Below are 72,089 nucleotides of genomic sequence, written 5' to 3'. Positions count from 1 at the left end.
TAAGTCTCAGTTTTCCTAAATGTACTGTGATAAAACTATTTAAAAATGAGAAGGGAAGATCATGGACCAAAAAGCCAAATTTTTAATGACTCTTTCCAGAGATTTCAGAGGAGGGCATTTATGTTGCAGTGTGACATTCCATCACATTGAAAGTAAGTCAAATTCATAAAGGGGTTCTTCCTTTCGACAGAAGGACTTTTTTTCAGCCCAATTCTCCAATGACTTTGAATTCACTGGAATTTCTATATAGGTATCCAGAAACCCAAAGTGCATTTAAGCTCATAATACTATCATTTGAAATATCTGACTTTGCTGTAAGTTCCTCAGAGGTCTGTGGGGGGAATGAAATGAAGGCTGCTTAAGAAGCAGATAAGCTGATTTCTCCATGCAGAGCATATTAAGTGGCTAATAGTTACAATAAAAATTTCATGTTAGGACACAGATCTTCTCCAAATAGTCTGCATTTGCACCTTAGTTTGGTGCTTGGGAAATAAACATTTTAAAGATCAAATCTTCTAAGGAGAATTATTTGTAATTTCTTACAAGAATACTAGATAACAAAAGTTCAATAACCTGAGATTTTAAAAAATACAGTGGCATGCTCTAACCCTTTAAATTATTTTCAGTCTTTTCAGATTGACTGTATGATATATTGCAGAGCTAAGTATCCCATGTTGCAGATTCTTCCCACATGTCCTACACCTTATTAAAGCAATGAGCCATTATTGCAAATTAACTTCCATGACAAGAAAGGCAACCAAAAAAAAACTACTTTGAAAAAAGAGATTTTAAACACTGTGCAGCCTTTCAAACTTCCTAAACTGACAGAGTACACTTAAAAAAGAGCAATAATGTAATAAGGAAGGTTATGATATTTTTAGAAATATTTAGAAATAAAATGTTTTTCCTCCTGCAGCAACTTAGTTGATGCTTTTAACATTACCTTAAATTTCCATGAAAAACTGTGAGAAATGGTATAGAATACTATAGGTAAAATCAGATGTTATGTTTGTATGAAAAAAATGTGAATACTGTCCTCTTGGATTCTAACACACTTTGTACAAAAATTCATTTGTCTATCTCCCTATAGGGTAAAAAGTCTAATTTTATGCTTAGACAAAAGTTTACTCTGCTTATTGGTAGCAATTCATTTTGCTCTTCTCAACTGACTTAATTAGATAAATGCTAAGTTCAAAAGTGCTTGAAATTAAGCTTGAAATTTAAACCTTCTATAAAATATGGTCTTCATTTCTAAAGAAAATGAAGGTATCATGTGGAATAATTCAGGTAAGAAAAAGCTATCTTTCTGATATCAGTCTCAAACTTCATGGTATCATTAGCACTGAAATTTCTAGTAGTTTTATCTTCTTTTAACATTCCTTTTCAATTAACAAGTAAGCTAAATTATGTATATATATTTTTCCAGTATACCATATATTATTCTAACTGTTCTATATACTAAATAAAGAATTATGTTAGCATGTAGTATATAGTTTTTGCTAGGTATTTGCTCTGCAAAATATTTTGTAAACAGGGAGACAACAGCAGTTTCATTATAACTAAATGACAGTAAAACATACAGCTTTCTCAGGAAGATGATATTTTAAAGGTATTTTATTAGCTTTATATACATATATATGGTTACAAAATGGACCCAATTTCCTCAATCTATCAAGAAAACATATGCAAGTTAAATACTTAAGGAAAATCAGCTTTCAGAAACTATTTTTAATGTCAACATGGTGGAGAATAAAGTTCAGGAACATTGTCAAAGTTCTGCATGTATGCCACTGTATGTTTTATTCTTATAAAAATGAAAAGGATAACATTTTTAAATTTTTAAATCCTGAGGTGCCCCTCTTTATTCCCTTACATCTGCAGTTTACAGATGAGGATATAAGAAAGTAAATGACATAGGACATGAATTTTGAACTTTCTGTGTACAAAGTATAGTTTTTGTACTGTATAAACTGTGTTCACTTCTGAAACAAAATATTCCACTTTGGGAATGATGTGTAGAAATGTGAGACAAGATTTATGCCTTCAAACAGCATTTAATTCATTTCCTTAGACAGTTTGACTCTATGACATGGTATGTGGCCTTACTCTGTTGGAGAAAAGGAAATACCACCTTAGATGATAACTTAAATGAGTTTTGGTTTTTATTAGAAGTAACAGGGAATACAGACAATGGTCTTTAAAACCCCTTGCAAAATGCTGTAAAAAGTCAAAATTCAGACAATAAGAATATTTACTTATGATATTTGACATAAAACAACTACAGTTTATGTGTTGAAAAGAAAAATTAGTCAAAAAATTCTAATGCACACTGTTGTGGGAAATAATTGGCATACATGAATAAAAGATAGTAGACATATTAAATCTTGAAGTTAAACCTCAAGAAATCATTGTCTTTTCTTTAAAGGCAAACTAATTTTCTTCCCATTAACAAAAGATCTAAAGCAAAAGTGAGAAAAGATATATATCTGTGAATTCTGGTTTATGGGTATACTGATGTATGTTTGCTTAGTTGAGATGTTACGTTCTGTGCTTTTCAGTATTTTGAGAAATTGCTCATGATTTAATAATGTAATAATTGAAAGGTAATTTCTTGAGGCAAAATTTGAACAAAACATAAGTATAATGTAATCCAAATTATGATTGAAAGAATTTAAATATCCATATTTATTTTAAGAATTATATAAAGATATCATTTTATTTATCTCCTTTGTTTATTAAGAGATCAGCTAAGTTTTGACCAACCAGAACTGAGAGGTTATAAGAAATTTTTCAATAATCCCCATTTCAAAAAACAGAAGTTATGTCTTGAAAAGTTTCAATAATGCATTCCAGGACTCTACTTGGAGCTTAGAAAAATATCATTTAAGAAACACTGAGGTTTTCAATGAGACTTTTGAGTCCATCTAATCACAATGTGATTTTTTATCTCTGGAATCTTTGACTAGTGCCAAAAATATATGTCTCTTTAGCCAATTATCATTTCATTTTCATTCTTTTTATTCATCTATTTATTTATTTTTCTTTCCTTTGACTAATCCCTCACTGTTCCCTTCTCCCCTCTACCTTTCCACAAAGTCTATTGTTCTCTCTTCTGTTCATCTCATCCATCCCACAGTAATCACATTCCAGTAATATTTTCAATCCCTTTACAGAAGACACCCAGCATTGAACAAATCCTGGCTTTCTCTAGAGAACAACACTGTCTCTGAAATCCATTGTACTGGAGATTTATTTTCAGAAACATGAGACCCTTAGAATAATTTCAAAGCATGATTTCTCCAATGAGTAAAATCATCTCTTCTGCAACCCGTTTTATCTGGTTGTACCACCCTCTAATCCTTCTCATCATTGCCACCAATCGTCTCCTGGCCAGCCGAACAAATTCAATTATGAAACTGAAAACTAGTTCAGAATCTATCACAAGTCCTGCCATCACCCTGGGTAATACAGCATACATGCTGATGTCTTATCTAGTAAAATAACACAGGTCTGTGATTTCTTAACCCCAATGCCTATTACCTCCACTAACCCACAGTTAACAGCTGGTTGCTGACATCTCCTATACTTCCATTATATGAGGAATCTTGAAATCTAATATCTTATGCTCTACACAGTTTTTCCAGAATATTTGACTCAGGCATTGTATCTGTGCTTCAGTCTCACAGAGAATTCCAGTTCCCTCACCACTGAGTCAATGAAGGTGGTATTGTCCCGAAATGGTGATAGCCAAAGGAATAATAGGTGAATCCAGAGTTTGTTCCCTTTGAAAATGTTCACTTTCAGATGTCTATTAAAACACATGTGGAGAAGCCAAGAGTGTAATCAAATAAGCAGAAAAGGAGCTTAAGACAAAGAAGTCTGGGTTAGGAGGTATACATTTTAGTCACTGGGAATAAAATCCTGAGACTGGATATGATCACATAAAGAGTACAAATAGTGAAAACAAGAGGAACCAGGACAAATTCCAGAAATTGGAAAAAAAGGCTCTTAATTCAAAACAGTACTAGAAGATACCACTATTGACACAAAAAAAGGAAAACCAGGCAAGAATGGATCAAAAAGCAAAATGAGTTTTGTTTTGTTTAATTGGGAATATTCAACCATATGAAAGCTTCTCAGAAAATGAATCATGTCAGGACATGGTAACATGGAGACTGTCGGATATTTTAGTAACATCAATTTCAATGGATAGTAGACACTAGATTGAAATGAGTTAAGGAGTTAATGGGAAGTGAAGAAATAGAGGTAACCTTTTGACACACTTTTAAATAATTAGCCTGACATAAAAGACCCTGTATTTTACTTCTCCTTCATTAAGCTAAAGCTCCAAAAAGGTATGCCTAATGTTTGTTTGTTTTTCACGTGGGCAGGCACTGGGAATTGAACCTGGGTATCTGGCATGGCAGGTGAGAACTCTGCCTGCTGAGCCACTGTGGCCTACCCTAATGTTTGTTTTTTAATGATATTTAATAGTCCCAGTGTCCAGCACGGTATCTTTCACACAATAGGCACTGAATGTTGCTGACTGTAGTATTGAAATAAAAATTCTGTGACTTAGTCATATAACTCAATGGGTAACAGAGCTTTGAAAACTCCAAGAATGCCTTCTCAGATATACTGAGTCTAAATCTCTGAGATTAGTAGCTGGTCTTTCATTGACAACACTTTCTAACTTTCTTGGTAGTCTGGTGTGTTCAATTAGTGTGAGTGTAAGTGGGATGTGTGCCAATCCCCATCCCAGGGGCTAAGAATCAAGTGAGTCTCTCTGTGGTCTTTGTCCCCCCACTTTTTTTTTTTGCATGGGCAGCACCAGGAATTGAACCCAGGTCTCCTGCATGGCAGGTGAGTTCTGCCTGTTGAGCCACCATGGCCCACCCTGTCCCACTTCTTTTGTCTCCATGTACATGAGATCTTAGGGGATGGTAAATTCAAAAGTTGCAGGAATCCTGGATCCTTGGATCACTGTGTAGAAGAATTTTGCTCAAGATATCCAGGGATATATTACCTTAAGTGATACATTTTCCAAGACAGAAGTCATTTTAAAAAGCATAGAGCAACTATAAAAATCTAGACATATTTAGGTTTTTGAATAATGGTTCTTAAAGAAAGTTCACTGGAAAAGCAGCACCAGCATCAACTATGAAATGGAGTGGGGACCAGCAATCTGTTTTGAACAAGCCCTCCAGACAATTCAAATGTAGGCTAAAATTTATGAACCAATGCATAAACATATATATTATTATGTTGAGGATTTAAACCTATGTTATTGCCCTATGTTCTTTACAGAAGGGAAATGTAATGAACCACAGGTTGTTTCACTCAGTCTGAATTCTGACTTTTAATTCCTTTAATCTTATTGATGTTTCTTAAGGTTTTTATCCACTTATTGCATACTCAGGCTTTGAAGAGCGAGGCATTAAAGGAAGAAAGATCCAACACCCATGGAGAGTGATCATAATCTATTGATGGATTTAGTGGTCATTAACATCTGCTCTGAGAATGTTTTCTCCAAGGTTTCTGAATATAGTTAAAGAATTTGCATTCTCTCCATGTATTTTTAAATTACCTCATTTTTAGTTATGTGCTCCATGGTGACTTCCTACCATCCTGAAGAGTTCCTTCTTGTCAAGTTATAATTAGCCTTAGAAAGGAAAACTCAAATTCCCTGCCAGCCCAAGATGGTACATAACTTTGAGAAAAAGTCATAGTTTGATGATCAGCAATTTGTTTATCATAAGTGGAAAGACAGAAGAATTATAAGTTGTGGCTTTTTTTGTCTCTTCCAGGATTTAATTCTGTACTCTGTGGATATAATCTATGCCACTCTACAGATTTAATGAATAAAATTTTATAAGAAGGTGCTACTTAATATAAGAAACATTTTTCAGCTATGTAAACTGTCCCCAAAACATAATGCACTGCTTCTTGTAGGCAGGTAGTGTTTAAACAGAAGCTGAACACATTAGAATCTATATACTAAGAAAAGACAGGGTAGATAATCTTTAAGAACCAATCCAAGTCTGAAATACTAACTTCTCCAATTGTGTTTCAAAACAATTTTAGACTTCAACTTTGTGGCAAGATGATGAGCTTATAAAGCCCTCTGGTTCCCCCAATAAAATCATATATCAAGAAAAAAAGAAGAGTAAGTAAGGATAGCATGTAACATGTATCTGAGGAACTAACATAAAAGTATAAGAAAACCTGGAGCAACAAAAATGGTTGCAAAAACTGGTATGTGAGAGGCAGCCTAGAACGGGGATAGGGAGATAAATAGAAAAAGAGGTGGGTTGATAGAGGTACAGTCCAGATGGAACCTAAGTTTGGATTTCCTTTCCCTTAGGCTTTCCTATGAAAGCATAACCTGATGGGGCTCACCAGTAATTGTCTCCTCCTCATCCTGGTACATTTCAAACTAGACCTTCAAATCATGATGTCACTTAAAACTAAAGCCATTTGCAGATACTTGTCTATGTTAAGGAAGTTTGTTACAGTATCATAATGCAAGGAATAACTCTATGTATTCTTCAGGGCACCAAAGTTAGGAGAACAATTTTCTACATATCTTTATTTTTGCCTCTTAATTTGAGTTGGACAAATGCACACCCACATCTCAATATGTGATGCATAGAGGACATTTCTTATACTTATAATATTTTTCTTGGTCCTCAGTTATACTGGGGAAAAAGTGCAGAGACTGGATTTATAATTAAATGAGAAAGAAACCAGGCTGCTGTGAAGCATTTACAAATCTATGACTTCTGAGACAATGTTTTAATTGAATATGGATCTGAATGGCATTTGGCTGCATTTCTAATACAGTGTGGCTACATACATTATTACCAAAGTATAGTTATTCATTTATCCACATAAACTATCTTCTACTTTTTTCCTTTTCAAATTGAACAACCTATGGTAGGCACTGTACAGATTCCTTTTATATTTTCTTGTTTGATTCCTGGTCTACCCTGTATTTTGCTCCACCAAAATTCAGTGAATGCAGATACTGGCTCCACCAGGCATCTATAAAATATGAACTATGTACAATGGAGTTGTGAACTCAACAGAAGTATATGTAAATAACATATAGATTGAATTTGAATAGAAGCTGAGCCTTCGGCTCTAAAATGTAACCTAAGTGCCATAATTCCTACAGCAGTTTCAAGAATATTCCTTAAAATGTTAAAGTGGAAGGCAAGAGTACAGCAAGTGCTAATGCACATACTTATCTGTACATTAAAAAAATCTAATAAATAACGATACTCTATCAGTTTAATTTAACACATTCCAAAAACATTTTCTGAAACTATCAAACGTCAAAATCTAAAATGTGCCTAAGAAATTAAGATTCCACCTTTCATCTAGCATTAGCAGAGCTAGATGAAAACATTTTCAGCATGGAGGGAGAAACACTCCTTTTAAGAAATAAATTGGGACAACAATCTATTTTTAAATAATCTATGGCATTCTTATGTCATTTATTTACATATGTATCTTATTAATTGTCTTCCCTATTGGAATATAATTTCCATGAGGGGGTAGAAAATTTTTGTCTATTTCATTTACTATTGTATCATCCTCAGAGATTAGAATGCTTGAGTATAGTTAATGTAAAATAATGTAATAAATATTTTTGAATGAATTAATAAATGAATAACAGTGATACACTTGCTATTACTAATTAACTCAGACATGAAATCATCAAGAAAAAATTTAAAAACTTAACAGATTCCTTACTTGTACATGAGAAAATTTTCTTTAGGAATAAATTTTCTAGACTTAAATATATATATATATAGATAGATTTGGAAGCAATATTTCACTTGAATTTTTCATAAAAAATAAAGACATTTTAAAAATGATCAATTGAAAATATCTGAACTACATAGAGCTTGCTGTCAATTAAATATTTATTTTCTACTTATCACTCTAATTCTATTTTTTACTCTATCTTCTCTTAGTTTTTACACTCTTAAGTTTTGCATAAGTTATGTATTTCAAAATTTTCAGAAAAGAGTAGTAGAATTAAGAAATACAAAGCAGAATCCTCATACTTTCTGTTGAGAGAAATTAACACCAAGATAAACCTATTCAAACATTTGCTCAAAGCTTCTGGTTTTTCACTACATTTAACCATAAAAATTGAGAATTAATATTAAATATATGATTCATCAAAGATGGGATGTCAGAAGAGGAGTTAAAATAAAACTGATAAAATTGAAATGATTAGGGTTATTGGTTAATTTGGGATTTTCAAAAGCCCTTTATCTAAGTTTGGACTTTTATTTGAGCACCCTCACTATACATGGGTATTAATTTTTAATTTCAATTCTGAGTCTCTGCGTTTAGGCAGGTCAAGAAGAGAGAAGAGTCCCAGAGTAAATAGAAGGATGAGAGGAAGTAAAAGAAATATAAGTGATAGTAAATCAACTTTCCGCTCTTGCATCTCTGGAGGTTGTTATCTTCCAAAGTGATCCTCTATTTAAAAAAAAGTCAGATCCTGTCACTCCTCCACTCAAAACCTTTTAGTATCTCATCACAGCTGGAGAAACATTCCAAGTTCTTCCAGTAGTGTAAAGGGCCATCCATGATAGGATCCCTTGTTAACTTTCAAACCTAAGATAACTAGTATTCACCTCTTTCTCACTGACAGCCAGTACACTAGCCTCTTTGTTGTTCCTCGAACATGCAAGAGGTGTTGCCACCTCAGCCATCTCGTCCCTGTTCTTCCTCCTGCATGGGCTACTCTTCCTCTTAGACACCTACATGTTTGGCTCCCTCAACCCCTTCAGTTCTTTGCTCAAATGACATCTCTTCAGTGAGACTTTCCCTCATCATCACACTTAAAATTGCAACCTCTACCTTCATTCTCTGATCTACATTCCTGATTTATTTATTTTTTGTACATATCACCAACTGATAGACTAAATGACTTTCTTATTTCTTTTAATTCTTTGTTGTCTCCCTCTACCTAAAATGTAGGTTCAATGAGGGCAAGGCATTTTCTTTATTATAATCATCCATGAATTACAAGTGCCAGGAAAAGTTTTGCATATTGAACAATGAATTAATATCTGTTAAATGAAGGAATGAAATGTGATTATATGATTAAATATTTTTAAAGCTCATACTAATGGTGTATAAATATTGCATGAAATATCTGACTACATATACCAAAGTCTTGTGTCAGAGCTATTGCTCAGATTTCCATAACAGCTTCATTCACCTTATGACTTCACTGTGGAAGGCTTTTATAAAACACTGAAAACATGAAGAGAAGATTCTGAAAAGTTTCATACTCCAGGGTCCCATTTTCCCAATAAAATCTTGCTGTATATCCCTAAATGCAATTAGAGATACATTTGAGTAAACATTTAATAAATTCCAAAGGCCCTTCTTGAATTATGAAACATCAAACAAAACAGGAGAAATAACCATAGTTAAGCAAGGCTAACCCTCACATGAAGGGCTATTCTCTGGGGGCTCTCTTTCCAGAAGAGTCACATTCTCTAAACCACCAATATCTGGTTTCTTTAAGCCCATGATTTCAGTTCTTAGCTTATCACATTCCTCTCACATTTTAACATGAGTGGTGATTAGAATTCTGAACTTCCCATGCTTATCTTGGAAATTGCCTCAGTTAAATATGCAAGTTCATAAATGAAGATGTGTCTTCCACAGAATATCAGAACTCAATAGTGACAGGAAACACCTTTCCTCCTGTCTCTATAATACATCATCATTTCCTTCTAGGGCATCACTGGAAATACCTTTCACATTCATATGTCTTTGAATGTTCTCTTCAAAGATATCTAAGCCATTTCTATAAATGACCTCACAATCCTTCCAACCTCAACCAATTACCCCATTCTGAAGCTGTATTGCCATTTGTAGTACATGCAACAAAGAATATCAAATGCCTGGGCCAAACTCTGTCTTTAGTTTCCTAGGCTACTTAAGCAAATAGCATAAAATGGGCTGGTTTAAAAATGGAAATTTATTACTTTATTGTTTTAAGTCTTGGAAAAGGTCCAAATCCATGCATCATCAAGGCAACATTTTCTCCCCAAGACTGTGGCTTTCTGAGACTCACAACTGGAAACCATTGTTCTTTAGCTTGCCATATGGCAAGATACATAATGCTGTCTCCTGGCTTCTTTTTTTCTTCAAGTTTCATCAACTTCAGAATTTTATACCTATGGCTTTTTCTCTCTCTCTCTCTGAAGTTTATTCTCTTATAAAAGACTCCAGTAGTAGATGAAAACCCATCCTGCTTGAGAAAGGACACAACTTAACTGAAGTCACCTGATCAAAAGTTAATATAAACAATTGTTCACACGTAAAGGAATAGATTAGATTTAAGAATATTCTTTCTTTTTTGCAGTACATACAGCCTCAAACCACTATCATGACTAAAAAAGAATGTAACTGTTGAAGGTAAGCCAGGGGAAGAGTACCTGGAACATAGGATATTGACCATTTTTCACCATCAAAATGTTAAATCTTGATCTTGTGCCCAAATACAATGAGAATTTCTGGTTGCTGAACAAAGCTCAAGAACATATGGCAGAACACTCTATATCTTCAGACAAGAAAAATTCTAGATTTCCATAATAGTTCATTATGATTTTCACAAAGAATTCAAAAACATTGTGATAGTTAAGTTCATATGTCAACTTGGCCATGTGAGGGTGCCCAGTTTTCTGGTCAAGTAAACACTGGCATAACCATTACTTCAAGGAAATTTCATGGCTGATTAATAAATTGAAGGCTGGTTTACTAAATCATTACTTAGTTTATTTCCTCTATGGCTAATTACATCTATTATCAAATAAAGAAATGTCTTCCACAAAGAGAGAACTGAATCGGTTGGATTTAATTCAATTTGTTGAAGACTTTTAAATGAGAAGAGAGAAATTCCATGTCTTCTCTAGCCAGCAAGGCCCTCCTGGAAAGTTCATTGATGACCTTCATTGGAGTTGCCAGCTAGTGCCTACCTTACAAAATTTTGACTCATGCATCCATACAGCTGGTGCGAGATACTTTTATAAAATCTCATATTTATAGATATCTTCTGTTGGCTCTGTTTCTCTGGAGAACCCTGAGTAATACAATAAGTTCCCTTGGGACATTCTAAGTTAATGTGGAAAATGATATGCCTGTTGTGTTATTCCTATCATCTGAATCCATACAAAATCCCTAGAGAATAATAATTATTTATGGCATATTTAATCTCCTTATTTATCCTTATAGAAAATGCTCAGTGAATTTTCAACATTGTGCTGAGTGTTTAAAATTGAGTAAAAGAAATACATGGAATTTGTGTTCACAAAGATTATATTTTAGTCAGGGGAAAAACTACATGTAAGTAGTAAGTAAAGAGACAAAAATCTTAGATAGTTTTTCATGTTATGAAATAATATAGAATGTGAATATAAAGTAAAATCTAAAACAATATACACAAGCTGTTCTAGACACTTCTTAAGAGGATTAGATAGGTAAGTTTCATACTCACCCACTGAGAGCAGATGACGGATATTCTCCAGCATCACATCTCTGAACAGCCTTCTCTGGGATGAATCCAGCATGATCCACTCTGCCTGAGTAAATTCTATAACTACATCTTTCAATTTCACTAACGCCTGAAAACATCAGAGATACAAGTATTCAGAAAGGACCATCTGCAAATATTCAGAGTACAATGATTGGGAGCATAGCACTGAGGAATTGGTAACTGTTGCATAAAGCTCACACTGTATTTGCATTTCAAATCAGATGATTCTCAATACTGAGCAATTGGTCTTTCACAGGTATGGACACATACATATACACACTGATTATTTTACTTAATAATTTTTATAAAATCTCAAAAAACACATGATCTAATATAATCTTGACATTTCCCAATAAACCGATCATTATAACTTGCAAATGATGAGGTATAATTTGCACTTCAGCATTTATAACAAAAAACATTTTCTGCCTATTTCAAGCAAATATACAAACTCATCACAGGACAATGAATACCCATGTGTTGCCACTTTTATAATTATAATTATATTACTGCCCCAGATGACCTGTTTTCTCTCATGTATGACATCATTTCACAAACAGCTTGAAATTTTGAAAGATCTAATGAGCTTATGTGTAAAGTACTTTGCATCTGAACATAATATACAGCTATATTTTTCAATAGAATGGCAGCAAACTTTGCAGCTAAGTATAGCATTCTACAGAACTAAATAGGTATCATGGAGAAGTTGGTACAGTGTATGCTGCCTCATTAAATTTTCCATAACTTCAGGTATTTTTCATAAAATACAAGTATGGATCAGTTTCTCACCTCACAGGAGTTTCTCCTGAAACTCCTATACTGAAGGATGATCTTAGATGGTAATTCCAGGGATATGAGATCATTCAAACTCAGTTTTCCTTGGGATCTTCAAAACCAATGTTCATCCTCTATTTAATATCTTCACCTCCTCTTCATGTTCAAGAATAAAAGAAGGTCCTCAAGCCATTCTGGTCTCTCCAATTCATCACAAAAATTCTCAGGGCCAGGAAATTAACTCTATCTACTATACTCCTAAATGCAAGCTAACATTAAAGAAACAATTCTTTTCATTACTCCTATTTACAAAATTTTAATAAATTGCTTAAAATAAGGGAAAAAGAGCAATGAGAGCAAAAGAAAGGGGACATCTTAGGTGTCCATTTTGAAAGTTTTAAAAATATACAAATATACAATATTAAAACTTTAACTTATGATTTGAGGGAAATGTGATTCTTCTTTTCCTTCTATTAACTAATTCTCTCATTTGTTTCTCTCAACAATGCAAAACCTCCATCTTAGCAACTGCAACTCTGTACTGATGAACTCACTTGTTGAACACCAGCCTCCCTACCAACTATAAATATTTGCTATTACTCAATTCTATCAACTAGGCTCACTGTACATCTAAGCCATTTGCAGGCATTAACAGGATCAATGGGTACATTATTTCTCTAAAGAGGACATGGGTTGAATGAGAACAAACCTCTCTCAGTTCTCCAGTGAATACAGAATCTTAATGGAATCTGCAACAAACTTGTGCTGGAAAGATTACTTATTGAGGAATGATCACTATGCCAGTTTGAGAGGATTGACGTACCCATGAAAACCCATGTTTTAATCCTAATCAAGCTTGTGAGAGCAATGGTTTCTTCTAATCCCTATTCATTATCATAGGTTGGAAGCATTAGATTATCATTACAGACACATGATTCAATTTTAATTGTGGGTGCTAAACTTGATTAGAAGGGTCAACCTGGGTCTTGATTAGTTTGCTGGAATCCTATATAAAAGGAGCCATTTCAGACAGAGTCCCTTTTGAGAACAAGAAGAGAGATACAGAACCATGACAGAAGGATGAGAGAACCACAGAGTCTACCAGGCAACAACCTTTGGAGATGAAGAAGGAAAATGACTTCCAGGGAGCTTCATGAAGCAAAAGACTTGGAAAGAGAGCCAGAAGATGACACCATGTTTGCCATATGCCCTTCCAGCTGAGAAAGAAATGCTGAATATCATCAGCTTTCTTGAACCAAGGTATCTTTACATGGATGTCTTAGATTGGACATGAAATATGTCCATAGACATATTTTTCTTTTTTATTTATTAATTAAAAAAATAACAACAAACAAAACATTAAGATATCATTCCATTCTGCATATATAATCAGTAGTTCTTAATATCATCACATAGTTGCATATTCATCATTTCTTAGAACATTTGCATCAATTTAGAAAAAGAAATAAAAAGACAACAGAAAAAGAAATAAAATCATAACAGAGAAAAAAATGACTATACATACCATATCCCTTACCCCTTGCTTTCATTTATTAATAGCATTTCAAACAAAATTTAATTTAACACTTGTTCTCCCTATTGTTTATTTTTATTCCATATGTTCTACTCTTCTGTTGATATGGTAGATAAAAGGAGCACCAAACACAAGGTTTTCACAATAACAGAGTCAGCTTATATCAGCTATATCAGCTTATATCAGCTATAAAAGAGCCCCGTCTTGGAGTTTGTTCATATGAAACTTAACCCCATAAAGGGTAGGTCAAGTCTACATAGACATATTTTAACTGGACAACTTCACAGTCTTAAAACTGTAAACTAGCAACTTATTAAATTCTCCTTTTAAAAGTCATTCTTTTGATTCTGGTATTTTCCATTGTGTCAGCTAACAAAGTAGAACAGATTTTGGCAACAGAGAAGTGGGTTGCTGCAATTTACAAATACCAAACATGTTGGAGTAGCTTTTAAAATGGATAAGGAGAAAATTCTGGAAGAACTGTGAGTAGCTTGATAGAGAAGGCTTAGAATGCTTTGAAGAGACTGGTAAAAATGGGGACTCTAAAGATACTTCTGATAAGGCCTTAGGCAGAAATGAGATATGTGTTATTGCAAATAGCAAAGAAGGTAATCCTTGTTTTAAAGTGGTAGATAATATGGCACAATTGACCTGTAGATTTGGATGGAAGGCAAATTTTAAAACACGTGAACTTGGTAATTTAGTAGAAGAGATTTCCAAATTAAATGTGGAAAGTGCAACCTAGTTTCTCCTCACAGCTTGTAGCAAAATGCAACAGGAAAGGGATAAGCTGAAAACTGAATTCTTGGGTACACAGAAACCAGATGTTGATTTTCTGGAGAATTCTGAGCTTCTGGAAAGAGGTACCCCAGAGAATAGTGCCCTTCATGAAGATTTAACCAAATGTGGAAACTGCCAGCTATTTCAGAGAAAGCCAGGATTGGACATGAAGTTATCAAAGACAGATTTGTGGAAACTCTTTATGTCTGATGGACATGATCTGAGACTATTTTATAGAAAGCCAAAGAAGGTGTTGCAGGAGTTGCCTAAAAAAAGAACCACTGACAGTAAGAACAAAGAGGGACAGAGAAGGGACACTTTGGAGGAAAACTAACTTCAAAGGTAGAATCATGGAGGCTGAGGTCTGAAGTCAAGGTACCTCATTCTAAGAGAGTGGACTCATACAAGCATGTGGAGAGCGTGAGTTTGCCCCAAAGGAAGAGGATGGGCCTTCCACCTCATTGCAGTGGAAGAGTGATGATACCTCAGGCCTGGGAGAGGGTTCAGCACACTCTTTGGATATTGGGAAAAGTAGGGCTGCCACCACATGAAGGGCTTAAGTGTGTACCCTAAAGCTTGCAGTGAGGCTGGGTGTGGCCCTGATGCTTAGAGAGGGTGGAACTGAGTAAACAATGGTCTCTCCAGTGTCTCCCAAGGTTGAATTCAGACAGGCAAGCATAGGCCTGTAGAAAGGGTGGAACTGCTGCTTTCTAAAGCCTCAAAGATAAAGGACTCTCAGATTTGATATCTAATGGAATTTGCCCTACAGGTTTTTGAGACTGCTTGAGTCCTGTGACACATGTGTTCCTTCCTCCCTATGGAAATGGGTACATATATCCTATGACTGTTTCTCCTTTTATGTTGGCAGCAGATAACTTGTTTGAGTTTCACAGGTCCAGACCCGGAAGAACATTTTGCTTTACAACTGTCCAGGCCTGTAGTTGACTTTTATGAGATTTTTACTGGTTTTAACCTTGTGTTGTATTTGTAGTGTTACTGAAATGGTTTAAGGTTCTCTGACATTGTAATGGAATGAATGTATTTTGTATATGGGGAAAACATGTCTTTTTTAGGGTCTGGAGGGTGGAATGTGCCAGTTTGAAAGGATTTATGTGCCCTAGAAAAGCAAAAGCCATGCTTTAATCCAAGTCAATGCTGTGAGAACAACAGTTTCTTCTAATCCTTATTCAGTACCATAGGTTGGAAATTTAAACAGCAAACTTGAACAATCACCATTCCAGAGGCCAGGATAAATATAACTTCAGCTCAGATCTCTGAATACCTTCTAAATGAGATTAGAATATTGTTCTAGTTTGTTAGCTGTCAGAATACAATATCCCAGAAATGGAACAGCTTTTAAAAAGAAGAATTTAATAAATTGCTAGTTTACAGTTCTAAGGCTGTGACATTATCTAAATTAAAAGTCAATAGAAATGTCCAATCTAAGGCATCCAGATAAAGACGCCTTGGTTCAAGAAGGTGATGACATTCAGCATTTCTTTCTCAGTTGGTGGGGCACATGGCAAATGTGATGTCTGCTAGCTTTCTCTCCAAGTCTCTTGCTTCATGAAGCTCCTTGGGAAGAATTTTTCTTCTTCATTTCCAAAGGTCATTGTCTGGTGGACTTTCTGCTTCATGTGGCTATGTCCTTCTGAAGCATTCTCAAAAATGCTACTTCTTTTAAAAAATTCCACTAAACTTATCAAGATCTATACAGAATGGGTGGAAACATGTCTCCATCTAACCAAAAATAATACTTACAGGACTTCCGGAGAAGATGGCGGCTTAGTAAGACGCGCGGATCTTAGTTTCTCCTCCAGGACAGCTACTAGGGGAGTAGAAACGATACAGAACAGCTCCCAAAGCCACGAAAGACATAAAAAAGACAGCGTACCCCATCCTGGAATGGCTGGCTGGCTGAGAGAACCCGCTCTGGTGAGATCGCCGAGGGGCGCGGGCTTCACAGGGCGGGGCGGCGAGTGGCCGGAGTCACTCCCTTCCCCCTTCCCGGGCCGGCTGGGAGAATTGGACAGGCGGTCCCCTCAAACCACAGCAGATGGCGCCCACACCATGCGCGGCCCCCCGGACCAACTGAGAGAATTGGATCGGAAATCCCCAGGCCGCGGAGAACAGCGACGGGGGTGGGGCCCCTTCCAAACCCATGACTCCCCAGGAACGTGCACTCTCCCAGGCGGGCCACTGCGGCTGGCGCCCTCCCGCCACTGGGCTGACTAGGAAATTCGGACAGGCGCTTTCCCGGGCTGCGGCGGCCAGCGACCCTCCCCACATTCGGACCCCGGGTCGGCTGGCACTCTTCCAAGCCGCTTCGGCTAGCGAACCTCCCAGATGGTGAGAGTTTCCCAAAGTTAAAGAACCCACAGCACCTTTTACTGGTGGGACCCGCAGACAAACATGTGCCATGAGCGCCACCTACTGGGCAGGATAAGAAAAACAGAACCCAGAGATCTCACAGAAAAATCTTACAACCTTGTTAGGTCTGACACCCAGGGAAATCTGACTAAATGCCCAGATGCCAGCAGCAGAAGATAACTGTCCACGCTCAGAAGATTGAGAATATGGCCCAGTCAAAGGAACAAACCAATAGTTCAAATGAGATACAAGAGTTGAGACAACTAATGCTGAATATACGAACAGAAATGGAAAACCTCTTCAAAAATGAAATCGATACATTGAGGGAGACATGAAGAGGACATGGGCTGAACATAAAGAAGAAATAGAAAAGCTGAAAAAACAAATCATAGAACTTATGGAAGTGAAGGATAAAGTAGAAAAGATGGAAAAAACAATGGATACCTACAATGATAGATTTAAAGAGACAGAAGATAGAATTAGTGATTTGGAGGATGGAACATCTGAATTCCAAAAAGAAACAGAAACTATCGGGCCGCTGCAGAATTTTTGCATTCTGTGGAAAAGAATGGAAAAATTTGAACAGGGTATCAGGGAACTCAAGGACAATATGAACTGCACAAATATACGTGTTGTGGGTGTCCCAGAAGGAGAAGAGAAGGGAAAAGGAGGAGAAAAAATAATGGAAGAAATTATCACTGAAAATTTCCCAACTCTTATGAAAGACCTAAAATTACAGATCCAAGAAGTGCAGCACACCCCAAGGAGATTAGACCCAAATAGGCGTTCTCCAAGACACTTACTAGTTAGAATGTCAGAGGTCAAAGAGAAAGAGAGGATCTTGAAAGCAGCAAGAGAAAAACAATCTGTCACATACAAGGGAAACCCAATAAGACTATGTGTAGATTTCTCAGCAGAAACCATGGAAGCTAGAAGACAGTGGGATGATATATTTAAATTACTAAAAGAGAAAAACTGCCAACAAAGACTCCTATATCCAGCAAAATTATCTTACAAAAATGAGGGAGAAATTAAAACATTCTCAGACAAAAAGTCACTGAGAGAATTTGTGACCAAGAGACCAGCTCTGCAAGAAATACTAAGGGGAGCACTAGAGTCAGATACAAAAGAGAGAAGAGAGAGGTATGGAGAAGAGTGTAGAAAGAAGGAAAATCAGATATGATATATATATAATAAAAAGGCAAAATGGTAGAGGAAAATATTATCCAAACAGTAATAACACTAAATGTCAATGGACTGAATTCCCCAATCAAAAGACATAGAATGGCAGAATGGATTAAAAAACAGGATCTTTCTATATGCTGTCTACAGGAAACACATCTTAGACCCAAAGATAAACATAGGTTGAAAGTGAAAGGTTGGGAAAAGATATTTCATGCAAATAACAACCAGAAAAGAGCAGGAGTGGCTACACTAATATCCAACAAATTAGACTTCAAATGAAAGGAGTTAAAAGAGACAAAGAAGGACACTATAATAAAGAACAAATGCCTAAATCAAAATATCTCTCATTCTTTCAACAGAGTTTCTGAGACTTTTCACATGCCACATGTGATATACAATCCTCAGATAAGCAGAATTGATACCTGCCCATCTGGAGTACATTTGGGTCAAGAGAGTTAAGAAAAATGTATTACTAGTGGTGCACACTTTGGTGAAAACACAGAAGTTTTGTCAGGCTCTTGATAGGTAACAATGTTGGGCTTCAATATTCAAACTATTAAAACCTAGGTGAGTATCTAAAAGAAGGCCATGCAGGGTATTGTTGTCATAAGGAATCCCAGGAATAGGTGACAGTGTGAACAAGTCACTAATGCAGTAGAGCCTATGGCCACCCCACAGGACAAGTGAGGTTGTTCATGTGCTGCTGAGATCAGGTACATACAAACTGCTTGGGAATAAACTCAGATCCAATATCACCACATGACCCCTAAGGCAACCATTTCAAGCAAAGCAAGGAATCAAAATCTCTCTATGGGTAAAGTGACATAGTAGTAAAGCACTTATGGCCTAAATTCAGTAACTATGTGAGCTTATGGGTGGTTTTGAGGCTGAAAATGTTTCATGACAATTCCAATCCTCCTGCTACTTTCCTGCCACATCACTACCCATCTGTCTCCCTGATAGATAGTCTCAATGCTGTGGATCCCTGCAGGGGTGAGACTACAAAAGACATAGACTCATGACTTTAATTTAAGCAACTACATCATATATTTATAAAGATTCTCATCCAATTCTTCAAGAACCACCAGAGACCCAAAACACTCTGCTCTCCTAAAAAGGCACTGCATCCTGGTCTGAACCCTACTGTGAAGAAAATATACTAGTCAGACCCATGAGTAAAGGTTACAAAATACTGACTAGTATCATAATGAAGATGTAGGAGAAAATTATGAAAATGGGTACAGTTTCAGTTTTGCCCTATTTCAGAAATATTGGCATGTTCAGAAGATTCAAGGTTTACATGAAAAGAAACACAGATGACAAATACAAACAGATAATAAATGTAAGCACAGATATCAGCATCGACACTTCATGAGAGAAAGCTTATAAAACTTGAAGAAGAAAATGAGTCTTTTAGTTTTCTGTCTTTCTAACATAGTCAAATTACCCAAATGAGTGAGGATCAAATAAGAAAAGGCAGGTATCCAAGGACAAAACCAATTCTCCACCTATATACAATTAACAAATGAGAAAAGTATTGCAAAAACGTTATGACATAGGAAGAAATGCAAAAATGGTGAGACTATGGACTGCCCAATTAGGGCAACCAATTCAAAGAAGAACTAAAGAATATGCAAAAGCATTAGAAACTGTGCACTAGAATGTAGGTCCCAGCAGGCCCACAAAACTCAGCAGTGAAGTAACAATAGAGAGGGCTGCCAAAAGGAGGATTGTCAGGTGAAAAAATTTAGATATAATAGATTATAACTTGAAATTAAAGGATTGGGAGTAATTTTACAATTATTTTGCACATTAGGGATGATAATTGATTAGATGCAATGAAAGTGAACAAAAGGATATATTAAAACAACAGCTGAGCCCAGAATAATTTTTTAATGAAAAAAACCCCTACAAAACAGCAATAAGGGTTTTATACCTATTCAAAAATAATATAAACACTAATTACATATAACAAGACTCATGATATAATTATTTTGGTATAAGATTCAGGCTAGGAAATGGGTAGGTATAGTGTGTAAATGAAAATACTCATCATTTGATACATGGAGGTATCTAAAGATGAGAATAAATTTGGAAAGATAAAATTAAAAACAAAAGATTACTAAAAACTGAAAAATACAAAGAAACCTGAAAATACATACTTCTCAGAAATAAGGTTCAGGATGTGAAGAAATAAGGTATGGGGGAATTCTTGTTTATTACATTATTGGTGGTTGTATTATTCAGTATCTCATCCTAAGACTATTTCATTTTCATTTTGGTCCAACTTCCAAAAGAAGGGAAGCAGTTTGGGACAGCAAAAATTCACTTCCAACTGTTAACTTTTCTTGGCAGCCATCTGCATTTTCTCTTCTAAGCAGAGATTCTTTTGGACATGAACAGAAGGAGACAGTGGCAGTATCCTCACATTTCTGCTTAGGTGTGGGAAGCTGAAGACAGTTGAGAACCAATGCTGCTCATGCTTCAACAATCATGTGAATTTCTGCAATCTTGTAAAAATTCAGTTCCTAACATGGTAGGTTTGTGGAGTACCCTTTGAAATTGCCTTTCCAGCAAGCTCTTAAGATGTGTGATACAAAAGGCATATGTACCTCACACTGTAAGCTGTAAGGTCCTATTTTCATCTCAATTTCTTTACGGAAGTGGTTTTCAAAATTTAATGCTTATTCAGATAGTCTTGGGATCTTTTAAATTCTAAATGTCAATTTCAAAACCAAGGGCAATTAAATCAGAATCTCTGGCAATGGATTCTAGATATTATAATAAAAGGAAGACATAATGTCAATGTGCAGAGGCCTTAAAATCCATTGTCTTAGAAGCAATGATTTAATATGGGTGATATTCTCACTTGAAATTGTACATCTCACAATATCAACAAAAACATCAGATTAAGAATCTCCCATGGGCTTCCCGCTGGACCCATGGAGAGGCACCCATATCTTGGGGAGTACTTGGGGCATGTGCAATTCTAAGGCCAGGAAATTGTCCCAATGAAAGCAAGTCTAGAGACTTCCAGAGAAAATGGCGGCTTAGTAAGATGCACAGGTCTTAGTTCCTCCTCCAGAATAGCTACTAAAGAAATAGAAACAGTTCAGAACAGCTCCCGGAGCCACAACAGAGACCAAAAAGACAGCGTACTCCATTCTGTAATGGCTGAACTGGCTGGGAGAATCCGCTGCAGTGAGATACCCGGGGGGTGCATGCTTCCCCGGGCCGGGGCAGCTGGCAGCCGGAGTCCCTCCCTCCCTCCTTCCCAGGCTGGCTGGGAGAATTGGACAGTGGTCCCCTCAAGCAACAGTGGCCAGCAACCCCCCATGCGCGGTCTCCCAGGCCGGCTGGGAGAACTGATCGGAGGTCACCCAAGCCGCGGAGGCCGGAGACCAGGGTCCCTTCAACACACGTGGCTTCCCGGTCCGGCTGGGAATGTTGGATTGGCATTCCCCCAAGCCGCGGTGGCTGGTGCCCCCCACCACACTTGGCTTCCCGGGCCAGCTGGGAGATTTGGACCGGCACTACCCCAAGCCATGGAGGTGAGCGCCCTCCTCACAGGTGGATCCCCAGGCCAGCTGCGAGATTTGAATGGGCACTCCCCCAAGCCACTTTGGCTGGTGACCCTCCCCCACAGTGAGAGTTTTCCAAAGTTAAAGGAGCCACAGCATCTTTTACTGGTGGGACCTGCAGACAGATGTGTGCCACGAGCACCACATACTGCAGGATAAGAAAAACAGAGCCCAGAGATTTCACACAAAAATCTTTCAACCTGCTGGGTCCCCCACCCAGGGAAATCTGATTAAATGCCCAGATGCCAGCAGAAAATAATGGATCATGCTAGGAAAATTGAAGATATGGCCCAGTCAAAGGAACAAACTAATAGTTCAAATGAGATACAGGAGCTGAGACAACTAATTCTGAATATAGGAACAGAAATGGAAAACCTCTTCAAAAACCAAATCAATAAATTGAGGGAGGACATGAAGAAGACATGGGCTGAACAGAAAGAAGAAATAGAAAGTCTGAAAAAAAAATCACAGAACTTATGGGATTGAAGGACAAAGTAGAACAGATGGAAAAAACAATAGATACCTACAATGGTAGATTTAAAGAGAGAGAAGATAGAATTAGTGAACTGGAGGATGGAACATCTGAATTCAAAAAAGAAACAGAAACTATAGGGAAAAGAATGGAAAAATTTGAGCAGGGGATCAGGGAACTGAATGAGAATATGAAGTGCACAAATATACGTGTTGTGGGTGTCCCAGAAGGAGAAGAGAAGGGAAAAGGAGGAGAAAAACTAATGGAAGAAATTATCACTGAAAATTTCCCAACTCTTATGAAAGACCTAAAATTACAGATGCAAGAAGTGCAGCACAGCGCAAAGAGAATAGATCCAAATACACGTTCTCCAAGACACTTGCTAGTTAGAATGACAGAGGTCAAAGAGAAAGAGAGGATCTTGAAAGCAGCAAGAGAAAAACAATCCATCACATACAAGGGAAACCCAATAAGACTATGTGTAGATTTCTCAGCAGAAACCATGGAAGCTAGAAGACAGTAGGATGATATATTTAAATTACTAAAAGAGAAAAACTAACAACAAAGACTTCTATATCCAGCAAAATTGTCCTTCAAAAATGAGAGAGAACTTAAAACATTTTCAGACAAAGAGTCACTGAGAGAATTTGTGAACAAGAGACCAGCTCTACCAGAAATACTAAAGGGAGCAGTAGAGCAGATATGAAAAGAGAGAAGAGAGAGGTATGGAGAAGAGTGTAGAAAGAAGGAAAATCAGATATGATATATATAATACAAAAGGCAAAATGGTAGAGGAAAATATCCAAACAGTAATAACACTAAATGTTAATGGACTGAATTCCCCAATCAAAAGACATAGACTGGCAGAAGGATTAAAAAACAGGATCCTTCTATATGCTGTCTACAGGAAACACATCTTAGACCCAAAGGTAAACATAAGTTGAAATTGAAAGGTTGGTAAAAGATATTTCATGCAAATAACAACCAGAAAAGAGCAGGAGTAGCTATATTAATATCCAACAAATTAGACTTCAAATGTAAAGCAGTTAAAAGAGACAAAGAAGGACACTATCTACTAATAAAAGGAACAATTAAACAAGAAGACATAACAATCATAAATATTTACGCACTGAACCAAAATGCCCCAAAATATGTGAGGATTACACTGCAAACACTGAAAAGAGACATAGACACATATACCTTAATAGTTGGAGATTTCAATTCACCACTCTCATCGATGGACAGAACATCTAGACAGAGGATCAATAAAGAAATAGAGAATTTGAATATTACAATAAATGAGCTAGACTTAACAGACATTTATAGGACATCACATCCCACAACAGCAGGACACATCATTTTCTCAAGTGCTCATGTATCATACTCAAAGATAGACCATATGCTGGGTCAAAAAGCAAGTCTTAACAAATTTAAAAAGACTGAAATCATACACAACACTTTCTCGGATCATAAAGGAATGAAGTTGGAAATAAAAAATAGGCAGAGTGCCAGAAAATTCACAAATACGTGGAGGCTCAACAACACACTCTTAAACAACGAGTGGGTCACGGAAGAAATTACAAGAGAAATCAGTAAATATCTCGAGGTGAATGAAAATGAAAACACAACATATCAAAACATATGGGACACAGCAAAGGCAGTGCTAACAGGGAAATTTATTGCCCTAAATGCCTATATCAGAAAAGAAGAAAAGGCAAAAATTCAGGAATTAACTGTCCACTTGGAAGAACTGGAGAAAGAACAGCAAACTAAACCCAAAGCAAGCAAAAGGAAAGAAATAACAAAGATTAGAGCAGAAATAAATGAAATTGAAAACATGAAAACAATAGAGAAAATCAATAAGACCAGAAGTTGGTTCTATGAGAAAATCAATAAGATTGATGGGCCCTTAACAAGAGTGACAAAAAGAAGAGAGAGGATGCAAATAAATAAGATCAGAAATGGAAGAGGAGACATAACCACTGACCTCACAGAAATAAAGGAGGTAAAAACAGGATACTATGAACAACTTTATGCTAATCAATACAACAATTTAGATGAAATGGACGGGTTCCTGGAAAGGCATGAACAACCAACTTTGACTCAAGAAGAAATAGATGACCTCAACAAACCAATCACAAGTAAAGAAATTGAATCAGTCATTCAAAAGCTTCCTAAAAAGAAAAGTCCAGGACCAGACAGCTTCACATGTGAATTCTACCAAGCATTCCAGAAAGAATTAGTACCAACTCTCCTCAAACTCTTCAAAAAAATCGAAGTGGAGGGAAAACTACCTAATTCATTCTATGAAGCCAACATCACCCTCATACCAAAACCAGGCAAAGATATTACAGAAAAAGAAAACTACAGGCCAATCTCTCTAATGAATATACATGCAAAAATCTTCAACAAAATTCTAGCAAATGGAATCCAACAACACATTAAAAGAATTATACATCATGACCAAGTAGGATTCATCCCAGGTATGCAAGGATGGTTCAACATAAGAAAATCAATTAATGTAATACACCATATCAACAAATCAAAGCAGAAAAATCACATGATCATCTCAATTGATGCAGAGAAGGCATTTGACAAGATTCAACATCCTTTCCTGTTGAAAACACTTGAAAGGATAGGAATACAAGGGAACTTCCTTAAAATGATAGAGGGAATATATGAAAAAGCAACAGCTAATATCATCCTCCATGGGGAAAAATTGAAAACTTTCCCCCTAAGATCAGGAACAAGACAAGGATGTCCATTATCACCACTATTATTCAACATTGTGTTGGAGGTTCTAGCCAGAGAAATTAGACAAGAAAAAGAATTACAAGGTATCAAAATTGGAAAGGAAGAAGTAAAACTATCACTGTTTGCAGACTATATGATACTATATGTTGTAAACCCAGAAAAATCCACAACAAAACTGCTAGGGCTAATAAATGAGTACAGAAAAGTAGCAGGTTACAAGATCAACACTCAAAATTCTGTAGCGTTTCTATGCACCAGCAATGAACAAGTTGAGGGGGAAATCAAGAAACGAATCCCATTTACAATTGCAACTAAAAGAATAAAATACCTAGGAATAAATTTAACTAAAGAGACAAAAAACCTATACAAATAAAACTACAAAAAACTGTTAAAAGAAGTCACAGAAGACCTAAATAGATGGGAGGGCATACCGTGTTCATGGATTGGAAGACTAAATATAGTTAAGATGTCAATCCTACCTAAACTGATTTACAGATTCAATGCAATACCAATCAAAATCCCAACAACTTACTTTTCAGAAATAGAAAAACCAATGAGCAAATTTATCTGGAAGGGCAGGGTGCCCCAAATTCCTAAAAGTATCTTGAGGAAAAAAAGTGAAGATGGAGGTCTCACGCTGCCAGACTTTAAGGCATATTACGAAGCCACAGTGGTCAAAACAGCATGATATTGGCATAAAGATCGATATATCGACCAATGGAATCGAATAGAGTGCTCAGATATAGACCCTCTCATCTACGGACATTTGATCTTTGATAAGAGTGTCCAGCCAACTCACCTGGGACAGAACAGTCTCTTCAAAAATGGTGCCTAGAGAACTGGATATCCATATGCAAAAGAATGGAAGAGGACCTGTATCTCAAACCCTATACAAAAGTGAACTCAAAATGGATCAAAGATCTAAACATTAGGTCTAAGACCATAAAACAGTTAGAGGAAAATGTAGGGAGATATCTTATGAAACTTACAATTGGAGGCGGTTTTATGGACCTTAAACCTAAAGCAAGAGCACTGAATAAATAAATAAATAAATGGGAGCTCCTCAAAATTAAACACTTTTGTGCATCAAACAACTTCATCAAGAAAGTAGAAAGACAGCCTACACAATGGGAGACAATATTTGGAAACGACATATCAGATAAAGGTCTAGTATCCAGAATTTATAAAGAGATTGTTCAACTCAACAACAAAAAGACAGCCAACCCAACTACAAAATGGGAAAAAGACTTGAACAGACACCTCTCAGAAGAGGAAATGCAAATGGTCAGAAGGCACATGAAGAGATGCTCAATGTCCCTGACCAGTAGAGAAATGTAAATCAAAACCACAATGAGTTATCATCTCACACCCACCAGAATGGCCATTATCAACAAAATGGAAAATGACAAGTACTGGGTAGGATGTGTAGAAAGAGGCACACTTATCCACTGTTGGTGGGAATGTCAAATGATGCAACCACTGTGGAAGGCAGTTTGGTGGTTCCTCAAAAAACTGAATATAGAATTGCCATACGACCCAGCAATACCATTGCTAGGTATCTACTCAGAAGACTTAAGGGCAAAGAAACAAATGGACATTTGCACACCAATGTTTATAGCAGCGTTATTTACAATTGCAAAGAGATGGAAACAGCCAAAATATCCATCAACAGATGAGTGGCTAAACAAACTGAGTTATATACATATGATGGAATATTATGCAGCTTTAAGACAGAATAAACTTATGAAGCATGTAATAACATGGATGGACCTAGAGAACGATATGCTGTGTGAGTCTAGCCAAAAACTAAAGGACAAATACTGTATGGTCCCACTGATGTGAACTGACATTCGAGAATAAACTTGGAATATGTCATTGATAACAGAGACCATCAGGAGTTGGAAACAGGGTAAGATAATGGGTAATTGGAGCTGAAGGGATACAGACTGTGCAACAGGACTAGATACAAAAACTCAAAAATGGACAGCACAATACTACCTAATTGTAATGTAATTTTGTTAAAACACTGAGTGAAGCTGCATCTGAGCTATAGTTTTTTGTTTGTTTGTTTGTTTGTTTGTTTTTTGTTTCTTTATATATATTCTTTTATTTTTTCTCTATATTATCATTCTATATCTTTTTCTGTTGTTTTGCTAGTTCTTTTCCTAAATCGATGCAAATGTACTAAGAAATGATGATCATGCATCTATGTGATGATATTAAGAATTACTGATTGCATATATAGAATGGAATGATTTCTAAATGTTGTGTTTATTTTTATTTTTATTTTTTTAATTAATAAAAATAAATAAATAAATAAATAATATGGGGAACAAATGTTAAAAATAAATTTAGTTTAAAGTGTAGTGGTAAATGAAAGCGAGGGGTAAGGGGTATGGCATGTATAATCTTTTTTTTTCTGTTATCGCATTAGTTCTTTTTCTATTGTCTTTTTTATTTTTTTCTAAATCAATGCAAATGTTCTAGAAATGATGAATGTGCAACTATGTGATGATATTAAGAATTACTGATTGTATATGTAGAATGGAATGATATTTTAATGTTTTGTTTGTTAATTTTTTTAATTAATAAAAAAATAAAAAAGAATCTCCCATGCATCTTCTGTCCTCAGAAACAATGAATAAAAAGTATAAACTGTCAAAATCATATTTGTTATAACAAATAATCACAGGTTTACTGCAACCACATTGAAGAGAGGGCCAGCAGAGAGCACCCTGTGTCTTCCTACATAAGAAAGAATTTCAGTTGAAAGTTAGCTGCTTTTCCTCTGAAGAACTATATGTTAAACAAATCAATCCCCTTTTATTGAAAGCCAATTCATCTCTGGTGTGTTGCATTCTATCAGCCAGCAAACTAGAACACTGGGCATGTACAACTGCTGAACCTCCCTTCATTCAAAACAGCCCCCACCCCTAGTTATTTACCACTTCTACCATCCCATCTCAAAAAAGCAACCAAACACCAACCAATTTGTGTTTCCCTTAGGTCTCTTCAGAATCCTTCGGAATGAACACAATTCGTACCAAAGATCTTTCCCTCCTCAATCACTCCCAGTGGCATTCCATTATTCTTCTGGAGTGACCCACATTGTTGCATAAATTTAATCAATCTGATTTAGTCCAACTGCATTTCTGTTCCTGGTAGCCTTTGTTAAAGCTTAAGTGGTCAAATCCTATAAGCAAAATAAGTTACAGTTCAGAGAAGAGGGAATAATTATTTGCAATGTGATGAAATATTAAAGAAACAATGAGTGAACTAGATCGTGGATAGACATACAAAAATGAATATTGTCTAAATAAAGCAATTTTCAGAAGAAACATAAAATATGACATCATTTATGAAAATTCAGAAACAAAATATGTCCATTTTGGATATGTAAAGAGATAGTAAAAACAATAAAAATATAGATTAAAATGGTACATCAAAAATTAATGATGCTAGCTCCCATTTAGAAGGAAGAAATAAAAGATATTAGTAGTGAGACAAATGTCTGATAACATTCTATAATCTTCAATTTCATAAACATAAATTATTGAATTAAACACCATAAATATACAAAACTTGCCAATTCTGGGAACAATCATACAAAGTTCATTATTTTATTCTCCAAACACAATTTTTTGAACTAAAAATATGAAATTTGATCATCAAATTCATGAGAGCAGCTTATTTTTAATCTGTTGATGTATTTAATCATCCATTCATTTACTGAACAAATATTACTAATTAATTACAGTTTCACAAGATCCCTAGTTCCAGTTTATGCCCCTTTTCATCTTATAAACCATGTAAACACTCAGTCTGAGGTTATACAGCTTTACCCTCCAGTTTAATCTTTATAACAGCTTATTCAAAAACCTTAGCATTTATGGACTTTCAGACTGAAAGAGGCAAAGCATACAGCCACAGGAACTTAACTCTGAAACTAAATTAGAATTAAATGTTAAAGTGGTGATTTGTGCAAATTAAATATCAAATCTCATACAACATAAACCTATTATCATAAAGGGAAGTAAAATATTTAGTGTATATTGCATACACAGTGCTAGTAAATGTAAGAAGAAAAAGGCCTTTTCCCAACAATGTGACCTTTGAATTTTAGCTGTTTTCATTTTCAGCAGTCCTTGAACAAAAATTAAATCTAAATGACTATATGGATAACTATGAATAGTGCCATCTCAATTGAAATTCCAATGGCATTCTTTGTAAAAATGTAAATCTTAAAAATTCATATGGAATTGCAAAAGACTCTAATAACCAAAACATCTTGAAAAAGAAGAAGAAAGAAGAAGGATTCATATTGTTTTTGACAAGCAAGTCCATTCAGTGGGGAAAGAAGTCTTCGCAAAATTATGCTGGGAAAAAAGGGTATCCACATGAACAAGAATGAATGTGAATCCTTACCTCCATCACACACACAAATTCACTCAAAATAGATCAGAGACATATAAAAGCACCCGAAGTATAGAACTCATAGGCGAATACATGCAGAAACATCTTCACTGTCTTATGCTAGGCAATGAATTCTGGCTTTACACAAAGATTACAAGAAACAAAATAAAAACTAGATAAAGTAGACTGTATGAACATTAAAAGATTTTGTTCATAAAAGGATGTTAGTAATAAAGTGATACAACAGTATGGGAGAAAATATTTGGAAAATATATTTGGGAAAATTTTATCAAGAGTACACAAAGACTTCCTACAACTCAATAACAAAATGCAATCAATCTAATGAGAAAAATTGAAAAGGACTTGATTAGATATTTCTCCAAAGAAGATATGTAAGTAGCCAGTAAGTGCATGATAAGAGCACAATATCATTACCCATCAAGGGAAATGCACATTAAAACTATAGTGAAATATGACCATACAATTGTTAGAATGGCTAATGTTTTAAAATGCAAAATAAAAAGGATTTGTGAGAGGCAGAGAAATAAAAAGCTTAGTACATTTTAGGGATGTGCTGTATAAATCAGTTTGAGGATTATTAAAATAATTAAATAAAGAATTACCACCTGACCCAGTAATTTTACTTCTAGGTAATAAACATATAGAAAGCAGGGACTCAGGCAGATATATGTACACCAATATGTATAGCTTCATTATTCACAATAACCCACAGGTGGAAACAATGAAAATATCCACCAACAGATAAATGTGTAAAACAAAATCTGGTATATATAAACAATAGAATATTATTCATTCCTAAAAAGGGATGAAGTTCAGACACATGTTGAACATGGATGAATCATGAAGACATCATGCTGAACAAAATAGTGTTGGAGACATCATGCTGACACAAAGGAGAAATGTTGGTGATAAGACATATATGAAATTGCAAGAACACAAGAATTCATAGAGGTAGAAAATAGGTTCAAATCTGTGGTTTGAAAGAGAATATGGAGTTAATGCATAGAGGGTGCAAGGCTTTTGTTTAGAGTGATGGGACAATGCTGATCATTGATGGTGATGTGGGCAGCACAACACTGAGAATGCGATTAATGTACTTAATTTTGTGCTTGGGAATGGTTGAAATGGGCGTGTTTATAAATTAAGTTTGTTTTCACAATTAAAGAGGGAGGGAGGGGGAGAGAAAGAGAGAGAGAGAAAGGGAGTGAGAGAGAGAGGAAGAAGAAGAGGAGGAGGAGGAGAAAACAAGTAAGCAGCTATATATGATCCTGGAATGAATTTAATAATGGAAGAGAAACTGCTATATATCGGGATACATGTGAAATTGGAAGCCATACTACAATCTTCATACCCATGTTAAATTTCCTGATATTGATAACTATACTTAAAGTGGTTACATAAGTGAATGTACTTGTTCTAAAGGAAAAGTAAATGAAAGGAATATTTAGAACCTACACTACAATGCTTAGAAAGCAGATGCATACACGAAAATAGGAAGAGACAAAGTGATTTTACTAGATGTCGATAATGATAATATAGACATGATAGATACAGCTATATAAATGAGAGATTAAATGATAGATTGAGATAACTGATGGAAGAGAGCTATAGATAAATTAACAGAGAGAAGGAAAGAGAGAGGGAGAGAGAGAATGAAATAATGATATATTCATTGAGGTAAAATGTTAAAATCAGTAAATTTGGAATTTGGGTAGTGTGTATGTGAGTATTCTCTAGGTTTTATATTATTTTTGCAACTTCCAGTAAATTTCAAATTATTTCAAAATGAAATGCTTATAAAAAAGAAAAAAGAGACAAACTAATTTAAGATACCTTCATGAAAGACTGCTTACAAATAGACAATGAACACTTGGTAATGTTCATCAGGGAAAAGCAAATATAAATCACGATGAGATATCACTTCATATCACTAGAATGGCAAATTCTCAAAAGACTGACAATAAATACTAGGTGTTGTCAAAAATGGAAAAATCAGAGCTCCCACAGTTTTTGTTACTCAAGTATTAAATGGAACAACCATTTTGGAAAAGTTGCTCAACATCAATAACCATAAGGGAAATGCAAATCAAAGCCACAATGAGATACCATATCACACTCACAGTAAGCGCTACAATTGCAAAATCAAAACAAAAAACCAGAAGCATTAATGAGAATGTGGAGTAGTTTGGTTTGCTAAAGCAGCTGGAATGTGATATATGCGAAATGGAATGGCTTTTAAAAAGAAAATTTCTTAAGTTGCAAATTTACAGCTCTCAGACCACAGAGATGTCCAAACTAAGGCATTCATAGAAAGATACCTTAACTCAAAAGGCTGATGTCTGGCCTATGGAAAGGCACATACGTGGTGTCTGCTTCATTGATCCTGGTTTCATTTCCTCTAGCTTCTGAAACCAGTTGTTTCTTCTCTCAGCATCTGCAGGTCTTCTCTTAGTTCCTCTGGGTCTTCCTGTGCCTCGGTATCTGCTCTCTCTCTCAGCACTCCAAACATCTGTGTCACTGTCAGCTTTGAGGCAAATTTTCTCCATGTGTCTGCATTTGAGGTTTTTCCCAAATGTTTTCCCTTTTAAAGGGCTCTAGCAACCTAATCAAGATTCACCTTGAATGGGAGGACTCACATCTCCATCTAATAAAAAGGCCACACTCGGAATTGTCTGTTTCATCTCTATGGAAGCAATTTAACAAAAACAACTCATACCCACAGCTGGGTGTATCACATTTTAATGGAAACAATAGAATTAACATTTCCCACTCTAAACAATAGGTCTGCCCATAAGAGATTTTATCAGGATTAAAACATGGCTCTTCTGTCATCCATAAATATTTCAAACCAACACATGGATAAATAGGAATACTATTCACTGTTGGTGGGAATGTTAACCAGTGTAAACTCTATGGAAAACAGTTTGACCATGCCTTCCATATTGGATGTTCACCTTTCTATCAAAATCTTATCTCTCCAAGTACTCTCTTCCAACAATGTCAGAGTTACATTACCAAATTGTATGAATTATTGCTTGATGTATCTTAATTTAGTTCTGTTTGAGTGTGTCACTCTGCACATGACTTCTGTACACAGTTACCTCTGCATTTACTAGATTAAAATATTTGTAATAATGAAGCTAACATTTATAATTTATTTGCCAGTGTTAAATCAGTCCTAAGCTTACATGCATTACCTTTGACAGACTCAAGAAGACTGTGAATTTTCTCAAAGAGTACAGGTAATTATATTTTGTCTCCTTCTATATGACATGACTGTTGTCTGCTTTGACCAATATAAATCTTTGGAGGTGAAACTGCCTCACATCAAAGGAATAGATATAAAGGAATCTTGGGGTCCTTGAATATTCAATGTCATACCACTAAGCCGTAAGAATTCTGATGGCCCTGAGACTGGCATGCTGGAGAGACCAAGTGTACATGTTTCAGTCCTCAGTCCCACTGAGGTCAGCCCTCAACTCCCCTTGCTAAAACACCAACCAAATAAGTAACACCATCTTAGTCCTCTAGATAAGCCAAAGCTGCTAGCTAAACAACACTGTATGATGTGTTTCAATGCTACATGAAGCAGAAACATTGCCCATATAAAACCTACCTGAACTCCTAACCCACAAAATCATGAGTGAAAATGAAATGGTTCTTGTGTTACACCATTAAATTTATGTTTTCATCAATGATTTTTAATTGAGTTATAATAATCTAAAGTGTACAATTACTTATTCAGAGTAACATCATAAAGCTGTGTAATCATCATTGCAATCTAGTTTTGAACATTTTTATTGCTCCACGCATAAGAAAAATAAGAATAAAATATAAATAAAAATAAATAAGAGGAATGGCAATGGTCGCTTGGTGGCAAAATTCATGCTTGCCATGCTGGAGACCTGGGTTTGATTCCTGGAGCCTGCTCATGCCAAAAAATGAAAAAACTAAAAGTAAAGAAGTACACCAAAAATATCCCATAAGCCACACACACCTTATTATTCATTTTTGTCCTTTTTTCCTTACTCATCTGTCCATACACTGGATAAAGAGAGTTTCAGTCAAGATTTTCACACTCACATGTTCACAAATTAAATGCCCTATATTTATTCCATCATCTTCAAGAATGAGGAATGGCCGTTCAACATTTTCAGGCATTTCCCTATAGCTACTCCAACGAACCAAAAACTGAAAGGGGATATCTGTATACTGCATAAGAGTAACTTGTAGAAATATTTCTCAATCTTATATAAAATCTTTCAGCTGCTGAAACTTAATTTGTTTCATTTGTCCTTCCCCTATTGGTCAAGAAGTCTAATTCCTATGATGCCAATAAATCATTAAGGGATTCCCAACTACATTGATGTTAGCATTTTGTTACCTCTATTACTCATTTTTATGCCATACGTTCTACCTGTCTGTTGACAAGGTAGATAAAAGGAGCATCAGACACAGGGATTGGCCTCTGCCTGTCAGAAGCCTGGGCCCGATGATGCGCTCCAGCACCGGGGCACCCCCTGGGATTCGCTGACTCGCAGTTGCCGTCACCGCCCTGTCGGCTGGGCGACTGGGCAGTGGGCGGAGCTCCTGCTCTGCACCACCTCCCCGGGTTCCTCCCACCTCTGACTGCGACAGACATGTGTGATGCGGGGGCTGTGGTCCCTGTGAGGTTTGATTTGTTTTCATGTTTTCCCTCCTTTTCTCAAGTACCAGGAGACACCAAAGACAAGGAACCTTTCCTATTTTGATCATTCCGTTCTGCCGTTATTCAATGAGGAGCTAAGAATTTCATCACATAACTTGCACCTTCATCTTCATGATCATTTCTTGGAACACTTCCATCCCCTCAGAAGGAGAAATAGAAAGGAAACAGGGAAAAACTGCGCTCATAGCATAACCCTTAAACCTCCCTCCTTTCTTTGATCGCTAGCATTCCCAACTACATTGATGTTAACTTTTGTTCCCTCCATTAGTCATTTTTATGCCATACGTTCTACCTGTCTGTTGACTAGGTAGATAAAAGGAGCATCAGACACAGGGATTGGCCTCTGCCTGTCAGAAAACAGGGCCCAATGTTGCGCACTGGCACTGGAGCACCCCCTGGGATTCTGAGACCAGAATTTGCCAACACCGCCCGGTCCGCTGGGCTGCTGGGCAGTGGGCGGAGGGTCCTGCTCTGCCCCACCTCATCGGGCTCCTCCACCATCAAACTGCGACAGACAGTTGTGACGAAGGGGCTGTGGTCCCTGTGACATTTTGTTTTGTTCTCGCATATTCCGTCCTTTTCGCAAGTACCAGAAGACACCGAAGACAAGAAAACAATCCTATTTTGATCATTCCGTTCTACCTTTATTCAATGAGGAGTTCAGAATTTCATCACATACTTGCACGGTCATCCTCACGATCATTTCTTGGAACTCTACCATCCCCTCAGAAGGAGAAATAGAAAGGAAACAGGAAAAAACTGCGCACATACCATAGCCCTTACGCCTCCCTTCTTTCTTTGATCGCTACTTCCCAATTCTTTGATGTTAACCTTTGTTCCCTCTATTACTCATTTTTATGCCATACGTTCTACCTGTCTGTTGACAGGGTAGATAAAGGGAGCATCACACACAGGGATTGGCCTCTGCCTGTCAGATGCCCTTCACGATGGTCTGCTCCGGCACCGGAGCACAATCTGGATTCCCTGACCCGCAGTTGCTGCCACCGCCCTATCGGCCGGCCGGGTGTCTGGGCCGTGGGTGGGGTCTCCTGCTCAGCCCCTCCTACCCGGTCTCCTCCCCCTACTGACTGCGACAGACATGTGTGGCGAAGGGGCTGTGGTCCCTGTGACATTTTGTTTTGTTTTCGTGTTTTCCTTCCTTTTCTCAAGTACCAGAAGACACCAAAGAAAAGGAAACATTCCGATTTTGATCATTCCCTTCTGCCATTATTCAATGAGGAGTTCAGAATTTCATCACATCCTTGCACGTTCATCATCGTGATCATTTCTTGGGACATTTCCATCCTCTCAGAATGAGAAATAGAAAGGAAACAAGGAAAAACTGCTCATAAACCATAGCCCTTACACCTCCCTCCTTCCTTTGATCGCGAGCATTCCCAATTACATTGATTTTAACATCTGTTCCCTCTCTTCCTCATTTCTATTCCATACGTCCTACCTGTCTGCTGAGAAGGTAGCTAAAAGGAGAACCAGACACAGGGCTTACCCTCTGCCTGTCAGAAGCCCGGGCCCGGTGGTGCGCTTCATGCACCAGAGCCTCCCTGGGGCTCCCTGACCCGCATTTGCCACCACTAAACTCTCAGAAGGAAGCTGGACAGTGGGCTGGGCCTCAGCTCCAACTCTCCAGGCTCCTGCCCCCTCTGACTTCGCCACACATTTGTGACGCAGGGGCTGTGATCCCTGCGGTTTTTTCTTTCAGCTTCATGTTTTACTTACTGTTCTCAAGCACCAGAAACATCAAAGAAAAATAAACGTTCCTATCCTGATCATTCCGTTGTGCCGTTGTACAATGAGGAATTCAGAATTCCATCACATCCTTGCACATTCAGCACTGTGATCATTTCTTGGGACATTTCCATTCTCCCAGATGGAAAAATAGAAAGGAAACAGGGAAAAACTGCACACATACCGTAGCTCTTATGCCTCCTTTCTTTCTTCAATCACGGGCATTCCCAACTACATTGATTTTAACATTTGTTCCCTCTCTTCCTCATTTGTCTTCCATACGTCTTGTCTGTCTTTTGACAAGGTAGCTTAAAGAAGCATCAGACACAGGGATTGGCCTCTACCAGTCAGAATCCTGGGCCCAGTGGTGCGCTTCCGGCACCAGAGCCTCCCTGGTGCTGGCTGACTCGCATTTGCCATCACCAAACTCTCCGCCTGGTGGCTGGGTAGTGGGTGGGGCCTCATGCTCAGCCCCACCTCCCAGGGCTCCTCCCCCCACTGACTGTGACAGAACTTTGTGACGCAGGGTCTGGGGTCCCTGTGATTTTTTTCTTTGATTTCCTTCTCTCAAGTACCAGAAGACACCTAAGGAAAGGAAACAGTCCGATTTTGCTCATTCCGTTCTGCCATTATACAATGAGAAGTTCAGGATTTCATCACATAACTGCACATTCGTCACCATGACCATTTCTTGGAACATTTTCATCCTCTGAGAAGGAGATATAGAAAGGAAACAGAGAAAAAAGTGCGCCCACAACACAGCCCTTTCGCCTCCCTCCTTTCTTTGATCACTAGCATTCTCAACTACATTGACTTTAACATCTGTTTCCTCTGTTTCTCATTTTTATTCCATACGTTCTCTATGTCTGTTGACACGGTAGATAAAAGGAGCTTCAGACACACGGTTTGGCCTCTACTGTGAGAAGCCTGGGCCCTGTGGTGTTTCTGGCACCAGAGCCTCCCTGGGGTTCCCTGACCCACAGTTGCCACCACCGCCCTGTTTGCCAGGAGCTTTGCATGGGCGGGGCCTCCTGCTCAGCTCCACCTCCCAGGGCTCCTCCACCTACTGACTGCAACAGATCTTTGTGATGCAGTGACTTGGGGTCCTGTGATTTTTTTCTTTGATTTCCTTCTCTCAGGTACCAAAAGACACAAAAGGAAATGACACATTCCTATTTTGCTAATTCCGTTATGCTGTTATACAATGAGTAATTCAGGATTTCATCACATACCTGCACATTCGTCATCACGATCATTTCTTGGAATATTTTCTTCCTCTCCGAAGGAGAAATAGAAAGGAAACAGAGAAAAACTGCATGCACACCATAGCCCTTTCACTTCCCTCCTTTCTTTGATTGCTAGCATACACAACAACATTGATTTTAACATCTGTCCCCTTTATTTCTCATTTTTATTCTATACGTTCTGCTTGTCTGTTGACAAGGTAGATAAAAGGAGCATCAGACCAATGGTTTGGCCTCTGCCTGTCAATACCCCAGGCCCAGTGCTGCACTTCCAGCATCCAATTTTCCCTCGGGTTCCCACACTTGCATTTGCCACCACTGCCCTGTCAGCCAGGCGGTTGGGTATTGGGCGGGTCCTCCTGCTCAGCTCCACCTCCCAGGGCTTCTCCCCCCACTGACTGCGACAGACCTTTGTGATGCAGGGTCTCGGGTACCTGTGTTTTTTCCTTTGATTTCCTACTAGCAAGTACCAGAAGACAACAAAGGAAAGGAATCATTCCTATTTTGCTCATTCCATTCTGCCGTTACACAATGAGTAATTCAAGATTACATCACATACCTGCACATTCGTCATCATGATCATTTCTTGGAAAATTTTCATCCTCTCAGAAGGAGAGATAATAAGGAAACAGAGAAAAACTGTGCACATACTATAGACCTTTCGCGTCACTCCTTTCTTTGATCACTAGCATTCCCAACTACATTGATTTTAACATCTGTTCCCTCTATTACTCATTTATATTCCATATGTTCTGCCTATCTGTTGACAAGGTAGATAAAAGGAGTGTCAGACACAGGGTTTGGTTCTGGGGGTGCTTGCAGCCTCTCCAGCTGGTCCAGACTGGGGTACACTGTGTGTCTGGTTACTATTGTGGCTCTGGGAGCTGTTCTGTACTGTTTCTGGTTATTTAATAGTTGTTCTGGAGGACAAACTAAAATGTGCATGTTGTTAAGCTGCCATAATGACCTGAAATTCCATTCTGGGTTCTCTGTTTCCTTTCCACCTCTCCTTCTGAGCAGATGAAAATTTTCCAATAAATGATCATGATGACGAATGTGCAGGTATGTGATGAAATCCTGAATTACTCATTGTGTAATGGCAGAATGGAATGAGCAAAATAGGAATGTGTCATTTCCTTTTGTGTATTCTGGTACTTGAGAGAAGGAAATCAAAGAAAAAAAATCACATGGCCCCAAGTCACTGTGTCACAAAGATCTGTTACAGTCAGTGATTGGAGGAGCCCTGGGAGGTGGAGCTGAGCAGGAGGCCCCGCCCATGCCCAGCAGCCCGGCCAACAGGGCGGTGGCAGCATCTGTGGGTCAGGGAACCCCAGGGAGGCTCTGGTGTCAGAAGCACACCACCGGCCCTGGGCTTCTGACAGGCAGAGGTCAATTCCTATATCTGATGTTCCTCTCATCTACCTTGTCAACAGACAGGCAGAAAGTATGGAATAAAAATTAATAATAGAGGGAACAGATGTTAAAATCAATGTAGTTATGAATGCTAGTGATCAAATAAAGGAGACTAGTTTGGTATGGGAAAATCTGGCTGGGATCTATAATATCTAAGTAGACCCTCCTAAGTGTGTGTGGGGGAAAGGCACCACACAAGCAGGGCAAGAAACAAGAAAACAAGGACTGAAAAATTCTCCTCTGTTAAACAAAACTTAAGCTAAAGGTCCAGATAAAGCTGAATGGAATGTCAAAGAACAGACAATGAATTCATCCAGCAAGAAAACCCTATATAAAAGAAGTGAAAGCAATCTCCAGAATAAACTAATTAAGGTAATTAAATGCCTAGATGCCAGAAAAAAATAACAAATCACACTAGGAAAACTGAAGATATGACCCAGTCAAAGGAATAAACCAACAATTCAAATTACATGCAGGAGCTAAAACAACTAATTCAGAATGTACAAACAGACATGGAAAACCTTATCAAAAATCAAATGAATGAATTGAGGGAGGATATAAAAAGGCAAGGAAAGAACAAAAAGAAGAAACTGAAAGTCTGAAAAAACAAATCACAGAACTCATGGGAATGAAAGACACAGTAGAAGAGATGAAAAAAACAATGGAAACCTACAATGGTAGATTTCAAGAGACAGAACCTTAGATTTCTGAACTGGAGGACAGAACATCTGAAATCCAACAAGAAACAGAAACTATAGGAAAAATTGAAAGACAATATGAAGCACATGAGTATACGTGTTGTGGATGTCCCAGAAGGAGAAGAGAAGGGAAAAGGAGGAGAAAAACTAATGGAGGAAATTATCACTGAAAATTTCCCAACTCTTATAAAAGACTTAAAATTACAGATCCAAGAAGTGCAGTGTACCCCAAAGAGAATAGATTCAAATTGACATACTCTAACACATTTAATAATCAGAATGTCAGAGGTCAAAGAGAAAGAGAGGATCTTGAAAGGAGCAAGAGAAAAGCAAGCCATCACATACAAGGGAAGTGCAATAAGACTGTGCACAGATGTAACAGCAGAAACCATGTAGGTGAGAAGACAGTGGGATAATATATTTAAATTATTAAAAGAGGAAAACTGCCAGCCAAGAATTGTATATCCAGCAAAATTGTCCTTCAAAAATGAGGGAGAAATTAAAACATTTTCAGACAAAAAAATCACTGTGAGAATTTATGACCAAGAGACCAGCTCTGCAAGAAATACTAAAGGGAGCACTAGAGACAGATACAAAGGCAGAAGAGAGAGGTGTGGAGAAGAGTGTAGAAAGGAAGACTATGAATAAAGGTAAAAAGAAGGAAAATTAGATATGACATATAAAATCCAAAAGGCAAAATAATAGAAGAAAGTACTACCCATGCAGTAATAACACTGAATGTTAATGGATTAAACTCTGCAATCAAAAGACATTGTCTGGCAGAATGGATTAAAAAAACAGGACCCATCTATATGCTGTCTCTACTCAAAGGACATGAGGCCAAGGACACAAATGGACATTTACACACCAATGATTATAGCAGCATTATTAACAATTTCCAAGAGATGGAAACAGCCAAAATGTCCATCAACAGACAGTTGGCTAAACAAACTGTGACATTTACATAAGATGGAATATTATGCAGCTGTAAGACAGAATAAAGTTATGAAGTATGTAACAACATGAATGGACCTTAAGGATATTATGCTGAGTGTGATTAGCCAGAAACAAAAGGACAAATACTGTATGGTCTCACTGATATGAACTGATATTAGTGAATAAACTTGGAATATTTCCTTGGTAATGGAGACCATCAGGAAATAGAAATAGGGTAAGATATTGGGTAATTGGAGCTGAAGGGATACAGATTGTGCAACAGGACTGAATATAAAAACTCAGAAATGGACAGCACAATATTACCTAACTGTAATACAATTATGTTAAAATATTGAATGAAGCTGCATATGAGAATGATAGAGGGAGGAGGGCTGAGGCATAAAGAAAGATAGATGATAAAGATTGAGATGGTATAATCTAGGAATGCCTAGAGTGTATAATGATAGTGACTAAATGTACAAATTTAAAAGATGTTTTTGCATGAGGAAGAACAAAATAATGTCATTACTGCAGTGTGCTGAAAATAGATGGCCCTTAGTATTTTAAAATTTCAACTAATGGGTGAGACTAAAGCAAAAAATGTTTATTTGGTACAAATCTATACTTTGACTAGTGCATCTCCTAATATAACTATGTAGATAGTTGATTGAACACCTTAAGTATGTGGAACTTTGTATAGGACATGAGATATTGTTGGTTTGTCCAGGTGATGCCCTGATGAATCCCAGAGTGATTTGATCAGTGAAGGGAAAAGTATTTGCAAAGCCCCCTCCCAGGAATGGTGAGAATGGGCAAAAACTCAACTTCCCCAAGTTGAATTCTCAATATTCTCACAAGCGGTGTGGACAACTAAAGCTATAGGCTGAGCCCCCAGTCTTGGGGTTTGTTCATATGAAACTTAACCTTACAGGGGATAGGTCAAGCCTACTTAAAATTAAGCCTAAGAGTCACCCCTAAGAGAGCCTCTTTTGTTGCTCAGATGTGGCCTCTCTCTCCAGCCAACACAGCAAGCAGACTCTACGTGGGACGTGACTACCAGGGTGTGGATCTTCCTGGCAGTAGGGGACAGAAATCCCAGAATGAGCTGAGATTCAGCATCAAGGGATTGAGAAAAACTCTAGAATGAGCTGAGACCCAGCATCAAGGGATTGAGAAATCCTTCTTGACCAAAAGGAAGAAGATTGAAATGATACAAAATGTCAATGTCTGAGAGATTCCAAACAGAGTCGAGGGGTTATCCTGGAGGTTATTCTTATGTATTAAATAGATATCATCTTGTTATCCAAGATGTAATGGAGAGGCTGGAGGGAACTGCCTGAAAATTTAGAGCTGTGTTCCAGTAACCATGTTTCTTGATGATGATTGTATAATGCATAATGTGACATGGATTGTGAAAACCTTGTGTCTGATGCTCCTTTTATTTGCCTTGTCAACAGATGAGAGGAACATATGGAATAAAAATAAATAATAGGGGGAACAAATGTTAAAATAGATTTAGCTTGAAATGCTAGTGATCAATGAAAGGGATCAGTAAGGGGTATGGTCTGTAAATTTTTTTTTCTGTTGGTTATATTTTTCTGTTGTCTTTATATTTCTTTTTCTGAATTGATGCTAATGTTCTGGGAAATGATCATGATGATGAAAATGTAACTATGTGATGATATTGTGAATTGCTGTGTGCATGTGTTGGGAATGTTTGTTTCTGGTAATTTTTTTTAATTACTAAAATAAATTTAAAAAAGAAAGGAAACAGAGAAAAACTTCGCACACACCATATCCCTTTGGCCTTCCTCCTTTCTTGATCACTAGAATTCAAAACTACACTGACTTTAACATCTGTTCCCTATTACTCATTTTTATTCCATACGTTCTGCTGTCTGTTGACAAGGTAGATAAGAGGAGCATCCGACACAGGGATTGGCCTCTGCCTGTCAGAAGCCCGGGCCCAGAGGTGAGCTTCTGCACCAGAGCCTTCCTGGGGTTCCCTGACATGCAGGTGCCGTCACCGCCCTGTGGGCCAGGCAGCTGGGCAACGGGCAGTGCCTCCTGCTCAGCTCCACCTCACAGGGATCCTCCCCCAACTGACTGCGACAAATCTTTGTGACCCAAGGGCTGGTTACCCTGTGATTTTTTTCTTTGATTTCCTTCTCTCAAGTACCAGAAGACACCAAAGGAAAGGAAACATTTCTTCTTTGCTCATTCCGTTCTGCTGTTATACAATGAGTAATTCAGGATTTCATCACATACCTGCACATTCATCATCATGATCGTTTCTTGGAACATTTTCATCCTCTCAGAAGGAGATGGAAAAGAAAGAGAGAAAAACTGCACACACACCATATCCTTTTCGCTTCCCTCCTTTCTTTGATTGCTAGAATTCAAAAATACATTGATTTAAACATCTGTTCCCTCTATCACTCATTTTTATTCCATACGTTCTACCTGTCTGTTGACAAGTTATATAAAAGGAGCATCAGACACAGGGATTGGCCTCTGCCTGTCAGAAGCCCGGGCCTGGTGGTGCGCTCCTGCAACAGAGCCCCCCTGGGGTTCCCTGACTCGCAGTTGCTGCCACCCCCTTGTCAGCTGGGCGGCTGGGCCCTGGGCGGGGCCTCTTTCCCAGATCCACCTCCCAGGGCTCCTCCCAACACTTACTGCGACAGACCTTTTTGACACAGGGGCTGTGGTCCCTGTGATTTTTTTTCTTTTCTCTTCTTGTTCAAATTTCTTTTCTCAAGTACCAGAAGACACCAAAGAAAAGGAACCATTCCTATTGAGATCATTCCGTTCTGCCGCTATACAGTGAGGAATTCCGAATTTCATCACATACCTGCACATCCATCATCGTGATCATTCCTTGGAACATTTCCAACCTCTCAGCAGGAGGAAGAGAAAGGAAACAGAGAAAAACTGTGCACATACCATGACCCTTATGCCTCCCTCCTACCTTTGATCACTAACGTTCCCAACTACATTGATTTTTAACCTTCATTCTCTCTATTAATCATTTTCATTCCATACGTTCTACCTGTCTGTTGCCAAGGCAGATGAGAGGGGCATCATACACAGGGATTGGCCTCTGACTGGCAGGAGGCCAGGCCTGATGGTGCCCCCTGACACCAGAGCACCCCTGGGGTTCCCTGAAGCACAGTTGCTGCCACTGCCCTGTCGGGCGCGGCTTTCTGCCCAGCTCCAACTCCCAGGTCTCCTCCCAACACTGACTGCGACAGACCCATGTGACGCAAGGTTTTTTCTTTTCTTTTCTTGTTTTAGTTTCTTTTCTCAAGTACCAGAAGACACCAAAGAAAAGGAAACATTCCTATTGTGATCAGTCCATTCTGCTGTTATACAATGAGTAATTCAGGATTTCATTACATACTGCATATTCGTCATCATGATCATTTCTTGGAACATTTTCGACCTCTCAGGAGGAGAGATAGAAAGGAAACAGAGAAAAACTGTGCACACACCATAGAATTTTCACCTCCCTCCTTTCATTGATCACTAGCATTCACAAATACATTGATTTTAACATCTGTTCCCTCTATTATTCATTTTTATTCCATATATTCTGCCTGTCTGTTGACAAGGTAGATAAAAGGAGCATCAGACACAGGGTTTGGTTCTGGGGGGTTCACCAGGAGCTGCTCCTCAGCCCACATTTGGGGTCTCCATTGGGCAGCAGCTGGGAGCCACCAGCTTTGGCCCCACTTACTCTCTGGCAAACTTGGTAGCACCATCACAAGCTGCAGGCATAAGCTCTCCTGCTGCCCAGCCACCCAGTGGCAGTATGACAGAACCAGTGTTTCCAGGACTCACACCCCCACATTTCACCTTTGGAATCCCTGTCAGCACCAAAAGGGCCTATGGAAACAACACAGGTGCTGCCACCAATGACACAAACCTGACTCCTGGCTTTGCTACTGCCACGGGGATGCCCAGCACTGGGGATAGCAGCTCACTGGGTGCAAAGACTGATAGAGGACCACTTGTCTTTACAGGACCTGCAGCCCTGAAGGGAATTACAGGCTGTGGGGTCAGTGTGCCCACCCCACGACCCAGTTCCATGTCTGGAGCTCTGAACTTTGGGGAAGGGCCAAGCGGTAGAGGCAGCATCACTTCTGTTCTACAGACACCAACCATCCAGGGTATGCCTAATGCAAGAGCAGTGGGAGGTGAGAGCACACTACATGGGCACGGGGACCCTTTAGGTCCCTCTTTAGACCAAGGGAACTGGAGTCTACCTGGCCGAAATTCAGGTGGTTCAGTGGGAGGAGATGGCAGCACTGCTGGGCTAGGAGGCCCTTTAGTTCCCTCTGCCCATCAAGGGACCCGGGGCCCACCTGCCCAAAACACAGGTGGTTCGCTGGGAGGACACAGCAGCACAGCTGTGCATGGGAGTGCTTTAGTTCCCTCTGCCCATCAAGGGTCTTGGGGCCCACCTGGCCAAAAGACAGGTGGGTCAGAGGGCAGACAGAGCAGGACAGCTGTGCTAGGGTGTCATTCTCTTCCCTCTGTCCACCAAGGGACCTCAGGGACACCTGCCCAAACTACAGGTGGGTCGGTGGGAGGAGACAGCAGCAAGCTGTGCTAGGGAGCCCTTTTGCTACTGGCTTTGGTGGAAATGACTGACCTTGGCATGGGCAAGTGAGGAAGCAGCCTTGCCTTGGTGAACCCCCATCACCTATCCAGGTCTCACGAAGACATTTCTTTCAGCCCAAGACACAGCATCTTGGTAAGGTAGAAGCAAAACTCACTTTGGGAACATTGATTATCTGATGTCCTTTCGGAATGGCCTTTCCACGTCTGAAACAAGTTCCCATCCTAGTGCTGCTGAACTCAACCTGCTCACTCTCCATATTGATATATAAATGCGTTGTTCCTGACTTCCTCCACTCGTGTGTCTTTGCTCTTTGCGCCAACTGTGGAGGAAGGACTGGCTGATACGAGTGATGATGTGTTGAGACAGACCTAGCTAAAGATCTCTGGCCAAACAAAGAGGATGGGGAGTTAGCCATATTTTATGATTGCTTGTACTAGCTTCTGGTAGCCTCTGGCATTGGAACATTAGGGATGGCAATGCAGGAGGAAGCAAGGCCCATAAAAGGGAGAAACCAGGTGACCCACGCTTTTCTCTCTCCTCTGAGCTTATCCCCCACCCCCTCTGACCTCACCGTAGAGCCTATCGTGCCTGGTGCATATCAAGAAATCACACTTTCTAATTGCAGTCTTTAAAACTGTTTTAATGTCTTTTTTTGTATCTTCTTATTTAACTTAGCATTAGACTAATCACCCTTACACATTCATCCCTCACTCAGAATGGATGATTTGGCATCCACATGCTGGGCCCAGAGGAACAGAGGAAACAAGAGCTCGGGTGCATTCTGTAGTTGTTGAACCCGTTAAGTGATGGTTTTTACCTGTTCCCGAGATGTTAACACTCTTCCTTATAGTGTCAGAAAAATCTCTTGTTAATAATCAGTCTCCCTCTAGTCTACACCACTAAAAGATCAAAGCACAAGATACTTTATTATGGCTATGTAAAACTACATCTAGATCTGATTGACCGTTGGGACTTATTGTTTCTTTTGTAAACATAATTGATGAAAATAACATCTTTCGGAAAAACAAAATACAATAAAACAAGAAAATGTTTAAAAGATGTTTCCCTTTCTTCCTTCCTTCCTTCCTTCTCTCTGTCTTTCCTTTAAAAAAAAAAAAAAAAAAATAACATCTTTCTAAGGCAACCCACCACCCAGGAGAACCATCTTTACATGGTACAAGAGAAAAATGTAATAATTTCCATCAGCTGTTTACAAATTTTTCTTTATTCAAGGTGGCCTCGATAGTACGTCTCTGTGCTAGGAATGGGGAGAGAGCCTTAATCGACACTTCTTGCCCCAGAGAAATCTACAATGTCGTCGGGGAGACAGGTGAGTAGAGTCAAAATATAGCAGTGGTGGTGAAAATATGAAAGTAATAGAAAGTAGGAAGGACTTACTATGAGGGGGTGAGATGAAACATGGACTGTGCCTCAAAGAAGGACGAGGGAGGTGCCAGGCATTGAAGGTCTATTGCCAGGACAAAGCAAAAGGAGGCTAAAAGGCAGGTAAAGAAGAGAGGTCACCAGTAAGTGGGACACTTTCAGGAGGTCCCATGTGGCTGAAAAGGGACGCCAAAGCCAGAAGATGTAGCTGCATGGTTTGGCAGTGGCATATCAGGGCCACCGTTACCATATTTGTCCCTTTCCTGAAAGAAAGTAAGGAAATTCGCGTAAAGATAGTAAGCAAAAACAAGTGAGAATAGCATACATTGATCTTAGAAAATATCCTTTTGGCTGCGAGAGGTAAGAATAAATGGTCCCAGAAGAGAGACAAAGAGACTTATGGGAAACGTGGCAGTGACCCAAGCAAAGAAGAGCCGACAATCTCCTGGTCTATAGTCGCCGACAGGATGAAGGGGTGAGAGAACAATGAAGAGAAGAAGGTAACTGCAACAAGACCAGGTCTATCTAGCCATCTTGCACGTGTAAATGCACAGAAGTAGTTTGGCGAAGATATAAGCACGACTTTAAATATTGTGGGATGCCTCTGGAGGATCCAGGCAATATTCAGAAGGCAGTTCATTCGCTCATCCATTTCAGATGCATTGACTATCTTGCATGCAGTAAGGGATTATTCGAGATTGCAGCATGGGAACTGAGATTGGTGGAGAGAGGAACATGGGTTTCCACTGAAAGGGTGGACAGGGTAAGCCCCACTAGGAGGGTGAGAAGTGAGCAAAATTTATAAAGAGGTAATCGAGTCAGACATCTGAGGGAAGAGCCTTCCAGAGGATGGGAATTGCAGATGTTGGGAATAAGCACAGGTGTGGTCCACAGGATGAATTCTGGCATCTGGTGTCCCCAGGGAGTAAGAGTGGAATTTGCAAATGGGAGAATGGGGGCAGAGGAGGACTGAGAAGATGTGGGTGGAATTCTCTGCCCCATCATGTATTTATCAGTTGTGTAGTCACAAACAGCTGACTCAGGCCGCAAGGGTCTGCATGTCTTCAGTGCTTTACCAGGATAGAAAGTCTCTTCATGTCAATTTCTTAGCTTGTGGAATAAAATTCAGTAGTGTAGGAAAGAGACTTGTCATCTATCGTTGTTTGAAGAATATGTGAATAGAAGAGAGATGTATAAATGGCTGGCTGGCTGGCTGGCTGGGTGATGGAAAACAGGTTAGATAGACAGACAGATAGCTGGGCAAGCAGACAGAGTATGGAGAACTCTGAGTACATCGGTAGGTAGATGACAGAGATAAGAAGAGGATGGGTGGTTGAATGGATAGAGAGATAGACAGAAACAGACAGATATGTATGCTCAAGAAGTGACTTCCTAAGGCTGTCGTGCTTTGAGCGTTTTTACCAAGCAACTCAATTAGGTGATGCCCATTTGCAAGGGAGTGTAGAAGTACTTACTCGACCCATCAGGAAGTCAACACATGGAAACACACGCAGTCATCGGCCAGGGTCGATGCGCTAGCAACATGGATCGATTGGTGGCCCTTCAAAGACGTGTCCACATCCCAGTCCCTGGACCTGTGAATGTTACATACTTGGAAAAAGGGTCCTAGTAGATGGAATTATGTTCATGATCTTGTGATAATGAGCTTATGCTAGACGATTTCAATGGAACTTAAATCCTGTAGCTGTCTCCTTTCAGTAGAGGGAGATTGGAGACAGAAAAGAGGACATAGACACAAAGATGAAAAGGTGACATGAAGACCCAGGCAAATAATGAACTGATGTTTCCATAAGCCAAGGAAGCTGATCATAATGTGACCATAGACTAAGCCATGAGCATGTTCTGTCCTAGGCCCTTCTGATCTCCACAGGTGATAATGATCATGAAGACTAGATAATGTCTTTCTATTATTTCACACCACTGGGTTCACGCTAATTTGTTACTGCCACCCCAATAAACTGATATCTTTGGTAAAAGACTTTTCCACAGGACTCAGAACTTTTACTGCACAAACCTGTCTGACCTACTCAAAATAATCTTCCACCTGTTTAGGCCGAACATCCCAACACACTAAAGACCCAGACACAAATCCACCCACCCTGGAAGCATCGAATGCATTTCAAAATGGACATTTTACACCCCTCAACTACTCCTTTGGTTCTTGATGTTCCCAGATAATACACCAGAGACTGGGGCCTCTTAATGGCCTTCTACTATGCACAACGTCATTGTTTCATCCTGATTTGGAAGGAGTTCAGAAATACAGCAACAGGGTGACAGTGGAGGCCAAATGACCCCTTTCCTTTTTGGAAACCTTGGTTCAGAAACTTACATTCCTGTGACAGTCCAGGTGTTATAACTGAACCCTGGAAATGGTCAGATTTAAGAACTAGCAATTCACAAGGCTGCAGAAACAGAAGAAACCCATGGTAAGCCTCAAGGAAGAGAAGAGAATGAGTCAAGGCAAGCAGGTCCAGCTACAAACTTTTCCCATAGTTTTCCAGGTAAGTCACTTGACCATTCAAGAGGTGGGGTGAAAAGAGAGGAACAGAGCTTGGAAGACCCTAAAGAGCTCTCTTGGCTGGACTGAAACACCAGGGGCAGGGAAGGCAGAGTCCTGCACTGTCTTCTACCCCCAAACACAATGCAAAAGAAATCAGAAATCTCTTTCACCCTGACTTATGCTTGGTACCCTAATGGCTGGAGACGAGAGCAAAAAACATCTTGATTAACTGCTAAGAAAAACCCTGTGAAAGCAGATTCTACCACACACCTCAAAGGAAGGATGCTGACCTCTATTCTTCAAGTATTTCTTGCCAAGCGTACCACCAACATTCTTAATATTTCCGCTACGTGTGCCCTATGGCAAAGTCATGCGTGCTTTCCTGATGCGAAAGTGGAATGTATCTATGGGAATAAGGGAAAGCATGAGAAGCCATGTATCAAACTTTCGGAAATGACTCTATTGAGGTCAATCTCTGCTAACACTTATTACAGGTGAACCTTGGTCAACAGCATGAGTGCACTTTCTCTTCTGTATCTGGAAGGGGATCATAAATCAGACCAGTTACAAACTGTGCAGCCAGGCTCGATTAGAAGAGAAATCCAATGCCCAATGCTGCTCTGTTGGCAAGTGAGCGTTCCAGCTCATTCTTACCAATTCAGCATAGTATGCTCCATGGCAAAGTCATGTATTTTCCTGATGTGAAAGTGAAATGTATCTATGGGAATAAGGAAAAATATCAGAAGCCACGTTCAATCTTTCAAAAACGACTCTACTGAGGTCAATCTCTGCTACCCCTTATTTCAGGTTTATGTTAGTCAACAGTATGAATGTACTTTCTTTTCTGTATCTCAATTGTGATCATAAATAATATGTTCTCTACCACTTTATTTTGTAAGCTGTATTACTGTGGTCACACTTCATTCTCTTTCCATGTGAGCATCCCCTTATTGCAGCACAATTTGTTGAATTTTTCTTTTGATTGGTGTTTTGCCTGTTACTTTGTTTGTTTACAAGATGCATAGGATGGTAATCAACCCTGGGTCTCCTGCATGGTAGGCTAGAATTATCTTCCTGAACTACCCTTGCACCCACACCACTTTTTCACTTACCCAAATAAGTGACAGCTAACCACTATTACCAAAGCACCATCCATAGTCAATTACAATAGAGAAAATTAGATGCTTGTTTGCCTCCAGAAACTATGTAGAAAGAGAGAGAGATGTAGAAAGCATAATTACCACCTTGTGCAGCAAAGCGACCTTCTCCGAAGCAAAAGTACACCGGTGGCAAAAATAAGAGTTTTTAAAAGGAAAGGGAAGATTTCACAGAAAGGATGATATGCAAATCTAATCTCAAAGAGTGAATTCGTGTTTTCCAGTTGCACAACAGGGAAAATAGAATTCTTGCTGGAGGAAAAGCACAATTCAAGTTAGTAAATTGTTCATATAACCCTGCTATATGAACGGGCAAAGATAGGAGAGAAGATTGGATGGACTTACAAGCATCATAAATATCTACAAATGCAAAGGCCTTGATACATTTCAACTGATAGGAGAACATTTGCATTTTAGCAAGTTTACTCTAATGGAAACTTTGAGGACCAAATCAAGGGGAGAGAAAGTAGAATTAGTAGCTCCAATACAAAACAATAAGGATGCGCTGTGAAAACCAGAAAACAGATTAGAAAGATGCTTAAGTAGAAGAACCTAATGGGTTTGATGATGGCTTGGGTGGTGGATACTCAATAAGGCTACACTACAACATTTTTCTATCTTGAGCAAATGTACCTCATAATGACCTTATTTCACCAGGAACTTGCTATCACTATGAGGATGAGTGCTTAAATCCCATCCCAGCTCACAGTGTCCATTTCTTACACATGGATATAAAGGCCTAAATATATTCTCTAGAATATGCCTTATCTGGTATTCATTTTGGATAAAAAAAAACGTGAACCTCAAGAGGTTCAGAATCTTAGTTTAGAGAAACATCCAGAAGTTCAGGTGATTATCTGGCCTTTATATAACTTGCTTAATGTGAAAATAGGGTTGTAAATCTCGCAAGATTAGTCCATCTTTTGAGAATTCCAGTACTCCCTGCTATCAGCTAGAAATGCTCTAGGAATAGCCTCCATTAAAACACATTTATAATATGGTTCACAGTTTCTGAACCCTCTTTGTTCAATAGGCTACAGTAAGTTCAAGAGCAGAATTAAACATATCTTTTCATTCCATCCCCTTTGGAGACTTAGTCAAACCATTTTTTTAACCCTGTGCCTCTGTCATCTTACCTGTAAAGTGGCCACAGCTCTAAAGGGGTATAGTCTAAAGGTATTGCTGAAGAGATATTGAGAAGCTTGAGAGTGTCATTGTCTTCATTGGTTTTGGTACCAACAACATTTGATCTGTCATTCCAAAGATTTAAGATGATATTTTGTTTCATCCTGGGCAACCGTGCAAATAAAAGAATGGAAAAAGAAGTCCAGACAAACTGTTACTGCCAAGGAGGCACAATTATGTTGTTGTAATATTTTAGTTTGCCTGGGTGCTATGACAAATATTATACAGTAGGTTGACTTAATTGAGAGCAATTTATTGTCTCATAGCTTCAGAGGCTAGAAGGTGTTCTTCCTCTCAGGTTTTGTAGTGTTCCATTGTTGGTTTGACACACGTCTTTTGGGTTTCTTGCCTTGAATCCCAGCCTCAAGTCACATGGCAATATCTTCTCCTTCTTTTTTGTTCATGTCACTTTCTTGTTCTACTTATAAATCCTCCAGTATCCATATTAAAACCCACCTACTTTCAGTTGGACCATATCTTAACTAAAAATTGCATCTACAATGGGTCCTTTTCATACTGCGTTCATGACTACAGGAATGCAGATTAAGATTACAAACGTGTTTTTGTTCACTTTTTTGCTTTCACCCTGGGAGCATAACTCAATCAATCACAGGTAGATTTTGGACAAGGTTCCAGATATCCTCGAGCCCTCTTCATTACCCTTTCATAGAATTCTGAACACCATAGACTAATGAATAAGTTCCTTCTGTCCTATATAATTGGGGTGGCATTTGGCAAAACTGAAATTGGAGTACTGTGTATTAAGACGTATCTTTAAAATAGTGAAAACTAATGAGATGTCATGTACAGAGAAAACAGCAGTGTCTGAAGATGATTCTGTGGAGGGAACAGTTCTGCTCATCAAAGGCATGTGAGTGGCTCTGATTCCAAACATGCTAGGTGAAATCTGGTTTCAGGAATCACCATGAAGCTTCTAGCCTAACACACAGCATTCAAGTAAAATATATATTTTGACTAGGCCATAATGAATTCTACGCACTCTTATAATGATGCATTATACCCCATGCAGCATTTCAATTCTTACTTTTTCCTTCTCTCTGGATTCTTTCCAAGACAGAGTTAGTACAGAGGTATATAGGAGAATGCAGAGGACCTCAATCTCCAGGAAAATTGAGATCTCAACAATTACTTTCTAGCTGAAAGTATCCAGACCAATTTAACTTCTTTGTATAGGTATGGTTTGGAAAAACCAAGAGGAAGGATTCCTAATTATCCAAATATCCTGCATATGTGGCAACAATTATCATTAATATTATGGGGATTCCTCAGCATGGCTGAGGAAAGAGGCCCAGCTGACAAATCCCATGGCCATAATACATATGTGCAGGTCTCAAGACATTCTGGGGTCCCTGGAGTTCACTCATTTCATTACTATTGTGAATAGAGGACAAAATTTAATATCCCCATCATTTTGCATCAGCTAAATTACTTCTTCCTTTCCTTAAAATGGACAGCTTGTAATTGAGTCTATAATGTGTGCATCATGAGAAGCTGAATATATTTTTGTGGTTTACCAGGATCATATAGGTTGTGGGTCTAGGCTTGACTCATATTTCACATCAACAACAAATTTTAAAATAATCCTAAGCAAATCGGGATCAACTGTTAAAGGAGGACACCTGCTATCCTCACCTCATGTGGTTCTGATATAGCATAAGAGAAATTAATATGTCTAAATGCATGTAGATATTTTTAATGATATTTGTACACAGGTTAGAAAAACACTCTACAGAATATACTGGGCAATATATCACCAAAATTGTTGATATATCTCCCTAAAGTAGAGTGCAATTCCCCCATTAAATCTACTTCTCAAAATCCATACCTGAAGATAGATATCAGAGAATTCTAAATCGAGGGTCTGCTTCCTTACAGGACCCTGCCTCTCCATACTTCTCCTTTCACCTTTTCCATACTCCCTGATTCAGTAAACCTCGGTGATTCATTCATAAACTTTTCTTTCTTTACCTTTCTTTTTATTGTATAATATATATGTACAAAGCAAAGGAATAAAACAGCAATAATTTTCAAAACACTGGTTAGCCAGCAGTAACAGGACCCATTCTAGAGTTTGTCATTGGCTACCACACCATCATCTCAGATTTTTCTTTCTAGCTGTTCCAGAACATGGGAGGTGAGAAGTAATATATACATGTAATTGTATCATCACAGTCACCAATTTTTTCTTTTTTGTGAGAAATGACTATATTAGAAAAAAGCAGTACGTTTCAAATCACATCACAACAACTAATTGTAGACCAGATTTCAGAGTGTGGCATGGGTTACAATTCCAGTTTTTGCTTTTCTCTTCTACCTACTGTAGGAAACTGGAGACAAAAAGAAATATCTATATAATGATTCAGCAGTGACACTCATTTGTTAAACCCTAACTCCACCATCACCTTTTACCTTTCTCCCACTTTTGAGGGTATTTGTAATATGCCCATTCCAACTCTTTAATGTTGGAATTCACTGTCAATGATGTGGGGAAGGGAGATGGATCTAGATGATTTTTTGGGAGGCTGGGCCTGTTAGTTTTCAGGACACATCTTGTGGCAGGACCAATCTGAAGGTTGTAGGTTTCTGGAAAGTTACCCTAGTGCATGGAGTCTTTGTAGAATCTTATCAATTGCCCTAAGTGTTCTCTAGGATGGGGTGGGAAAGTTGTGGTTGAAGTTTCAGAAGTTATGATATGTAGCAATGTCTTACTGACGTTTCCATAAGAGTGAACTCCAGAGCAGCCTCTCAACCCCATTTGAGTTTCCTCAGCCATTGTTACCTTCTTTGTTACACTTCATCTCCCCCTTTTGTTCACAATGTCATCTTTGATCCCATGGCATCAGGACCAGATGCATCTCTGGGGGTCATATCACATACTGTCAAGGAGACTGTCAACCCTGGATGTCATGTCCCACATAGGGTGAAGTACAGCAATTTCACTTTCAGAGTTGGTCTTAAAGAGAGAGAGAGACCACATCTGAGCAACAAAAGAGGTCCTCCAGAAGTAACTCTTAGGCATACCTATGGGTAGGCTAAACTTCTTCATTGGGTACATATGATACACAGGAACAAGCCTCAATATCAAGGACTAGGTCTATTGATTTGGGTGTCGCTAATGTTTGACGTTCAGGGGGTTCCCAATAGGCAAAGCTTAATCATTCCATATTTTTCTGCCAAGCCTCAAGGCCCTTTGCCAATACTTTATGTTTATCTGCTTAATATATTCCAGGATGTATCCAGGCATTACATTAAGCCATACAGGATTAAAGGATCTCATTCTTATTTTGGACTCCCTGTGTTTTGATTCCTTAAATGAGCTATGCAGATAGCTTGAGTTGGATTGTTGTGATGAAATGTAGTTTCTAGACAAAATAAAGCTTTCTTCCTTTGATCTCAAAGAGTAGGTGAGGTTCTAAAATATAGATGAGGCCTTTCTTACCCATGTGTTTTGAATTATCTTAAGTCCCACCTGATCAGCTTTGCCCTTTTCTCTAAATACCAGGTTATATGTATACTTAAGGGATTCTCAAAATCCAGAATGATTACCACTCTTGACTAATTGTGACTGCTGTAAGACCTGGCAATCAAGGCCTCTGCTTTCTTCTAAGCATTTGCCAAAGGAGACCATATAAGAATTCCTCTTTGGTTTCTGGCTTATTTGCTTAGAGAGAGAGAACCCATTCTTTTCACCCAGCAAAATAGCATCCTTTTATTGATTTTGTGATTCTATCACATTCTGTATACTCAAAGCACACTTTCTCGAATTGTTTATTTTCTTCATACGACTCTCTCTACTATGTTCAAGGTTTTAGGTACAAATTCAATGCCTATTTTTTTCTATTCCCTGCAATCTGTTGTTTTTTTTTTCTAAAAAAAGGATTTTAACCATAAATTGCTTATTAAATAGTTATTAAGTATTTCAGACCATATAATGTGGAGTGTGATGAACAAATAAGGAGAAATACACTGGTTTTGGATTATTTCTACTAATATAGTTTGTAAATACAAGAAGACTCATTTAAAACATTTTTTTTGCACTGCTGATGCATCTAATTTTAAAAAGTTCTATATTTTTCTAAAATAATTTCAGTTTGCTATTATACAAACTAGCTCTTTGGAAAACTAAGATGGACTAGAAGATTGTCTTTCATGTTCTCCTAAAATCCTTTCCAGGAAAGGGCATGTTCACTTAGGGCCTCTAGTTATGCTTAAGGAGACAGCAGCAGAGGAGTGCAAGCTGATGCAGTTTCTACCTCCGGGTAATATTTGACAATCCCCCATTGCTGAATCACTTTACAGAAAACCTGTGACTGATAGAACTATTTCAGAGAATTGGAGGTTACACATTTCTACAACCTCCACAAGAGATACAGTGGGGGAAACTCTCCTGATTTTTGAAAGAAAAATTGCATGAAGAAGTATGATATTCCTAAGAATTACATTGCCTGGAAGGTTATTCAAAAAGAATTGCCCCGTTTGATGTTGGTGCTGGTTTGAGAGGATGTATATACCCTAGAAAAGCCAAATTTTAAAGTGAATCTTACTTTCTAAGGGCAGCCATTTCTTCTAATTCCCATTTACTATTGTATGCTTGAAATCTTAATTAGATCATCTCCCTGGAGATGTGACTCAATCAAGAGTGATTGTTAAGCTATATTAGGTAGGGACATGTCTCCACTCCTTGTAGGTGAGTCTTGGTTAGCTTAGTAGAATCCTATAAAGGAGGAAATATTTTGGAGAAAGTTTGAAAATTTGAGAAAGCAGAGAACAGCAGAGCACATGAAACAGACAGTCCACCAGCCAATGACATTTGGAAATGAAGAAGGAAAATGCCTCCTAGGGAGCTGGAGAGGAAGCTAGCAGATGATGGCATGTTCACCATGTGCCCTTCCAGCCAAGAGACAAACCCAGACCATGTTTGCCAGTACTTTTCCAGAGGAGAGAGAAACTCTGACCATACTTGCCAGGTGCCTTTCCACTTGAGAGAGCTCCACTGGTCTTCTTGAGTCTACATATCTTTTCCTGGATGCCTTCAATTGCGCATTTTTATAGACTTGCTTCAACTGTGACATTTTCTTGGCCTTAGAATGGCCTTAGAAGCAACTTATTAAATTTACCTTTTGAAAAGCCATTCTATTTCTGGTATATTGCACTCTGGCAGCTGGCAAGCTAGAAGAGATCTTGGGGCCAGAAGTGGGGTAATCCTGTGCGTTGCAAATACCAAACATGCTGGAATGGCTTTTTAAATGGATAAGGGAAATATTTGGGAGGAGTTGTGAGGAACTTGACAGAGGACACCTGGAAGGCTTTGAAGAGACTGTTGGAAGAAATGTGGACTCTTAAGATATCTGTGATGAAGCTCTAGACTGATATGAGGTATGTGTTATAGCAAATTGGAAGAAAGGGGATCCCTATTTTTAAATGGCAGATAATCTGGCAAAGTTGACTAAGAACTTCACCTGGAAAGCAGATTTTAAAAGCCATGAACTTGGATATATAGCAGAAAAGATTTTCAAATTCAATGCTGAAAGAGCAGCCTGGTTTCTCCTCACAGCTTAAAGCGAAATGCTACAGGAAAGAGATAGGCTGAGAACTGAACTGAGTACAGGGAAAACAGAAACTGATGTTCTGAGAAATTCTGGGCTTCCAGGAGAGGACACCCCAGAGAGCGGTGCTTCACGTGAAGATTTGTTCAAATGCAAATACAGTCAGCCATTTCAGAGAAAGCCAGGGTTGGACATGGAGTTATCCAGGAAGGACCTGTGGAAACTCCTTATGTCTGATGGGCATGATCCAAGGGTACTGCAAAGAAAGCCAACAAGAGTGCTGTGGGATCTGTGTAAACAGAGTCACTGCCTGTCTGGACAGTGGGGCTCAGAGAAGAGTCACATTGGGGAAAAATAACTTCAGATGCACTGTCACGGAGGCTGAGGTCTGAAGTCTGAAGTCAAGAAGCCTCAGGCCCGGAGAGCAGACCCACCCAAGCACATGCAGAGGGTGAGTTTGTTCCAAAGGCAGAGGATGGGCCTTCCACCTCATTGCAGTGCAAGAGTCATGCCTCCTCAGGCCTTGGAGAGGGTGAAGCGTATTCCTTGGGATCTGGGGAGAGCCTGGCTGTCACCACAGGGAGGGCTTGAGCATGTGCCTCAGAGATGACAGAGAGCCCAAGTGCAGCCACAATCTTTGAAGAGGGTGTGGAGCAGAGAAAAAGGTGGTCTCCCCAATGTCTCCCAAAGGGCGTTTGGAGAAAGAAGGCCTCTGCATAGGCCCTTGGAAAGGGTGGGACTACTGCACTCTAAAGCACTGAAAATAAATCACTCCCAGACCTTGAAATCGAATGGAATTTATCTTGTGCGTTTTTGAAACTGCATGGCTCCAGTGACCGCTGTGTTCCTTCCTCCCTATGGAAATGGATATATGTATCCTATGACTGTTCTTCCTCTGTATGTTGGCAACAGATAACTAGGTTTGAGTTACACAGGTCCAGAGCAAGATGATCATTTTGCCTTATAACAGACCATGGCTGTAATTAACTTTGATAAGATTTGTACTGTTTCAAATGTTGTATTTCATTTGTATTGCTACTGAAATGGTTTAAGGTTTTCTGGTATTGTGATGGAATGAATGCATTTTGCATATGGAGAAGTATGTCTTTTGTAGGTTCAGAGGGTTGAATGCGCTGGTTTGAAAGGAAGGATGTAGCCTAGAAAAGCCATGTCTCAATCTTAATCCCATTTTGTAAAGACAGCTGTTTCATCTAATCCCTGTTCCTATACAGTATGTTTGAAACTTGAATTAGATTATCTCCCTGGAGATGTGATTCAGTCAAGAGGGTTTGTTAAATTGGATTAGGTGGAGATGTGTCTCCACCCATTTGGGTGGGTCTTGATTAGTTTACTGGAATCCTAGGAAAGAGGAAACATTTTGGAGAATGTGGGAGATTCAGAGAGAGCAGACAACAACAGCCAGGAGAAGGTGAGAGCCCACTAGCCAGCATTAAAGGCCGAAGAATGATATTGCCTCCGGGCGTTTTCATTTCATTCATGAAACAGGCAGCCAGGAGAGAAAGCTAGTGATGATGGAATGTTTACCATGTGCCCTTCCATCTGTGAGAGAAGCCCTGACTGTGTCCACCATGTGCCTTCTCACTTGAGAGAAAAACCCTAAACTGTATTTGCTTTCCTGTATCAATATATTTTTTCCTGGATGCCTTAGACTGGACATTTTTATCAACTTGCTGTAATTGGGACATTTCCAGGGCCTAAAAACTGTTCACTTGCAACTTATTAAATCCCCCTTCTTAAAAGCCATTCCATTTCTGGTGTGTTGTGTTCTCACAGCTTTGGCAGACTAAAACAACTTTATACTGAGTATGAATGAAAAGAATCCTAGAGATTTGAATAGAAAATGTAATGAAGTTCAAAAGTGAAAAGCTAAGATTGAACTACTTGGGAGCCTTGAGCCACAAAAACAACTCATTGATGATGACTATTACAGGAAAGATTCCTACTTTGAGACTATGCACCTGCAGTATGTTAAGGGCAACAGGCACTTTTGGAGAAGCCACAATAAAGCTGCTTTATTCCTGAATGCCAACAATGATAATGCATGTTGACTTTTGTGTGCTAACACGTTTTATCAAACAACTGCCAAAAACTAAGCCTCATAAATTTGTGCCATCCGCCAAAGGAATAGAGTGCAATCTAATATGGAAACTGTGAACTACCACAAACTAGTACTTTGTAGGATCACCAACAGACTGTAATAGTTTCCTTGGAAATTTAAAATATCCTGTGGTTCTCCTTTGAGTTCTCAGCGGTGCCTCAAGGGTACTGTGGTGAATGGTTTGGGAATTGTGGGCACAAGGTATCTCTGCTGCATATAAAAGTAGAATGGTTGAATTGAGGAAAAGCACTTTATGATGGCTTGGGTCACAGGCTGAACAGCCATCTTTCTCACAGAACTACTTTGATTTGAAATATCAGCTGGCTGCTACAAACAATGGTTGCTCGGTCTTGGGTACGTGGGTAGATACTTATGCCAAAATGAATGAAATGAGCATGTTACATAATGGAAGACTTCTTTCCCAGTGATAAAGTTGAAGCTTTCATGAAAATATTGGAATTTGTAAATCTTGTATGTGCCACCAGAACCTTGATAGACTGATAGGAAGAAAGGTGATTTCTAAAATATTGCTTAACTGTGTCAATATTTTTAGCATCCATATAACTTGTTAACTAATGTTTTTCAGATGACAAGTATTACAAAAAAGATGTGACTTAAATATTCATCAAAGTACAAAGTCAACAAATAGATTTCAATGGATTGGATTACAAGAAGTTCACCAATTCCACATTGCATCTAGCCTTTCCAACTATATATGTGGTGAGGCCATGTTTTCCCGATGTCCTTCAAAGAAAGTAACATAGGCAGTTGATGAAATGCTGAAGCAGACATGAGAATTTAGTTTCTTTCTGTCAGGCACTAAAGACATTTCCAAAAATGTAAAATAATGCCACTTTTTCTCATCAAGTTTTGGCACAGTCTTTTCATTAAAATATTAAGACACCACCTAATCCCAGCAGTCTCTTTGGAATTACTTGTTAAGTGTTGATAGGATATCTAATGCCATTGAGGATGGCAAAGAAAGCAAGAGGTAGTTTTGTGTGAGTGTTGAGGGGGTGGGGAGTAGGCATCCTTACAGGGGATCTGAAGGTCCTGTGGCACCTTCTGGAAAGTCCTGGTTGAGTCCCGGAGAGGAATGGGAGCAAAAAGGCTAGTTAGGCCTCAAAGCTGCTCTGGAGGAAAGGGGTGCCTGGAGGCTTTGGGAGGAAGAGAAGATGGGAAGTAGAAGCAACCTGAACTGGATCCACCTGTGAGGGATGGTGATGTACTCGTGAGATTACGGTAAGTACTGGGCTTCAAAGTAGGGTTGTGGGGTGCTCAGAGGGGAGGGAGTGTCTGGTGGGACAGTGGAGCAGGGTTCTGAATGGGCAAGAAAGTCTGGAACCTTGCAGAATTAGGAGGACTGCAAGGGGCTGAGCCATCCCCTGACTCTACTCCTCGCCTACCTCTTGAGCCCAGTAGCCAGTGGTTCCCATCTCGGGGGAGTCTGTGACACAGGAGGATCCAAGGCAAGAGCAAGGGATGGGCCTTAGACCTTTGGAATAACTGAAACCGTGAGTGGGAAATAAAAAACCGCACCCTGAGAGGTCAGGTCTATACCACACACCTCGCCAGAGAAGGAGGAGGAAGCAGCTCTACCACACACCACCACTGGTGGGGGGAGACAGCTATTGGGCCCCGCCACATCTGAGTTGAGCTGAGAGAAGCATCATGCCCCTCCCTCCAAGTGGGTGGACACGTGACCCCACAGGCACCCTCCCTGCCACCCCCACAGAGGTCTGACCACGCCCACCTTTCTTTCATCTTGTTGCCCAATGGGCAGAAAGAGTTAGGCCATGCCCACATTCCATGCTGCCTAGCACCTTCCTGGTCCCTCCCTTCCCTGGCTCAGTTACACATCAGCCTGGTAGCTAGCAGAGGCAATTTCACTGTGGTTGCTGGATTAGATGATGTGGCTCCCGGGTCCCCTTCCCTTACCCTACATGTCGGAAGAAACCTGACAGCAGAAATTGGCTTCAGCTAGAAAAATGTTACCGGAATTTCAGCTGAAAAACAATCTTCCCATTCCTCCCAGGGTGAAGACGGAAGAAAAGATCAAAAATGGCCCTGAAAGACCAACTTCTGGTGGCCACACACCTGATGATGCCCAAAGACTGTACCGCTCCTGCTTCACCGGCTGATGACACCATCCCTCCTGGCAGTGGCCACCTCACCTGGGCTAGTTTCCCATGTACCAGTGGCATGGCATCATCTAAGAACTATGATACCAAAAACTGTCCTCTTACCTTGGATGAAAGTGAGACTGCATCATCTACTGAGGGTCTGCAATAGACTCCATGACCCCTTAATGGGCTCATCTCTGAGTCCTCATCCTACATCAACGGGGAGTCCCAGACATCCTCGAACAACATGGACAACCTCGAGAGCCAATACCAAGAGCTATCACGAGCCCTGGATTCCAGGAGTCTTGCAATCAACTCTCTAACAAGATACAAGAGTTGAAACAAGAAAAGCAAGATGCTCTGAATCAAGTGGCCCAACTCAAACAAGAGTTTGAACAAAAGTTGAGAAAGGAGCAAGGAGCTGTAACACAACAACTGCAGATACACATTCAGACAATTGGGATTCTAGTGTCTCAGAATTCTGAGTTACACACAGCCCTTCTGCATGTTCAACAGGCTGTCAGGCAGAAAGCAGGAGAGGCAGGGGATTTGGTAAGTCACCTGCAATCTTCAAGGCAATGTGGAAGTGAGCTGGAGCAGATGCTGCCCACTGTCGCTGCTCAGCAGAAGCAGGTGGACAAGACCAACCAAGAGGTAACTGAAGAACATGATAACCTAAAAGTAGAGTTATATAAACAAAGCAGAAGCAGTGAGCCCCTGAAGCAACATAACTCAGAATTAAAAGAGAAACTTCGGGTTTTCCTCATGGAGAAGTCAGCCATGCAGCGAGGGATGGAGGAGCTGCACAAGACGCTGGAGATGATGCAACTTGGAAGACCATCACCGCTGCCACCTGGAGATCTCAACAGCAACCAGCAATTACAGCAGACCCTGGAGGAGTGGGCGCAGCTGGAGCTCCATGTGGCCTCCACTTAAGCCTTGCTTACCATAATAGCCCTTGCTCAGGGAAAGTATGTGAGGACTTTGTAGGTTGCTGTGTATGTGCATTCCAATTATGCACTCTGGAACTGGGGAAACAACCACAGACTGGGGTTGGGGTTCTCACTGGATCCACTGTGAGATGGACCTAAGCTAAAACTCAATCAATCACCTGACTTCCATAAGCCCCTATTCTGACTAGTGGACCAGAATGATAGTTTGGGTCTTCTGGAATTACTGTCACTTCTGAGTGAGTGTCTGATAACCTCAAAAATATCTCCAAAAGAAACATCCATTTCTTTTTCACAATGCACTATTACCCTGGTAATTGATCATAGGTCTCCTTGGGGAAGGCTTGGAGGAAGATTAACAGTATAAATTTTAAGCAGTGTAACAGGGTCCTTCCTTGAGGGTACCAGATCTTCCCCCCATTCAAGGGGCCCTAAGTCTGTAAACTGTCTCAACTCTGGGAATTAAAGAAAATTGATTCTCTGTTTTTGAAATTTAAGTTAGACTTTCATTCCCTTGACCCAGAACACTTCTGCTTAAACAGATCAAAGAAGAATTTAGTAGACTGTCCAACTATTTTATTTCTGGTACCCAGTGATCTACTAGCCAATGCCATAAATATCCATGAGTCAGATTATTTTGATGTCTGCCTTAAGTCTGTGGTCTATTATGGTCACAATCTCAACCTTGTCCTTGGTGACTAAATGCAGCCACATGGTTTCTCCCAACTCAGAATCTGATCACCACCATTGTTTTAGTTTGTTAAGTGGCCAGAAAGTAATATACAAAAATAGAAAGGTTTTTTTAAAGGGAATTTATTAAGTTGCAAGTTTACAGTTCTAAGGCCATAAAAATGTCCAAATTAAGGCACCTACAATAGGTTGGTTATCTGCACTTAAGAAAGGCTGATGCCATCAAGAAAACCTCTACCCACCATCTCTGAGGCATGAGGCAGTAGAAATCTTCCTGAACAATGAAGCAGAAGACCCACTCTCTGTTTCCAGGGCAAGCTCACCCTCTCAACATGTATAGGTTCATCTGCTCTCCCGGCCTGAGGTTTCCTGGCTCCAGACTTTATCCTCCATAGTTTTGCCTCTGAAGAAATTTTTATTTCACTTTGTCCTTTTTCTGGCCATTTTATTCTGGACTGGCAGTATTTCCATTTACACAGATACCACAACACACTTGTTTACTTTCTATGGGATATGCTGGGATCATGCCCATCAAAACAAATGACTTTCCATAGATACTTCCTGGATAACTTCATTTCAAATCCTTACTTGCCCTACAATAGTTGAGTGCTTCCATGTTTTGACAAATCATCACATGGGGTCCTATTCACTGGGGTCTCATGTTCTGGAAGCTTAAAATTCTCCAGAATACCAACTTCTGTCTTCTTTGTACCCAGGAGTTCATTTCTCAACTTATCTCTTTCCTCTTGCATTTCACTATAAGTTTCAAGGAGCAGCCAGACTGCATTTTCCACACCTAGCTTAAAATTTTTTTCTGCTAAATATCCAAGTTTATTGCTCTCAAATTCTGCCTTCCATCTACAAGAATAACTTCCTTCAAGTTTTCAATAACACATTCATCATTTCTGTCTAAGGGCTTATTAGAAGTATCTCTATCTTTAGAGCCCACATTTCTACCAACAGTTTTTTCAAAGCATTCTAGCCTTCTCTATCAAGATTTTCACAATTTTCTGGAACTGCCCCTTATCTATTCAAAAAGCCATTCAAACATATTTAGTATTTGTAAAGTACAGCAGCACCCTACTTCTCTGATATGCAATCTGCATTAGTTTTTTTAGCTGTTGGAATATGATATATCAGAAATGGAATGGGTTTTATAAAAGGGAATTTAATAAGTTACAAATTTACAGTTCTAAGGAAGTGAAAGAGTTGAAATTAAGGCATCCAGAGATAGATACCTTAATTCAAGGAAGGCTAATGCATCTGCAACACCTCTGCTGCTGGGAAGGTACACTGATCCATTGCTCCTGGATTCTTTTGCTTTTACCCTCTGTCATGTTGAGGTTCCTCACTTTACTTCTCCAGGGCTTTCTTTCATCTCTTGTTTCCCTTGACTCTCTCCAGGTCTGGCTTGATTAACATCTCATTGCAGCATCTGCTGGCCTCCATGTATCTCAAAACATCTCTGTGTCTGTTCTCCATGTATACACACCTCTGTCAGCTATGCTGTGGAGTTTCTGGGAGATCTGAGGCTTCTGTCATTTCTCTAAGATCTATCCTTTCTGCCATTTCTGGCACTCTCTCCAAAATATTTTCCTCTTTTAAAGGATTCCAGTAAGCTAATCAAGACCCATCTGGAGCAGGTGGAGTCACATCTCCATCTAATGAAAGTTAGTATCCATAATTTTGTGTGCCACACCTCCTTTGAGAAAATGTAATAAAAATTCTAATATACAGTATTGAATGAGGATCCTACCACATTGGATCGGGATTGAAACATGACATTTCTGGGGTACATGGTAATTCCAAACAAGCACCGTCTGTTAGTATTTTAGTCTACTTATAGGTCTGGAAACAAAAAAGGTAGTGGGGTTGGTCAAGAAAAGAATTAGAAATGTCTTTCAAGCCAATTACCTCATGAGATCGATTGCAGTTTCATCTGGTCCAACAGGATTAATCTCTCGAGACAAAGGTGTGAGGGTTGTTTCCTCAGAGGATGTGGTTACAGGTTTAGCTTTAGACATTTAAAGTTTAATCTTGTCAGGTACAGTTTTGACTGCAGACACCTTGGGTAGACTGGAGGTCATGCAGTTGTTTCCTCAAGGCAAGCTGCTGGCAGGGAGGCTGTTTCCTCAGGACAGACCATGATAGGTTTATCGAGCAAAGACTCAACAGGACCTAGCAATTCAATGGTTCCAATGCCATCATTAACAACCATTATCAACCCATGTGGCCCCATCCCACATTTCTGAATCCCATTCCTTTCCAATCAATACCTGCACTTTAAAAGCAGATAACCTTCAGGTTGAGAATTTAGTCTATGCTGTAAATCTGCTACTTGTACAATGAGACTCTCAGATTGAATTTAAAAGGAAACAAGATTTTCTCTCAGTGCACACATAGTAACCTTTGCATCTTTCATAAAAAGCTTAAGTAGTAAATGTGAAGCCTTCAATTCATCCCTTTCCTTTATAATTGTGTTGAGCATATCTAGAAACAACCTGCCAGCATCATTATACCTTAGAATTCCATAAAATTCCTTTAAGGTGTCAAAAACAATGTCACCAAGTGGCTTGGCTTGCATTAAGTGTACAATTAACAGAATCAGATGGAGATATTTTGGGTAACTCTATTGTCAAATCATGCTATGGATAGTCAATATTATTTTGACTATTAGAAATAGGGTTATTACTGTCTTTAAATCTAATCAGAGTAGGAAACTAAATACATAAAGACATTTTAAAGATTGTTTCTCTAGAACCACTCCTGGTACCAAAGCTGTATTAGTCAGGTTCTCTAGAGAAATGAAACCAACAGGATATAACTATAAATAGCATGAGATTTTATAAAAGTGTCTCAAACAACTGTGGGGTCCATAAGACCAAATTCCACGCAGCAGGCTGCAAGCGTGTAACTCTGATGAAGACTTTGGATGAATTGTACAGGAGAAGCTAGCTGGCTGAATAAAGATGAAGGTTCTCCCTTCTGACTGCTGATATCATTACCACCCCCTTAACAACTTTCAGCTGATTAGATTAAACATCTCTGCAGATGTTCACCTTAGCTGAGTGCAGACATAATAAGCCATAGCCATAATGAACTTATTGATGATTTATGTCCACAAAATGTCCCTGCAGAAAAAGTGTTTACATGACAAGACAACTGTGCCCCATCTCCTGGACAAGTTGTTACATGAACCTAACCATGACACAGGCACCCATCCAGATATTCCTGATGCCCCCACTACTTTTTGTTTCAACAAGCTAATGGAATAGGGCAGAATTTCTCTCCTGGTTTGAGCTTTTTGTGTAAGTCTACAATACTAGGTTTGATTGTTTATATTTTCTTTCTGGAAACCAGCTGCTAAGAGATCATTCAACAACTGTTTCCCTGTTACATGCTTGGGACCTCTTTTCAACTCTGATTTCCCCTTTCTGTCTTAATGCAGCCCCTATCTTCTCACCTTCTTATGCATTCCCAAGATTAGTGATGGCTTGGACTTCATGCAAAACCTAACTTCCTTTTATAGTGCTCAGGATGGGAACTAGGGATCCATAATATTGTCAAGGGGCTGATTGCAGGATGACATTTTTCATTCCAGCAGTGAGTAACTCTATATTAGGCCCTCTGCAATTTCAACAAAAATAGCTTATTTAATGCCCTGTAAGTATGTATCTCTGAATATAGGTGGTGCCTTAGTACAGGTGGTGTAGTTATGTTTGCTAATTTAGACATTTCATGATCTGGTAACACAATTCCTTCAATGCCTTTATAAACACAGAAGCCAGGTGGCAATGTCTTCCATCACCTTATGGTGAAATTTCATCTCTAGTTCTACAAGTTCTGTAGAAGTATAGTTTCTCACAGTTACATGTGAGTTATGGATATTTCTTTATCTGGATCTGAATTAGAGATCAGCTGGCTTTAATTGTAATGGTGATTAGGAGTCTAGCTCTTATAGGCACATAAATTTCTTCCTCCCAATTGATTTATCTAGTCCCTCATCTAACAGTACTACTTTCACAGGGGCACCATTTATTTATACTGGTCCCACTGGGGATATAATATAATAATATTCAACCAATGCCACAGGAGATGATGGCTTTTACACAAAAGTTTCAATGCTGGAGTCTTTATTCATTATTAGATGAAAATAATAATTTATTGTCATGTTGTAACTGTTTATGACTAATGAAGCAAATAGCAAAGGACATATGCTTCTTGAATATCCTTTCCTAATGAACTCTTGCTCTTGTTGACAGAATTTAGCTTCTCACTAATTTTTGGCTGGATGCTATATGTAACAGAGTGAGCAGTGGCCACCCCACTGCTGCAGATGCCCCTGACATTCACAGTTTTTCTTCTCTATTCCAGGGCCACTAGAATCTTTGACAGCCCTTATGGTGTTTTCATAACATCCCCACAAACAGGTACTGGTCCCCAAGCATTGAAACCAATGCTATAGTCTCCACACATTGAAGATATGGGCCACTCTTGGATTTCCCCCATGAAGTCTGTACTCCCTGACTTACCCATAGCCTGTATGATATCTGTGATTTCCTGGCTGGCTTACCAATTGTTATTTGTTACTGCAGTGTTACTGAATCAGTACCCAAGCTACTAGTACCATTGCCAAGAAGATCAAATAATGCCTCTGGAAGACAAGGGCAATACACAAAACTGTTTTAAGAAGGTTGCAAACAGGAGACTGAGGTATACAGAATTTTATATAGGAAAAAGAGCAAAGAAGGCACAATTCCAGGAGCAAAGCACAGAAGAAGACTTGGGAGATATAATGTGCACAAGCTTTCTTGATGTACTTTGCACAGAGACCTTTCTCTTTATGGCCACAAGATTGCGTTTTGTCCAACCATTATCAATCTTGTGCTAGACACACACTATGCAACAAAGACATGCTATTACTAATTGATTAATTCTGATTATGTATTTCTTTGTTCACAAGGGCATGAAGGGAAGAAAGAAATGTTAATGAGTACAGGAAGCATAGTTTATGCAAATGAAACTATTTACACTACAATCACCTTTTTCTTCCTAGAGTTTCAGAAAGGCAGATGTATAAAACATAATGATAAATCAGTGGTTTGGGACCCACAATGTGTAAGTATAAAATCTGGATAAGAACAACCAAAGCTGTGAAGAAAGGTAAAGGAACATAGTTTATGTATAATATTGAAGTTAAGTTGAAGTGAAGTTAAGTTGAACAAGATTGTTACAGATTTAGGATTTAAATTTAAGCTTGTTTTAACTACCAAGAAATTATTGGAGAGTAGGCAAGCTAATGAAACAATAAGTACTGTGCAGGTTTCCAGAGGTTTGAGGCAAGAAAGATGGGAAATTAAGGCATAATGGGGGGAGGGTTTCTTTTGAGGAAGTGGGAAAGTTTAGTAGTGGAAGTTGGTGGAAGGTATCACAATATTGCAAAGGCGATTAATCGCATTCAATGCTGTGCTTGTGAGTGCTGGGATGGGGATGTTTATCATGCGTATGTACACTGTATATACACACACACATTCCCACAATTAAAGAAAAAAACAAGGAATTAAAGAGACTAGGACAGTTAAATGCAATATATGATCATGTATGTGATCTAGCACTGGAAGATAATAAAAGACTTTAAGGGACAATGTTTAAACATATGAAAAATTGGATTATAAACTATAAACTTTATATCTATGTTAAAACTATTGAACTTGCTGACTACACTAAAGTTGTTATAAAAATGAATATCACATTATTCAGTGTTTACAGATCATAATCCATAAAACTTACACTCTAGTGTTCAGAAAATTGATTGATAAATATACAGATGGATGGATGGATAGAATGATCTGATAAATATGCTAAAAATATTCAAATTGGTGTATCTGTGAATCTGGATGTGACTGGAGAAGCATGTAGGAATTCTCTATATGAGAACTGTATTATTTCTATAACTGTCTTATCAGTTTGAGTATATTTTAAAAGAGAAAGTGAAAGGGTTGCTGTGATGGTTTGAATCTGGTATACGTCAGAAATGGCATGCCCTTTAACCCTCATTCAATATCGCTAGTTGGGAGCAATACTGACTATCCATGGTGATGTTCCCCCCCAATTGTGAGTTGTAACTTCAGATTAGATGGTTTCCATGGAGATGCATCTCTGCTCATTCAAGGTAAGACTGTTTATTGGAATTCTTCAGGAGGGAGCCATTTCAGAAAAAGCTACAGGGCCCAGGAAGCCAGAACCTTGGAGATGAAGAATGAAAACCTCTCCAAGGGAGCCTCATAAAACAAGAAGCCTGGAAAGAAAGCTAGAAGACACTGTCATGTTTGCCATGTGTCTTTTTAGTTGAGAGTGAAACCCTGAATGTCCTTGGCCTTTCTGAACCAAAGCATCTTTCCCTGGATGCTTTAGATTGGACATGACTATAGCCTTGCTTTAATTTGGACATTTCCACAGTGTCAGAATCATAAACTTGCAAGTAATTAAACTTCCCTTCTTAAAAGCCATTCCATTTCTGGTTTATCACATTCTGGAAGCTTTTGAACTAGAACAGCTATATCTATTAAAACTCACATTATTATCATAATTATAAATATTACTTACTCCAAAAACAAAATTTATTATAATTTTACAATCTTGGTTTTAATGGAAGTGAACAATAATACTATTTCCAGAAAAAAACGTCTTAGATTATTTCATTGTCAACTGAGAGAATTTTCTTTCTTTTTTTTTATGCTATATGCCCAGGGGCACATTTTATTCTTTTTCCATGTGAGTATCCCATTATTGCAGGACCACTTGTTGAATTATTTGTGTGTTTGCTTTTTCTTTCTTTGTTAGTTTATTTGTTTCTGGGAAGTGTATGGGCTGTGAACAAAATCCAGGTCTCCCACATGGCAGGCAAGAATTCTACCCTTGCACACCAGAGAATTTTCATTTTTGATAAATGCTCATGACCCAGGGGAGTTCTTAACTTATTTTTATTGGGTTATGCTTACTAAAATGTTTTCTGCAGATGCACACTGTGACTGATACTGTAAAAATGTTGATAGTGGTTATTACTGCACATCAAAGAAGCAGTAAGTAGCACTGAAAGAATTTAGTGGTTGAATTTAATATCAATTATATATATATATAATTACATGTATACATATAAGCCACTTCCAAATTTGGATATTTGCACTAAATAAAATTCCTGTGCTAAGTCAGGTTTTATGGACTGAAATACAATGGTGATTTTTTAAAAATATCTACTATTGCCTTCTGCTTAAAATTATTTCAGACAAAATTTCTCCAGGTCTTAATTTGCCACTATATTTAAGAGTCACATCAGCAGCTCCATTTTTGTAAATTAGATGCCGTCATTGAAAATAAATTCCCCCCCCAAGAGATTAAAATCTGAAAGCACTTTACTTGGTATATCTCTTTTGGAGGGGTGAAATTAAAATGTTCATAGTGTCATTATTTTGTACTTATGCTTCCTTCCCACAATAATCAATATTTTCTTCTGGTGATGAACCATTTTCACATTCTGTATTTTTCTTTTTTTCTGTATTTTGAAATTGAATATATATTCATATGCCTTGTCAAACATAATATTCATGAAGTATACTTTCAAATTTGCTTCCTCTCATTTATGCTAGCCAAGGGAAAAGACATTTTAATAATCACAAACCTTTGTATATTGTCATTGAAGAGCTTTATTTAATGCTTATATTTGGCTCAATATTATCACATATTGTTTATATGCATAAATAATTTTAGAACATTTGCATTAAGATGCTTTCCATTTAATCACAGAATATTTCTGCACTAGATATTATTTTAATAACATTTAATAAATGTTAATTGAATGGAAAATGCCTTGACTACACTGCACCTCCTCTAGGCTTCATACATAAGGGAAAATTCCAGCAGCTTTTAATTTGCTAGTACTTCTAAAACTTGCATATCCCTGTCCTGATCAAATTATAACTTGCTCCATAGACATTAAAATCTTCCAAAAGAATAGCCAAGGAAAAGACACTGAGAGAAGTAAAAATGTCATACTTACAAACCGCATATCTGTAGAATTACTTGTATACAAAATATAGAAAGAACTCATAACTGTTAACATGAAAACAACTCTGTTAAAAATATGTTTCACATATGAACAGATAAGTCTCCAAAGATATATGGATGTCTAAGAAGTATACAAAAGGATGCATAATATACTTGTCATTAAGAAAAAGCAAATTAAAAAGAAGAATGAGGTACAAGTATACACCTAAGAATAGCTAAAATTGAAAACAAATGACAATATTAATTACTGGAGGATACGTTGAACAACAGAAAATAACATTAACTGGTCTTGGGGATACATATGGTACAGCCCCTTTAAAAGACATTTGGCAGTTCTTTTCAAAGGAAAACAGTGTCACCATACAATACAGCCTTCACTTGTAGGAATTTAGTCAAAAGGTTTGAAAGCATGTCCACAGAAAAACCAGCACATCCTTACTTGAACTATATTTCCAAGCAGATCCAGATAAGCCTCTGACATCAGTGATTTCTGCCACAGCTGTATTCTTATTCCACCCCAGAGCTTAGAGGGAGGCAAGATTGTTAGATTTCCTTAAACCTTCTCCTCTGGTTCCCCATATCCCTTTTACAATGTAAAGATTAGCACATTAGTTACTGTGAGGTGAAGAAATTGGGTTGGTTTTCCTATTTCACCTTTAGCTTGTGTTTAGGTTATGATCTAACCTAAGAGAAGAACCTAATGAACTTTCTGATGTGCAATGTGAACCAAGGCTTATCACTTCAGTTCTGAACTTCAGTTTTCCCTTTGGTAAATAAAGGAGATTATGTTCATGATCTGGAGCTCATTATGGGCTTGTCAGTTTGAGACAGGAGCCCAGTTCCTGCCCCAGAATCAGGGTTGTGATGGTTAATGGGAAGATGGAATAGGTCCTCTCCCCTCTGCTCTCACAGTGTAAACTGAGACCCTACCCCCAGGGCTACCTCCATCCTGTTCTTTACCTCCACAGAAAAGCTGCAGTAAAGCTCCCAGGTTGAAGAATACTCAGAGCAACCACTTCAGGAAAGTTAGGCTGCTGGGAAGGCAGGAAAAAAGATCTGTGTAAAGTATCACAGGTACAGGAGCATAGAGATAGTAGTAGATTCAGGCAACGTATTAGCCTCTTTGCAGGGCTTAAATAGGTGATCCCTTATCTCTCCTCAAGTTCTGAGGATTTCATATTCCATGAAGCATCACTGGGTGGAACCAAACCAGATCCCTATACCTTGACTCCTATCTCAATGCCCTGTCCTCCATAGCACAGCACTCTTGCAGTGATTAACTGGGCCTGGGTCAAGCAATGGGCTGCAAATGAGGCTGTGGGATGGAGACTAAAATGTACCCATAATTTCAGAACTTTGTTTATAGATATCCTTTAGATTTCTAAATATGGTCCCTTGCTAACAAAGATCTTTGACCAGAAGTAGGCTTGATTGAAACATGGGTTGGAATTAAAATTCTCCACAGAGGACAGGACTTCAGTTCAGGATACATGTCCAGG

General features: G+C 38.8%; 1 long non-coding RNA gene across 1 annotated transcript; it reads right to left on the bottom strand.

The window, feature by feature from the left end:
• Positions 1-27,993: 27,993 nt before the first annotated feature.
• On the bottom strand, positions 27,994-64,668 carry LOC143672686 (uncharacterized). Its single transcript, XR_013169944.1, has 3 exons — positions 64,441-64,668; positions 47,687-47,806; positions 27,994-28,218 (listed from the first exon to the last, which is right to left on the bottom strand). It is a non-coding gene; the product is annotated as an uncharacterized LOC143672686 (long non-coding RNA).
• Positions 64,669-72,089: the final 7,421 nt, after the last annotated feature.

This window comes from Tamandua tetradactyla, assembly GCF_023851605.1.
Source record: "Tamandua tetradactyla isolate mTamTet1 chromosome 1 unlocalized genomic scaffold, mTamTet1.pri SUPER_1_unloc_1, whole genome shotgun sequence".
Classification (NCBI taxonomy): Eukaryota; Metazoa; Chordata; class Mammalia; order Pilosa; family Myrmecophagidae; genus Tamandua; species Tamandua tetradactyla.
The sequence above is the reverse complement of the archived record's forward strand: the minus strand, read 5'-3'. Positions and strand labels throughout refer to the sequence as shown.